Source organism: Delphinapterus leucas, chromosome 2, assembly GCF_059928025.1.
Source record: "Delphinapterus leucas isolate spDelLeu-1000000601 "Yukka" chromosome 2, BTC_Dleu_Yukka2, whole genome shotgun sequence".
Taxonomy (NCBI): Eukaryota; Metazoa; Chordata; class Mammalia; order Artiodactyla; family Monodontidae; genus Delphinapterus; species Delphinapterus leucas.
Window position 1 is genome coordinate 86,668,695 of NC_143130.1, and position 72,089 is coordinate 86,740,783.

Here is a 72,089-nt window from a genome sequence, read left to right on the forward strand (position 1 = left end):
AGTGTTAGAGGGTCTCCTGCAGCGGTGGGGAGTGGCTGTGGATCACCATGGGGACAACGACACTGGCAGCAGAAGTTCTGGGAAATACTCCTTGGCGTGAGCCCTCCCAGAGTCCACCATTAGCCCCACCAAGAGCAAGGTAGGCTCCAGTGCTGGGTCGCCTCAGGCCAAACAACCAACAGGGAGGGAACCAAGCCCCATGCTTCAGCAGACAGGCGGATTAAACTTTTATTTAATCCACAGACAAGCAGATTAAAGCTCTGCCCACCAGAGCAACACGCAGCTCTACCCACCACCAGTCCCTCCCATAAGGAAGCTTGCACAAGCCTCTAAGATAGACTCAATCACCAGAGAGCAGACAGCAGAAGCAAGAAGAACTACAGTTCTGCAGCCTGTGGATGGAAAACCACATTCACAGAAAGACAGAGAAAATGAAAAGGCGGAGGACTTTATACCAGATCAAGGAACAAGATAAATCCCCAGAAAAACAACGAAATGAGGTGGGGATAGGCAACCTTCCAGTAAAAGAATTCAGAATAATGATAGTGAAGATGATCCAAGACCTTGGGAAAAGAATGGAGGCAAAGATCGAGAAGATGCAAGAAATGCTTAACAAAGACCTAGAAGAATTAAGGAACAAACACCTAGAAGAATTAAAGAACATACAAACAGAGATGAACAATACAATAACTGAAATGAAAAATACACTAAAAGGAATCAGTAGCAGAATAACTGTGGCAGAAGAACGGATAAGTGACCTGGAAGACAGAAAGGTGGAAATCACTGCCATGGAACAGAATAAAGAAAAAGAATGAAAGTAAATGAAGACACACTAAGAGACCTCAGGGACAACATTAAACGCAACAACATTCACATTATAGGGGTCCCAGATGGAGAAGAGCGAGAGAAAGGACCCAAGAAAATATTTGAAGAGATTATAGTCGAAAACTTCCCTAGCATGGGAAAAGAAATAGCCACCAAAGTCCACGGAGCGCAGAGAGTCCCACGCAGGATAAACTAAAGGAGAAAAATGCTGAGACACACAGTAATCCAACTGACAAAAATTAAAGACAAAGAAAAATTATTGAAAGCAACAAGGGAAAAATGACAAATAACATACAATGGAACTCCCATAAGGTTAACAGCTGATTTCTCAGCAGAAAATCTACAAGCCAGAAGGGAGTGGCATGATACATTTAAAGTGATGAAAGGGAAGAACCTACCACCAAGAGTACTCCACCCAGCAAGGATCTCATTCAGATTGGACGGAGAAATCAAAAGCTTTACAGACAAGCAAAAGCTAAGAGAATTCAGCACCACGAAACCAGCTCTACAACAAATGCTAAAGGAACTTCTCTAAGTGGGAAACACAAGAGAAGAAAAGGACCCACCAAGACAAACCCACAACAATTAAGAAAATAGTAAGAGGAACATACATGTCGATAATTACCTTAAACGTGAATGGATCAAATGCTCCAACCAAAAGACACAGGCTCACTGAATGGATACAAAAACAAGACCCATATATATGCTGTCTACAAGAGACCCATTTCAGACCTAGTGACACATACAGACTGAATGTGAGGGGATGGAAAAATATATTCCATGCAAATGAAAATCAAAAGAAAGCTGGAGTAGCAATACTCATATCAGATAAAATAGATTCTAAAATAACGATTGTTACAAGAGACAAGGAAGGACACTACATAATGATCAAGGGATCAATCCAAGAAGATATAACAATTATAAATATATATGTACCCAACATAGGAGCACCTCAATATATAAGGCAACTGCTAACAGCTGTAAGAGAGGAAATCGACAGTAACACAATAATAGCGGGGCACTTTAACACCACACTTACACCAATGGAGATCATCCAGACAGAAAATTAATAAGGAAACACGAGCTTTAAATGACACACGAGACCAGATAGATTTAATGGATATTTATAGGACATTCCATCCAAAAACAGCAGATTACATGTTTCTTCTCAATGGCACACAGAATATTCTCCGGGATAGATCACATCTTGGGTCGCAAATAAAGCCTCAGTAAATTTAAGAAAACTGAAATCATACCAAGCAGCTTTTCTGACCACAATGCTATGAGATTAGAAATCAATTACAGGGAGAAAAACGTAAAAAACACAAACACATGGAGGCTAAACAATACGTTACTAAATAACCAAGAGATCACTGAAGAAATAAAAGAGGAAATCAAAAACTACCTAGAGACAAACGACAACAAAAACATGGTGATCCAAAACCTATGGGATGCAGCAAAAGCAGTTCTAAGAGGGAAGTTTATAGCAATACAAGCCTACCTCAAGAAACAAGAAAATTCTCAAATAAACAATCTAACCTTACACCTAAAGGAACTAGAGAAAGAAGAACAAAACCCAAAGTTAGTAGAAGGAAAGAAATCATAAAGATCAGAGCAGAAATAAATGAAATAAAAGCAGTAGCAAAGATCAATAAAATTAAAAGCTGGTTCTTTGAGAAGATAAACAAAAATGATAAACCTTTAGCCAGACTCAAGGAAAAGAGGGAAAGGAGTCAAATCAATAAAATTAGAAATGAAAAAGCAGAAGTTGTATCAGACACCACAGAAATACAAAGCATCCTAAGAGATTACTACAAGCAACTCTATGCCAATAAAATGGACAACCTGGAAGAAATGGACAAATTCTTAGGAAGGTATAACCTTCAAAGACTGAACCAGGAAGAAATAGAAAATATGTACAGACCAATCCCAAGTAATGAAATTGAAACTGTGATTTAAAATCTTCCAACAAACAAAAGTCCAGAACCAGATGGCATCAGAGGTGAATTCTATCAAACATTTAGACAAGAGCTAACACCCAACCTTCTCAAACTATTCAGAAATTTTCAGGGGAAGAAACACTCCCAAACTCATTCTATGAGGCCACCATCACCCTGATACCAAAACCAGACAAAGATACTACAGAAAAAGAAAATTAGAGACCAATATCACTGATGAATATAGATGTAATAATCCTCAACAAAATACTAGGAAACGGAATTGAACAACACATTAAAAGGATCATACGCCATGATCAGGTGGGGTTTATCCCAGGGATGCAAGGATTCTTCAATATACACAAATCAATCAATGTGATACACCACATTAACAAATTGTAGAATAAAAATATGATCATCCCAATAGATACCGGGAAAGCTTTTCACAAAATTCAACACCCATTTATGATAAAAAGTCCCCCAAAAGTGGGCATAGCGGGAATCTACCTCAACATAATAAAGGTCGTATATGACAAACCCACAGCAACCATCATTCTCAATGGTGAAAAACTAAAAACATTTCCTCTAAGATCAGGAACAAGACAAGGATGCCCACTCTCACCACTATTATTCAACATAGTTTTGGAAGTCCTAGACACATCAGTCAGAGAAGAAAAAGAAATAAAAGGAATACAGATTGGAAAAGAAGTAAAATTGTCACTGTTTGCAAATGACACGATACTACACATAGTGAATCCTAAAGATGCCACCAGAAAACTACTAGAGCTAATCAATGAATTTGGGAAAGTTTCAGGATACAAAATTAATGAAGAGAAATCTCTTGCATTCCCCTACACTAACAATGAAAAACCAGAAAGAGAAATTAAGGAAACAATCCCATTAACCATTGCAACAAAAAGAATAAAATACGTAGGAATGAACCTACCTAAGGAGGTAAAAGACCTGCACTCAGAAAACTATAAGACACTGCTGAAAGAAATCAAAGATGATATAAACAGATGGAGGTATAAACCATGTTCTTGGATTAGAAGAATCAATATTGTGAAAATGACTATAGTACCCAAAGCAATCTACAGATTCAATGCAATCCCTATCAAATTACCAGTGGCATTTTCTACAGAACTAGAAGAAAAAAAATCTTAAAATTTGTATGGAGACACAAAAGACCCCGAATAGCCAAAGCAGTCTTGAGGGAAATTAAAAGAGCTGGAGGAATCAGACTTCCTGACTTCAGACTATACTACAAAGCTAGAGCAATCAAGACTATATGGTACTGGCACAAAAACAGAAATATAGATCAATGGAACAGGATAGAAAGCCCAGAGATAAACCTACGTACCTATGGCTAACTCATCTATGACAAAGGAGGCAAGGATATACAATGGAGAAAAGACAGTCTCTTCAGTAAGTGGTGCTGGGAAAACTGGACAGCTACATGTAAAAGAATGAAATTAGAACACTCCACAACACCATACACAAAAATAAACTCAAAATGAATTCGAGATCTAAATGTAAGATCAGGCACTATAAAACTCTTAGAGGAAAACATAGGCAGATCATTCTATGACATAAATCACAGCAAGATCCTTTTTGACCCACCTCCTAGAGAAATGGAAATAAAAACAAAAATAAACAAATGGGACCTAATGAAACTTAAAAGCTTTTGCATAACAAAGGAAAACATAATAAAGAGGAAAAGACAACCCTCAGAATGGGAGAAAATAGTTTCAAATGAAGCAAATGACAAAGGATGAATCTCCAAAATTTACAAGCAGCTCATGTAGCTCAATATCACAAAAACAAACAAACCAATCCAAAAATGGGCAGAGAACCTAAATAGACATTTCTCCAAAGAAGATATACAGATTGCCAACAAACACATGAAAGGATGCTGAACATCACTAATCATTAGAGAAATGCAAATCAAAACTACAGTGAGGTATCACCTCACAGCAGTCAGAATGGCAATCATCAAAAAATCTACAAGCAATAAATGCTGGAGAGGCATTTATTGGAGAAAAGGGAACGCTCTTGCACTGTTGGTGGGAATGTAAATTGATATAGCCTCTCTCTCACTAGGGAGAACAGGATGGAGGTTCCTTAACAAACTAAAAATAGAAGTACCATACGACCCAGCAATCCAACTACTGGGCATTTATCCTGAGAAAACCATAATTCAAAGAGAGTTATGTACAACAATGTTCTTTGCAGCTCTATTTACAATAGCCAGGACATGGAAGCAACCTAAGTGTCCATCGACAGATGAATGGATAAAGAAGATCTGGTCCATATATAAAATGGAATATTACTCAGCCATAAAAAGAAACAAAACTGAGTTATTTGTAGTGAGGTGGATGGACTTAGAATCAGTCCTACACAGTGAAGTAAGTCAGAAAGAGAGAAACAAATACCATATGCTAACAGAGATATATGGAATCTAAAGGAAAAAAAAAGTTTATGAAGAACCTAGGGGCAGGACAGGATTAAGGACACAGACGTAGATAAAGGACTTGAGGACACGGAGAGGGGGAAGTGTAAGCTGGGACGAAGTGAGAGAGAGGCATGGACATATATACATTACCAAATGTAACATCAATAGCTACTGCAAAGCAGCCACATAGCACAGGGAGATCAGCTTGGTGCTCTGTGACCAACTAAAGGGGTGGGATACACAGGGTGGGAGGGAGATGCAAGAGGGAGGGGATATGGTGATATATGTATAGGTATAGCTGGTTCACTTTGTTATACAGCAGAAACTAACACTCCATTGTAAAGGAATTATACTCCAATAAAGGTGTAAAAGGAAAGAAAAAAAAAAAAGCCCAGAGATAACCCTACACACTTATGGTCAACTGATCTATGACAAAGGAGACAAGACTATACAATGGAGTAAAGACAGTCTCTTCAATCAGTGTTTCTGGGAGAAATGGACAGCTACATGTAAAAGAATGAAAATAGAACACTCCTTCACACCATACACAAAAATAAATTCAAAATGGATTACAGACCTTAATGTAAAACCAGACAGTATAAAACTCTTAGAGGAAAATATAGGAAGAATACTCTGACATAAATCACAGCAAGATCTTTTTTGATCCACCTCCTAGAGTAATGCAATAAAAAAGAAAATTAAACAAATGGGACCTAATGAAACGTAAAAGCTTTTGCAAAGAAAAGGAAACTACAAACAAGACTAAAAGACAACCCTCAGAATAGGCGAAAATATTTGCAAACGAATCAATGGACAAAGGTTTAATCTCCAATATATATAAACAGCTCATGCAGCTCAATATTAAAAAAACAAACAGCACAATACAAAAATGGGCAGAAGATCTAAACAGACATTTCTTGCAAGAAGACATAGAGATGGCCAAAACACACATGAAAAGCTTTTCAACATGACTAATTATTAGAGAAATGCAAATCAAAACTAGAATGAGGTATCACCTCACACCTGTTAGAATGGGCGTCATCAGAAAATCTACAAACAACAAATGCTGGAGAGAGTATGGAGAAAAGGAACCCTCTTCCACTATTAGTGGGAATGTAAATTGATACAGTCACTATGGAGAACAGTGTGGAGGTTCCTTAAAAAACTAAAAATAGAATTATCATATGATCCAGCAATCCCACTACTGGGCATATACCCAGAGAAAACCATAAATTAAAAGGACATATTTACCACAATGCTCATTGCAGCACTATTTACAATAGCCAGGTAATGGAAGCAACCTAAATGCCCACAGACAGACGAATGGATAAAGATGTGGTACATAGATAAAATGGAATATTACTCAGCCATATAAAGGAATGAAATTGGGTCATTTGTAGAGACGTCGATGGATCTAGAGACTGTCATACAGAGTGAAGTAAGTCAGAAAGAGAAAAACAAATATTGAATATTAATGCATATATGTGGAACCTAGAAAAATGGTACAGATGAACCGGTTTTGCAGGGCAGAAACAGAGACACAGATGTAGAGAACAAACGTATGGACACCAAGGGGAGAAACCCGTGGGTGGGGGGGTGGTGTGATGAGTTGGGAGATTGGGATTGACATGTATACATTTATATGTATATAATAGATAACCAATTAGAACCTGCTGCATAAAAAAATAAGTAAAATTAAAAAATTAAAAAAATAAATAAAATTAAAAAAATAAAACAGAAAGTTCTTCCCTTCCCATAGGTGTATTTATATGAATGAATTATTTCCATGTTTATATTTATAAATACAAAAAAGAGGAATAAAATCTACCTTGAACCAAAAAAGAAAAAAAAAGACAAACCCAGAACCCACCAGTTATACAGAGGAAATCCCTATCAGGGCACTTGCTCCAGTGGTAAACAATTCTGAAGTTGGTCAGAGGTGGGGAATCGTCTCCCATGCAGCCAGCCGCCCCCCCCCGCAAGGAGCGTCCTCATTGCAAAGCTGGGGGACCATGCCGAGGCGTCTGTGAGTAAACGTGAGCTGAGCCCCAGGCCAGCTGCTGCTGAACTGTTCCCACCCTTGGCAGGTAAAACACCTGAATAGGTACAAGGACTTGAAAGCCTAGAGGAAGGGCCGTGGAGCCACACCAGTGACAGCGCGCAGGCCGATTTGGTGCCTGCAGGCCAGCCAGGATGGTCCTGGCCCCGGGTGCTCTTCTGGAAGCTTTCCATTTCCCTGCCTGAGATACCCCTGCTGTCCCGGCCCCCAGTGCTTTTTTCCTTCCTCACCTCTGCCTGGGGAGAAATTCCAGCGGCAGGTATGGGTGACACATCCTCTTGTTTAGCAAGTGGCAGCCTGGCAACTCCTGCAGAAAGTCCAGCAGAGCCCCACTCACACCGGGCCACCCACAAGGCCGTGGCCCCTCACTCCCTCCCACCAGCCCAGCCCCGAGACTGCTGACGGGGCAGAGAATATGGCGTCAGGCACAGCTGCAGGAGCTCTTGCTGCCTGGAGCGGTGTTTATATTGACCTCAACCCAGGCACACCTGGGGAGGGCTGGCCGGCAGGGTCAGGCTGCCCAGGTCAGCCAATTCTCACCCCTCAGCGGCTCACATTGCAGAAATTGGACCTTGCTGAACCAGCCACGTCCAAGGAACAGGTGTGGCCTCCTGAGAGTCAGGATAGACAAGGGGCTGCAGCTCCGTCTTGTTTTCTAATCATTTTATCAGGCCCATGAGTGGGAGACAACTTCAAGAAGACCCTCTCCTAATGAGAGGTACCCAGGAGTCAGGGAGAGGAGGGGTGATGGGTGGAGACAGAGGTCTGGTGCCCCGGGTGCAGTGGAAGTCTCTGGAAGACCAGGCAGAGGGGGGCCGCACAGAGTGATGCCCAGTGTCACAGACCTGTCGGAGCTGCTGTCTGTTAGTTCAAGTCCTGCTCTGAGGTGCTCTGTGTCAGCTCTGACCGACAGGTGAGCTGGGGCTGCTCTGCAATGAGAGCTATGTGCACGGTTCCTGTGTGCCCAGCCCTGCCGGGGTACCTGCCCAGGGGAGCTCCGTATCCTGGGAGGGGCCTGACCACGAGAGACCCGTGGGCTGCTGGGTAGCTGCACAGGTGAGCTCCATAACCTGGGAGGGACCTGACCACGAGAGCCCCATGGGCTGCTGGGGACCTGCCCAGGTGAATTCCATATCCTGGGAGGGGACTGACCACGAGAGCTCCATGGGCTGCTGGGGACCGGGTAATGGATGTCAGGACAGTCAGTGAAGCCAACGAGGATATACATTCAGTAGGTCCTAATTCCTACACCCTGCTGGTCATGCTACCATCCAGCAGGACATGGTATTCTGTATTAGACTTCAATGATGCCTTCTTCTGTATTCCATTAGTCCCAGAGTCACAAGAAATTTTGGCTTGTGAGTGGCAGGACTCAACATACAACAAAAACAGTACTGTTGGGCCGTCCTGCCCCAAGGGTTCAAAAATTCCCACACCATCTTTGGGGAAACGTTAGCTAAAGACCTAAAAGTTCTACCTCTGGAAAAGGGAACCCTCCTTCCATATGCAGACGACATTCTGATCGCCAGCCCTACTAAGGAGGCCTCTGAACTACCTATCCAATAAAGGATAGAAGGTGTCCAAGAAAAAGGCTCAAATATCACAGACTAAGGTGACCTGCCTGGGCTTCATTCTCACAGAAGGTCGGAGAAGCCCATCCCAGGAAAGGGAAGAAGCCATTTGCAGCCTTACCCCTTCTAAAACTAGAAGACAGCTTAGGGGTTCCTGGGGAGGCCGGGGTTTGCTGCATCTGGATCCCTAACTACAGTCTAATAGCTGGGCCTCTATATGAAACACTGAAAGGAAAAGATGATGATCCTTTTGTATAGAATCCAGAAGCGGCCTTTCAAGAATGGAAAGAGCAGTCAATGCAGACCCTTGCCCTGGACCTCCGTAATTTAGCTAAACCCTTTGACCTTTACATTTCCGGTCAAAGGTGAATCGCCCTTGGAGTATTAGTGCAAAAACTGGGACCACTTGAAATGGAACAACGCAAGAACGCCCTCCAGGTAGGATAAGCTACGGTCACCAAGGGCTTGGCCAGCCGCCCCATCCGGCCGGGATACTGGGGGTATCTAAAAACCTGGAAATCAGCAGCCCGCAAGGCCAGCTCCCTCCTAAGGGAAAAGGACCCCACGTGGTGATCCTAACCACCTACCATGCCCTGAAGTTGCAGGTGTCGCTCCGTGGGCACACTGACCTCGAGTGAGGAGGCCCTCCAACTCCAACCCTCAGAGGGACAACCGGGGGCAACGGGCCCCCATGACGAATCGTGTGACCATCACTTGACCTGGAGCTTCTCTCAGAAAACAACAGTGCCCCAAAAGAGCAGACTACTGCTTGCAGGACTTACTGCACCCAGAGGGGAGCTAATAAGCTTGGCGGGGGAACCGTATATCACGCTGTCACCATAGAAAAGCCTACAGACACCGCGGTGGTGGCAGCCAATAAGACCGGCTGGACTCCTGGCTACTTCAAAAGGCCGTTGACTCAGTGGCCATCATGGTCCTGGATCACCACCGACCCTGGACTCTCTGGGAGTTGAGCGGGCAGGGCTCTGACACCTGGTGCTCCTTGTACGTTAATTCAGGGGCCTAATTGAAGAAAGCGCAGACTACTGGTCAGAGCATCTAGGCTGGCAGAAACCGTCAGCCTAAGGTGGCCGAACAAATGTTGGGCGGAGTAAAACCGGCCCCCCCAGCGTCTCTGCGCATCTCTTTCCTGGACCCTTAAAGGTCATTAGAATCTATAACGCTTCCAATGCTGGTGCTCAGGCGGACGAGCAGTGAGGCAGGAGGCCTGGGGACAATCAACCTCACCTGGAGGCTGCTGGGGAGAAGTTCTGCCCCTCCCCCCCGGGTATGAGGACTCCCAACTCAGCACGAAGCAGTTACAGAAGAGGGGTCTGCACCCTCAGCACCCCAAGAATGAGGAACGGGACAAAAGGCAGAGGAGAGGTTTCTCACCGGCAAAGCCCATTAAAAATTCCTGGGGCATAAAAATAAAATCTGGGCAATAAAATAAAGTCTAACCTTTTTTTCCTTTGTGCTTTGTCTAATTTCACGTGCTCCTAGGGTTCCGCATGCAGAGGTCCCACACCCGGCACTTCAGACCCGATTTCCTAGTGCAGAATGGATGGGCCGACACCTCAGCTCGCGGGGCCCCATGCAGACTCCGCAACATAGAGCCTGAGCTGCAGCCAACCCGGCCCTCGAGAGCTCCGCCCCCTCCCTCCCACTGACGCTGCCGGGATCCCTACACAGCAGCCGGACCCACAGCCCGTGGGGGAGCGCTCACTCTCACCTCTCCATTCTCTGATCAAAATATAAAGTTTCCTTTGCTCCTGAACCAAACTCAGTCTCGATCTGTTGGCTCCAATGACACTGGGCAGGGTGACCCTTGTTGGGGCCCACCCTCGAGGATCAGTAACCGAAATTGAGAACATTGTAACTTCAGTGAACAGATGTGTGAGCCAAACTGTAATTAACATAGAGCAGTGTATAAGGCTCGGGTAAAATAAGATGTTTCTAACACTTCCATTGGATATTTCCATCACTTTATTATAAGCAAGTTCAGTGAAGATGTTTGTCCTATTTGTCAGGTCAACATTAGAGAAATGAAGTGATTTCTTTCCAAGGATGTGCATCTAATAATCTTGGCTGAAGCTTCAATCTTGTTTTGGGTGCTTTTCCATTGAAAGTGCTACCTCTCTTTCAGCTCCCCTATTTCTGAGAAGTATAAAATCTTATAATTTATTATTACCAAAGGGGAAAGGTGGGAGGAGGGATAAATTAACAGTTTGGGATTAACACATACACACTGCTATGTCTAAAATAGATCATCAACAAGGAACTACTGTATAGCACAGGGAACTACACTCAATATTTTGCAATAACCTATAAGGGAAAATAATCTGAAAAGAATAGACATTTTTATCGACATCATCTATCAACGACAGATAAAATGTAACCTAAGGGAAGCCGATGGTGAGCACTTCTGACCCTGAAGAGTTCAATCATCTAAAGTTCGGACTCTGCCTACTTCCCAAGGCCCTTAATGAACATACGTGTAGCCGTAGCTTAAAAATTCCCCAGTTTGGGGTTCGGGGAGACACTGATTTGAAAAAATCCCTGGTGTTCTCCTTACATGCACGGGACCCTTGCTACTGCTAAAATATGCCTGTCACACCCAGAGGATGGTACACCGTCTGATCGGGAAGAGTTTAGAAAAGACATCTCATCTGCTCATCTCTTGGTACTCGGGTTCACCCCTCCAGCGTCTTTCCTAACAATCTCCCCACTTGGGGATGTCAGCACCGTCAACATCCTGTTGCACACAGTTTGGAATTTGTCCAGAGGATGAAGCAGAAGGATGAGAAACAATGAGAGACAAGTCCTAGGTGTTCGGACAGGCACATGTCACTCTAATTTCCAATCAGGAAGATGTATTGACCAAAGGCTAAGATTACCCACGGAAACAGAATAGGGCTTGAGGAAATCCCGCTGTTTTGTGGCCAGTTCCCAAAAACACAAGTTGAAAAATGGAACTCAGGGGCACTAAAATTCACGAAACTGAAGAGCTGAAAATATCTATCGTCGAAAAACGTCTTGAGGTAAGTCACCGAAAAGGACTTGTAAGCAAGGGAGAATGGCAGGAAAGGGATTTGAAGAGGTAGAAAGGACTCGCCATTAAAGCACAAGAAAAGGGGCTGAACATCGCCAACGATGCAGTTGGCCAAAAAAGGCGTATGCGTTTTTTCTGAGTATATTCAAGAAAAGGGCATACGCCCTTTTGAGCCAACCAAACGGGCACTGGAAATCAATACTACAAAAGGTATCACTTCGCATCAGTTAGAAGAGCCATCCTCATAAAGTGTAAACACCAGAAATGCAGGACAGGGCGAGGAGAAAAGGGAGCCCTGTGAGGCTGATAGTGGAAATGTAAGTTGCCAACGGCCACTCTGGAGAAGTGTATTGTGTTTACTAAAACATCTAAAAAATGAGCTACAGAGCATAGGGCACTTGCACCCATGGGCGTATATCTTGGGAAAAACAAAAATCGACAGGACACGGGCACCTCAACGTTTACCGCCTCTCTGTTTAAAAGAGCCTCGACTTCGATACAACCTAAATGTCCCTGGAAGGAAAAAATGGATAAAAGAGATGTGGTACTTATGTAGAGTGGAATATTACTCAGCCCGGAAATCAATGAAATAAGGCCAGTTGCAACAACTCCAAAGGAGTTACGTACGATCATTCTAAGTGACATAAGTCAAAAAGAGAAAGACACATCTCATAAGATATCACTTAAAGGTGGAATCAAAAATGGTTACACATGAAATAAATTACAAAAGATAAACATAGTCAAATATGTAGAAAACACACATAAGGCTGCTAAAGGGGAAAGGTAGGGAGGGGTGAGGCATTATCCAGGAGGTTGAAATTAGAAAATATACCGTTTCCAAATACCAAATTGATAATCGAAAAGGCCTACACGGTACCTCAAAGAACTGCACTCAGCACACTCAAGTCACCGGAAAAGAATATATACGACTGGTAAGAATCTGAAGAAGAATTTATTGCTGTCTCTCTATAGGTGAATCGAGTGCATGTACAGCAGCGAGAAACAGACCATTGAAAATCCGCTGTAACCAATATAATAATAAATTTTAAAAAAAGACAGTGAGACAGAAAAACTCTTACACCTTTTCCTCAGGGACTGTTAATCAACATGGATTGAACACATATAGACCCACAACAGGATGAGACATAAGGCTGGAAACTGTTCACGCTAACAGAATCAGTGAGGTTGGGGGAGGAAATGCAGACCCTTTAAGTAATACTGCCTGGTACCCATTCCATGGGTCCCAAATCTGCAGGTTCAAGGGAACTGCCTACAGGTACAACATGCATGGGAAATCCAGAGGACTGTACACCGTGTGAACGGGAAATGTGTCTAACATGCACCTCATTATTCATCTCCTGGTGTTCGGGTTCGCCATTCCAGCCACTTTACTAAAAATCTCCCCACTTGGAGAATCAGAGCCTTTAACCTCCTGTTTCGCACAGTTTGCAATTTGTACAGAGGATAAACAGAAATAAGGGGAACCGATGAGACACTAGCTGTGGGTGTTTCAACAGGCACATGTCAGTCTAATTTCCCATCGTGAAGAAGAATTAACCAAAGGCTCAGCCTGCCGCCCCGGAACCAGAATAGGGCCTGAAGCAATCCTGCGGTTTTGCGGCCAGCTCACAAAAAAGCGAGTTGGAAAATGGAGCTCAGGGGCAGCGCAATTCACAAAGCTGAAGAGTTATAAATGACACCTAACGTCGAAAAATATATTGAGGTAAGGCAACGAAGAGGCTCTGAATGCAAGGCAGAACTGCAGGAAACGGATTTCAAGAGGTAAATTGGTCTAGCCTTTAAAGCACATGAAAAGTGTCAGAACTTCGACAATGATGCAGTTGGCCAAAAAGGGCGTATGCGTTTTTTCCTGAATATATTCAGGAAAAAACGCATACGCGCTTTTTGGCCAACCAAGCAAGCGGGCAAACCAAATCCGCACAACAAATAAATCTCACTTCCCACCACTCAAATGGGCCATCCGAAAAATGTGTAAAAAACAGAAATGCGGGACAGGCCATGGAGAACAGGGAGCCTAAACGGGGATGTGCGCGGTGTAAAATGCCGAGACTCACTCGGGAGAAGTGGATGGTGTTTCTAAAAACATTTAAACAACAGAGTGACAGAGCATAGGGCACTTCCACTCACGGGCGAATATCATGGGAGGAATAAAAATAAACAAGACACAGGCACCACAAAGTATAGGGCTGCTCTGTGTTCAAGAAACTAGATTTCGGTTCAACTTAAATATCCCAGGAAACAGAACAATGGATAAAGAGGTCGTGGTACTTATGTACAATGGAATATCACTCAGCCATGAAATCAATGTCTTAAGGCCAGCAGCAGCATAACGAGTGGATTTAGGTACGATGATTCAAAGTGAAAAAAGTCACGCAGAAAAAGAAACTAATCATATCACTTATAGAGAGAATGTAAACATGGCTACACATGAGCTGAATTACAAAACAAAACAGAGTCTCTCATTTACAAATCGCACTTATGCCTGCCTAAGGGAACAGGTAAGGTGGGGTGATGCATAAAACCAGAGTTTGAAGTTACCACAGATACCGTTCCATAAATCAAATATGTAATACACAAGACCTACACTTTGCTCAATGAACTGGACTCAACACCCTCTATGCATCGCAGAGGAATATATCTGATTAGTAAGAATATCAAAACCTATGTATTGATATATCTCCATAAGGGAATCAAGTGAGTGTACAGTGGCAGAAACACTGCAGTGAAATTCAGCTAAACACCATTATAAAAAAAATTTCAAAAAACAAAAAACACAAAGAGAGTGAAAGAGAGAGAAATTCTTAAAAAATTCATCCAGGGGCTGTGATGCACCCAGTATTCACCTTAACTACACACACAGCTTGAGGAGACATAAGGCCGGACACTTGGGGCTGAGAGGACTGGTGAGGTCGGGTGAGCCAAAGCAGACCCTTTAAAGCAGTACTGCGCAATACCCATTCCATGGGTCCAAACTCTCCACGATTAAGGGACTCGTCCTACAGCTAAAACATGCATGGGAAACCCAGAGGATGGTACACCATGTGATCGGGAAAGATTTCTAAAACGTACCTCATTTTTCCTCTCCTGCTGCTCGGGTTCGCCATTCCAGCCGCTTTACTAACAATCTCCGCATTTGGAGATTCAGCGCCTTAAATATCCTGTTTCGCACAGTCTGCAACTGGTGCGGAGGATGAACGGGATGAGGGGGAACCAATGAGAGAATAGCTGTAGGTGTTTGGAAGGGCACATGTTACGCTAATTTCCCATCAGGAGGAAGAATTAAACAAAGGCTCAGCCTGCAGCCTCTGAACCATAATAGGGCCTGAAGCAATCCTGCGGTTTTGCGGCCAGTTCACCAAAAAGCAAGTTGAAAAATGGAACTCAGGAGCACTGCAAGTCACAAACCTGCAGAGTTAAAAAGGACAACTTTCGCTGAAAAATATATTGAGGTAAGGCAAAGAAGAGGAGTTGAAACCAATGCAGAATTGCTGGAAACAGGTTTCACCAATTAGATTGGAGTCTCCTTGAAAGCACATCAAAAGAGGCCGAAGTTCGACAATGAGGCAGTTGGCAATATACGGCACATGCCTTTTTTCCTGAATATATTCAGGAAAAAGGACATACGCGCTTTTTGGCCAACCAAGGAAGCGGGCAATGCAAATCCCCACAACTAGGAGGCCTCTGTTCCCACCGGTTCAAAGGGCCATCCGAATAAAGTGTAAAAACGACAGAGGCAGGCCAGGCCATGGAGAACAGGTAGCCTTGTTACCCTGATGGGCGGGATGTAGATTGCCAACAGCCACTCTGGAGAAGTTTATGGTGTTTCCTGAAACATGTAAAAAAGAGAGCTACACAGAATAGGGCACTTCCACTCATGGGCATATATCTTGGGAAAACTAAAAATCGACAAGACACAGCCACCCCAAACTTTCGGGCTCTTCTGTTTACAAAATCCTCGACTTCGGTACAACTTAAATATCCCAGGAAAGAGAAAAATAGGTAAAGAATTTGCGGTACTTATGTACAATGGAATATCCCTCAGCCATGATATCAATGTCATAAGGCCAGCAGCAGCATAATGAGTGGATTTAGGTACTATGGTTCTAAGTGAAAGTAGTCACACATAAAAAAGAAACTTTTCATAAGATATCACTCATAGACGGAATGTAAACATGGCTACACACGAGCTGAATTACAAAAGAGAACACAGTCACACATTTAGAAAACGAACTTATGCCTGCGTAAGGGGAAAGGTGAGATGGGGTGATGCATAAAACCAGAGTTTGAAATTAGCACAGATACCATTCCATAAACAAATTATGTAATAGGCAAGACCTACTCTTTGCTCAGTGAACTGGACTCAACACACCCTATGAACCGCAGAGGAATATACGTGACTAGTAAGAATCTTAAAATCTATGTATTGATATGTGTCCGTAATGGAATCAAGTGTGTGTAGAGCAGCAGAAACACTGCAGTGAAACTCACCTGAAGCCCTTTATATAAATAAATTTCAAAAAACGAAAAAACACAAACAGAGTGAAAGAGAGAGAAATTGTTACAAAATTCATTCAGGGGCTGTGATGCGGCCTGGATTGACCATATCTACACCCACAGCTGGATGAGAAATAAGGCTGGAGGCTTGGGGCTGAGAGGATTGGTGAAGTTGGGTGAGCGAATGCATACCCTTTAAAGCAATACTGCGTGCTCCCCATTCCATGGTTCCCAGCTCTCCAGGTTTAAGGGAATATTCCTACAGCTAAGAGATGCATGGGAAACCCAGAGGATGGTACACCGTGTGATCGGGAAAGGTTTCTAAAACGCACCTCGTTTTTCCTCTCCTGCTGCTCAGGTTCGCCATTCCAGCCTCTTTACAAACAATTTCCTCATTTGGAGAGTCAGCGCCTTTAACCTCCTGTTTTGCACAGTCTGCAATTAGTGCAGAGGATAAACCGGATGAGGGGGAACCAATGAGAGAATGCTGTAGGTGTTTGGACGGGCATATGTCACTCTAATTTCCCATCATGAGAAGAATTAACCAAAGGCTCAGCCTGCCGCCCCGGAACCAGAATAGGCCCTAAAGCAATCATATGGTTTTGCGGCCGGCTCACAAAAATGCCAGTTGAGAAATGGAACTCAGGGGCACTGCAGTTCAGAAACCTGCAGAGTTATAAAGGAGAACTATCGTCGAAAAATATATTGAGGTAAGGCATAGAAGAGGATTTGAAACCAAGGGATAATTGCAGGAAACAGGTTTCAAGAGATAGATTGGAGTCTCCCTTAAAGCACAGGAAAAGCGGCAGAACTTCAAAAGATTGAAAGAGTGAAAAAGATTCAATCTCCTCAGGGCTTTGTGGATGCTGAGCAGGGGGCTCCTGCTGGGGTAAAGTTTTAGCCTCCTCATTAAGCTCTGGATGACGAGGTTGGGCCTCCTGCTGGGATGGAGAAGTTTCAGCTTCCTCTGGGGGCTCCATAGTTTTATCTGGGCTCCCAAAAAAATCCCTAGGTATGCTCTCCTCAGGTTAAATGGCATCCATAATGGGATCTAAATAATCACCCTCCAACTGTTGTTCTAGACCCTGAGTGTGTTTTTTTGAAATTGGCCTGTAGTTCCAACAACTTTGGCAAGCCGTTGATGCAGAACTAGATCTTTCTTCAGGTTTGGGGGTGAAACCATAAACTTCATTGGTTTTGAGCTCTTACTACCTAGAGGTGGAACAAGTATTTCAAACGATTGATGATCTTCAGCCTGATCTAGACCTATGTCTTTAGTCTTACTTTTGTGTCCAGAAGGCAGAAACAAGGGCTAATTCTGATCCCAGTCTAGAACTGGAACTGCCTCTGGGAGCTTTTGCACTGGAACTGCCTCTGGGAACTTTTGATGTTGGGTTTGCTTGTTATTCAGATCCTGATGTGGAACAGCAAACTGATCTGGCCCTGTAGGCATCTCTCCAACCGAATCCGTGTCCGGGTATGGAACCTCAGTCTCAGTCAACTCTTGATGAGGTGGGGCCAACATCTGGACTGGAGACAAAGACATCAAGTAATTAAAGACCCCGGCTTCTGCCAGGGATGTAAGGGCATGGGGCAATTTGGGAGAGGTTCTGAGACGTGTGAATACAAAGCCTCGGTCAGACGTGCGGGGTTGGGGGTCACCTGCACGGGGCCCATGGCCCACTCCGGAGGCTGAACTGCCTGGAGTAGAAACCACAGTCCTTGCCATGTGAGGAAGAGCCGTGGGGCGCAGCCACGACACAGAGGCGCAGCCGCGACATAACATGCGGCGGCTCCCAGGCCCAGCGAACCAGGCCAGTGAGGAGGCGGAGCCTCATCCTCCTTCAGAGCCAAACGTAACTGCTCTGCCAGCACCGCAACGCGAGGGCTCACGTTAGCAACTGCGGGCCCGGGCCCCGCCTAACGTCCCACACATTATTTATGACATCTTTAGTTGCGCCACAGTTATTAGGTTCGTGCGCCACCAGAGTGGGCCTTTTTCCCAGAGTCCCCAGGGTGCAAGCCACCCTTCCCCTTGCAAAGGCAACAATTACCTCCTGCTGGGCCCTCTTCCCAACCCCGCCCTGCCCTCCCTGGCCCCAAACAATGAGGCGGGATTTGGGCTGCAGACCCGAGTGGCCCCAAACTCCAGCAGCCCAGGGGTGGAGGGGGGGTGGGAAGGATGCAGAGTTTCCCGTGGAAACCAAAGGACCTGGCATTCTGGGAAATTCAAAAGTGCTAGTCCAGTTCTGGCAATCTGAACTCTTCCTCCACAAAGCTGAAGTCTGAGAGACATTCTTGCTCGCTTTGGCCACACGGCTGACAAGAAAAGTAGCTGACCTGCAAAATGAGCACCAGTTAGGGTGGCGAGAGGGGAGCACACCTTACAATTATGCGAAAATGTTGCCATTTCCTCCAAACTCTCAATATTCACGTCTCATTATTCATACACCACTCTGTTATTAGGGGTCACCACTGAATCAGTGATGACTCCAGAACTTCTGTAGGAGGGGTTTGGGGCAGGTGAGCAATTCATTCTGGGAAAGAGAGCCTAAAACCAAGTGAATGGCCCTTTACATTAGCATGGGAAGACTTCCCCCATCCCAACTTGTCCCAACAGAGCCATTAATCTAGAAAAAACTACAGTGTCACTTTTCAGAGGTCTACCCTCTGTGCACATATGGAGAACACACTTAGAATGTTAAAGTCAGCATGTTAAGTAATGTTCTTAAAATACTGTAACTACCACCCAGTTTGCTTTCTTCACAGTCCTTTTTATAATCTATTTAATTTTAGTCCTTTTTAATTGTCTGCTACACCTTTAACACCTAAACTCCAAGACAGAAGGAGCTTCATCCTATTTCCAGTGCCTAGCACATAATGGTTTCTAAATGGAACTGATTCCAAGATTGGCCTCATTTAGGAGTGGATCTGTTGTTATAATCAGGTTTCCAAAATCTTTAGTATCAATACGGAATCCTTTCCTCTCACATTTCACAGGAAGATAGACTTCTTAAAGCCCAAACATGGATACGTTTGAAGTGTCCTTGACTGATTAAAACTGAACTGAAATAATTATTTTGTACAGGAAAAACTTTCAAAATTCTTTCATTTTTCAGAGCATAACCACCTTTTCTTTCTCTACTTTCTTCCCTTCAAAACAAACTTTACAACATTGGGGTGAGTTAAATAATCAGAAATCTAGCCCCAAATTAAGCTCTCAATGGCATGAAACACATTTTTTGTTCCTTTTAAATAAAAATCCTATATGCAGTACATTAATTTTTTCTTTTAGAAATTACGTTGACAATCCCTAATTCGAGGTATCCATATAACTGGTTTACAGAAAGGTTCTTTGGCAAAAAGATTAAACACAAAATATATAAGAGATCTGGGTAATACAACTTACTTGAAAGGCATGAATAGTTTTTAAACAGTGTAGCATAATCACACTTAAGACCATAGTTACTTTGTTCCCAAATCCCTGCAATTCTAATTGAGGGGAGTTCTAAAGGGCCTGTGTCTTCTCCTGTGTCTGCAACCATAGACATACACTGATGGCCCTCCATCCTGCTCTCCAAACTTCAAATAACGGGCCAGAGACAAGGCTCGGAACTTGGAAAAGTCCTAGAAATTCCCTGCCTCAAAACCAGTTTCAGAGTTTCACCTTTTCCTAAGGAAGACAGAGATGAGTAGATATGCTGAAGTCTTCCAAATCCTGCTGGTTGTTTCAAATTATGGCTACACTGGCTGTGTACCCCTTGAGCTTTTATCTCCACATACTTGAATTAAATCCTGTAGCTCCTCTTCGGTTCTAGCATCTGTGACATCTTCACAGGGTCTATATGCCACAGCTGTTTTACCACTTTCTGTAATAAAGTTAACAAGGATCAATTCAGAAGTTTCCTTGTTCTAAAACTTCCTGTATACAATGGTAGCACCGAATAATTAGACATTCTTTTGACTTCTAAAAGCAGAAAATAAGAGCATTTTCCTAGAAGTTCCCTCATCTGACACTTCAGTTTTTATCATAATTATTTGTGAAAACATATATAAGAAGTATCAACTTTGGTTCAAAAACTTTATGAACTTAGAAATAAGAATTAAGGAATAAGGACATAGAAATTAAAAGCTGTGGAAACAAAAATGTTCAATCACAATACAATTAAATAGGAAGGCATTAGGTGGGAGTCAAAGTGAGTTCAAACCTGGGATAGATACCACTGTACTATAATAGATACTTCCTATTAGAAGCAAGGCAAGTGGCTACTCCTTGGAACCAAAATTCTACCAGACACAATGAACATAGCTTTAGAGACAGAGACAGAGAGAGAGAGCATTTGAACACTCTACTGGCAGAAACTGGCCCAGGTACATTCTGGACAATACAGCTTTCCTCAAGGCAAGCTAGGGCCACCACGCTTTTTGGTCTAAGGAGTTTTGGGTACATATAAGGAGTACCTTGGCATATTAGGCACAAACAATCCAGTCATTTAGTTTTCTTTTTAAAGGTTGTTACCCAGAGTTGACAGTTGATGGAGATTCTGCGTGATGACCAGGGAAATCACACTTCACTGGAAGGATTGCCCAGGCTGTAAAGCCAAGACCAATCCAGGGTCAACGCTTACAAGCAAATAAGGTCTCTGACAACTTAGCTATGATTCCTGAGTCTCTAAACCTGCAGGGCTGTGAAGCAGGGGAGCGGTTCTCTTCCGGGAATCTACTAATCATAAAGTTTCGTTTGGGCACAGCCTATGCCATTCTCACCGCTGCATAACTCGATAGGGAACAAAAACAATCCTATTCAATCGCATGACCACTTTCAAGGTTTACAAAAACGTAGCCGATTATTATATAAGAATCATATTCACCCAATACATCAGAAATGAAAACTGAAATTAAACTGATTCCGAAAACATAATCTAATAAACTCTTCAACAAGAAAACAGCAGTAATATTAATAGTCAATATATTTTGTCTGCTTACTATGTTTCCGGCATAGCTCTAAGCTTTTCAGATTCATCAACCCATTTACTCTTACAATATCCCCCATTTGGTTGTAAGCTGAATTACTAACCCTATTTGCAGATAAAGAAATTGCAGCTTAGAGATATTAAATACCTACAAATGTCTCTGGCTACAAAAATCTAAAATTGCAACAACAACAAAATCTAAGAGACAATGGTAGGACTCAAACACAGGTGTCCAAGGCTTATAATCACTACACTATTCTGTATGAGAAGCAAGCAATTGAGGAAGAACTGGATCAAACACTTTCTGTATGAACTGAGGCCAGTCATTCTACATCTAAACACTGGGGACAATAATATGTGCTGTCGTATTTCTAATAAATGCTGCAAAGAACAAATGTAAGACTGCTGCTGTGAAAGCATCTGGTGAATGAAAGAATATGTAATGTTTTAGATAACCATTATTTTCATCCAATTCACTTTTCACATAAGTTTATTTGCTCACTAAAACTGAAGTACTTCAAGGACAATCAAAAAGGTCTTACCTAAAACCACATTCAGCATTTCTGGAATGCATCTGTCATAGCTTTCTGAATAGCAAGCTTCTGAGTTACCTTCCTTCCCATAAGGAATGATAATGACCCTAAATCCAACCAAAACAGATGAATTTAAAATGCCTATATGAATAACTGATTTCTAGGTTATATGTTTAAAACTAAAAATGCATCTGTGACTCTTAGATCATTACCTTAGTAATTAAGGGCAGGCACAACACTGGGGTACGGGTGAATGTCTCCGTTGCAGGTATACCCTGGCATGGCATATTTTTACTGCACAGATCTATTCTGGAAGTTCCTAAAATACTACACGGGAAATGTAAACCAAAAACGTGGCACAAATCTCATATTACTCACAGATTTCAAATGGACAAGCTGAGGCTACACTGCTACAGACCCTGCTCTCCCGTGCGTAAAGCGCTGGACTCATACAGTGAGATAGATTTGGTTGTAGTGCAGATGATCTGGACTCTACTCAACCATCACCCACTCAGGTGGATGGTGGAGCCTCCTCCACCCCATTCGCTAACAGCCCTGCCTCTGACTTAAAACCCTAAGCCCAAGTGCCATGGATTCTAGGAAAAAAGTGAGTACCAATCGGAATCCCCTTTCTAGGGATCTACATTTACCTATTCTGCTCAGGCCCTTTTATAGGAGGCAAAGGACTGAACATTTACACAAGAGTTTATTTCAATCTTTAGACAATGATTTTGTTAGGATAACTGAAGGACAGAAGACATCTGTATTTGAAGGACTGTTTTAGCACAAAAATAATTATTAACCAAAAAAAAAAAAAATTCCTAACCAATTTTCCCTCCTCCTAAGATTCTTGACAGGCAGTCAGTTCTAAAATTCTAAAGGTTAAGGTGCTGTCAGGTATTGCCCAAGACAAAAACCTATATTGTCAGGCAGAACCATTCTGCCCAGGGCTTTAGTTGCTTAGAAAAGGTGATGATGTATCTGAAAAGTTGAGTTTCAGAAAGAAAGGAAAAAAGAGAAATCCCACTCCCTCACCTCCCCACACACACACATACTGGAAAGCAGACCTTCCTCCAACTTATCCAAAGGTTCCTCAGCCATGCCAACTCCAGGACTCCTGCACTCGTGGGAGGGCAACACCACCTCTAAAGCACAGAAGAACTTCAGGCTTTGCTTCTGAAGTGGCGTCACAATATCTGTATTTTCCCTTTTTTCAAGGTTAGAAAGATCCTGAAGCTGTTAGGATTTTGAATTAAAGGCTAGACTTCAACATATTCTGTTGTTAGAAATAAAAACTAAACTCCACCAATCCCAGGTAATAGTCTAGGTATGCTATCCCTTCAAAATCAACTGAGACTTGCAAATGAATGACTAGATATGGACAAGTATTTTTTTTTATGATATACCATACAAATACTGGAGAAAATTACGGACACCACCATCCAAGTCATTGAGATTATCACTAATTCTAGGTGGCAGGCCAATGCCCAGATACTTTCATGTGGAAGTCTCTCACATCTCCTCCCCATAGCCCTGTTCTGTTCTGCTCTCTAAAGTCTAGGAGTTCAATGTTGAAAGGAGTCTGGTTAGTCAAAGAAAATCTACAGAGTTTACCTTGATGATCCTTTTTGACCACCCACGGAAACCAAAGTTGTAATTTGCCAATTCTTGGCATCTGGAGCTCTTTAGGGCAAGCGTATTATGTTGAACCGCCTTAGGTCTGGTGCCGAGATGAACCTAAAGACATAAAAGACCTAAAAATATCACAACCCTACATAGAGACTCATTTTGGAAATACCTGAGATTTATCAATACCAATTTTACAGAGTGGTTGTGAAGATTAAGTAGGAAATTTTTAGCAATGAGTTCACAGTGAACCCTAAATAAATGTTATTTAGTATTTTTAAGTCAGTACTTTTCTGCATCATTTCCAGGACCCCTGATTAACCAGAAGGTTCCCTGACCTCTGGTGGTGAAAGTGATGATGAAAGAACAAAGGAAGCCCGGCAGAAGCCTATTATGGGGCTGGGGGTAAGCAAAGGAAGTGAACTGTTTTACTCGTCTCATCCTGTAGCTCCTGCTTGAGAATATGACCTGAAGAGGAGACAAGATGGACCTGCCACTGAATTAGGACCTTAATCTGTAGCACCCCCTCCCCAAGTTACTAATCCCTCTTAGAAGAGGGAATACATATACCTCTATGAATGTTAATAAAGCAACCAAAAGAATTAGAGGTTCATCTGCATTAACAGGTTTCTTTGAGAGTGCAAATATCTCCATTCTTAACTCTCTAAAGAACTTACATATTACTGTGGAGTTTTTATATCACTAGTTCTTTCTTAAAGGTCCATTTCCATTTTGAACAGGGTGTAGTATATAAATATAGTCATAAAAATTCAAATAATACAAATAAAGTCAAAGCATTGTTAATTCTTTATTGATTTGTTTGTGCATCTTCCTCTGTCACTAGTTTATGAGCTCCTTAAATGCTTGAAGGAACCATATATTATTCTTTTCTTGTTACCAGAAACAAGCATAGATCTTGGCATACAATAGAGGAGTGATGGTCTGTTGACTGAGTGAAGGAATGAGTACATAAGAAAATGAAATTACTTTCTCCAACTGAAGGTCCCTGCAGGGAAGGAGAAATGAAGACTAATTTTTAAATGTTGAGTGTCACATGGGAGGCTATGTCCTGTGCGGTGAGTCACAATGGAGCTGTCCTGGACAATTAGGAAGCTTCAGAAGGGCTCTGAGCCACTGGGTAGTAGAGGCACTTGACATCTGGGATAACCTTGCCACAGTTCTTGCTGGCAAACCTTTCCCTTCGTGCTACTGAGAAAAACTCAGATACGTTAGGCCTCTCCTTCATTTTATTTTAAGATGTTATTCTCTTTTCTGTATTTATAAAAAACACAGGGGGAAAAGATAGGAAGATACCTGCCAAAGAATAAGAGAACACATAATTGGAACTTCCGTGCTGGTGCAGTGGTTAAGATTCCGTTATCCCAATGCAGGTGGCCCAGGTTCAATCCCCGGTCAGGGAACTAGGTCTCACATGCAGGCTGCAACTAAGAGTTCGCAGGCCACATTTAAGAAGCCTGCAAGCCACAAATAAAGGAGCCTGCCTGCTGCAAATGGGGAGCCCACATGCCAAAACTGGGGAGCCCTTGAGCCGCAACTAAGGAGCCCGCCTGCTGCAACTGAGACCCGGTGCAACGAAATAAATAAATAAATAAATATAATTGAAAAAGAACCCATAAGTAAAGTAGGGAAAAATTTCGGGGGTGCGGGTAGTAAACTAAGGCTCTGCATTAAATAAAGAAATCTAATACGAATGCCCTTTCCTCTCAACTCTATTGTGACTTGGAGAACATTTTCTTCATTACTCTATCACTGACGGGCTTTATGCTGTGAAAATCTCACAACCTATGCTTATGGAATGGTCTTAATGTCCAATATAAGAAAAGAACTCATTACTCACAACTGATACCAAGTAACTGTTTCATAATCTTTCCAGGACCATCTGTAATATCTGAGTGGTACGTGAAATGGTCGCAGGGTCCGCAAATTAAAGAATGTCTGACACAAAATCATTTCAATCCCAGGGACTACAGCCAGGATTGAAGAGGGTGTTAAACAGGGTACAGAAGTGGGAGGTAGTGTACCTGGAGTCACATCTGAGGAGAGTTCTCAGATTCAATAAAGGTGAAATCAGTGAGTAAAGAAATATGGGTGAGAAGAGGCAGCAAGGTCAGTAGGAAGTAGCTAGAGCAAGAAGCCAATCAGAGAAAACACACAATTATAAAGGGAAAGGTCTGGGAAATCTAAGCCTCACTCACTTATTCAGAGGAATTGAAAAGGTACTTAACATAATGAAATGTTAATTCTGGGGAGGTAAAATTGGATGGCATGTTAATATGGAATAAGGTTTCTACAATGCATTAAAGAATATTTAACCATTTTCTGGAATCTGAAGTGAGTTCTTAATAGGCAGTTTGAGAGTGATGATGATGATGAAGCCTCCTTTATCTTACATCTGACAAAAGTTTGTCAAGCTCGGGACTTTGCTGTTGGCACACTGGTTAAGAGTCTGGGTACCAACGCAGGGGACAAGGGCTCGATCTTTGTCTGTGAAGATCCCACATGCCGCAGAGCAACTAATCCCGTGTGCCACAACTACTGAGCCTGTGCTCTAGAGCCCGTGAGGCACAACTACTGAAGCCCGCGTGCCTAGAACCCGTGCTCTGCAACAAGAGAGGCCGTCGCGATGAGAAGCCCACGCACCACAACGAAGAGCAAACTCTGCTCGCCGCAAACAGAGAAAGCTGGCGCGCAGCAACAAGACCCAACGCAGCCAAAAATAAATAAATAAATTTATTAATTAAAAAAAATTTTTGTCAACCTCACACAGTTGAAATCCACATAAATGTATATATAAGGAAGATTCTTGTGAAGATTTCTTAAATTAAGGGGCAGCATAAAATGACATGAGGTTTAACTAAGTTAGGGTTTGGACTCTAGTTTCCATGTTTTCTATCATGAACCTTAAGTAAGTCACTTAACCATCCTGAGTTCGAGTTTCTTCATCTAAAATAAAAGAAAGAAACAACTGGGGAACTGGGGGATCAGTGGAGCAGTGCATGTGAGAGCATTCTGTACACCACAGTGCTGTACAAATGCTAGCCGTTTTTTTTTTTTTTCCCCCTGGGATCTTAGTTCCCAGACCAGGGATTGAACCCGGGCCTTCAGCAGTGAAAGTGCAGAGTCCTAACCACTGGACCACCAGGGATTTCCAGATGGCCTATTTGTTTTAAATTCAGCACTTCATCCCAGTAGAGCGAGGAATTCCACATTTGGACCCACCTTCACTGGAGATGTGTGAAAAAGCTGCTTCTGGTCGCATGACTTTTGGGCTCTGTGGGCATCCCTTGCTGAATAAAACTTGATCATGGCAGAGAACCCAGGACCGCCCACTGCTGAGTTTAAGACTCGGACCGAATACAGAAGGCCAAACTGGAGAAGACTGTAAACAGAGAATGCTTTAGGGTGGTCTCACACTAAGAAAGCGCAGTAAATTTCAGGCCCAGGAAACCAAATCGCCCATTCCCTTATATTCCCCCAGCCCTTCGCCACAGGTAACTGTGGTGAGCCTGCTACTCCAAACACTTCTCATTTCATGAACAAGTTCCCTCTGAAATCCTAAGCTTGAAGAAGCATTAGGAGGCAATGCCTTCTGTTGGGGACTAACTCTCAAAAATCTATGGGGGTGAGCTGACTGCTCAGGTCGTCTCTAGAACTAAGATTCCTCTCAGCGGAGGCCACAGGCAGATGAGGTACTGAAGCAGTACCCCGGGGCGCCCAGTTACTGGGGCGCGGGGCGGCTTCTTCCACCCTTCCCTCCGCTCCGGCACGGCTCAATTGCAAAGCCTCGGGGGTGCGTCCAGAGCTCAGCTCCCACACCAGCAAGGTTTTGTCACCCCCGATGGGAACTGCAAAAAGTACCAATTGCACCAACCCATCGTCACCGCACGTGCGCTGCTCGGGGCGCAAACGGACTACGCGTGCACACGCGCACGCGCGCTCTTTAAATACTTAGTGCCAATAAATCTAATATATAGAAAAAGAGCTGAAAGCCCCTGAGTGTTTTGTGGATAGAAAAGCGTCAGATTCAGAGCAAGTTCAGAGCTTGACAGCCAAAAAATAAACTAGCTCTCCATTCCATTAGAAGTGCTAGGTAGCAGCTTCTGGTTATGGAACCCAAAACTCTCAGGCTCCAAAGAGGACATAAAACAGCAGCACTTGTACTCTTTATAAAATTGCAGAAACAAACAAAATAAACAAAAATATATTTACACCTGTCCTATAAGACAAAGGGTACTTGAGACCTAATGTATATAAAATCAGTTTACAAACTGAGGCACTATATAAATAAGTTCTCATTTGCAGAGGGCACAGCATAGGATATGTGGCCATTAATGTTAATTCCCTTCCCCCATCCATATCTTTCTCTTGATCCTTTATGTATGTGGATCAGTTACATTATTAAGCTGACAATGTAACTGAGCTATTATTAGCTTAATAATGTAACCAAGAATCTGATTTTTAGCAAGGGGGTAGTTCTTAGAAACTTAGGGAGCTGGAACTCTGAAAGTATGAATTGAAATAATGCAATTACATCATGAATTTTAAAATTTATCATCATTGATTAAAAATAAAAATATTAAATAATTAAAAATTTATTATCCCACAATTGAGACTCACCACAACGTGTGACGTCTGTCAGGCATTCACTGTCACAACGCAGCTTGACTGTCTTTCAGACAACCTCAATGGTATTTTTAAATTGGCAGAGGCAGCAGGCCATACGGCTAGGTAAGATCCTATAAATGAAAACACAGGTAATTAAATTCGTGGTAAAAGAGTTACTTGAGTAGGTAGAAGAGGTAGGCCAAGGCCACCACAGACCACTGCAAAAAGGAGTTCTTGGGGCATATGGACTGCAGAACTGGATAGGGGCCGGTTGGCCAATTGCTGCTCTTGACTGTTGGAAATAAATATAGAGGAGGAGAGAGGTGCCCAACAGAAGGATTAGGATGGCAGTAGGTATGGTATGCCTAGAAAAAGGGGAATAGGGATTAGAATTGGGTGACACTGATCTGTAGTTTAAATCCGAAGTATCTCTTTCCAACCCGAAAGCCTCACTTTGGGTTGAGAGTACACAGGAAGAAGGCACACTTCTAAGAAGAGTCTGAATAAGACCGCACCTTCTGGAGTCCCTTTCTCAGGTCCTATTTGTGAGTACTAATATATTAGAAATTATTCTAGTAATAGAAAAGCATCGTGTGGTTAAACAATAACAGAGGTCGCTTTGGCCAAATCCGGACAAAAGGAACATTCCAAAGAATAACATTATCATTATAATAAGTTATAACATAGCTAATTTTAAAAAAAGAACACGAGTTCATAATGATACTCAAAATGAAAGTGGGGGGCTCTTCATTATAGAATAATGTCAGCTAATAAATGGAAAAGGAAAGATAGAGTTAGGAAAGTGTCATTTGGCAACTATCAATGTAATAATCGATTCAGACAAGGATTATCATTGATGCACATTTGGGTGAAGAGTTGTTTGAAAGTAGGATCTTCACTGATCCCAAACTTTCACCCCACATATTATTTTTCAATTACCAAGGGGAAAATAACTTTACAATGGAGAGATATGGAAGAAACCACCTTAATCGAGTGATCAAACTTAGCATGGGCCACCTGAAGTGATGAAGTATGAAGATTACATCACCTATATAGTATTCTTCCCCAAAAAGTTTACTTTGAATCTAATGAGGAAACGGACAAATCCAGATTGTTGGGCAATTTATAAGACAACTGGCTTAGACTCTTCAAAAATGCCAATGTCATAAAAGACCAAGAAAAAAAATAGCAGGGAAATATTGTAGATTAAAGGAAACAAAGACATGACACGCAATGCCTAATCTTATTTGGACCCTCTATCAAAGCAAAACACACTTAAAGAATGTTATTGGATTCTGGCCAAGATGAAGTAACAAGGACCAATTTAACCTTGCACCTGAAGCAATGAAAAAATAAGACAGAACATATGAAAAAACACTTTTCAAGAAACTGGACCTCAGGCAATAAAGTTCAGTAATCCTCATGAGGTGGGAAATAAATGAAGTGATCCCTATAATTGCCCTAATTTACTTCTCTGAGAGAGTTTCCAGGTCATGGTACAGGGAAGAGAAGTCCAGGCAGAGACTGGTGGACTCCCTGACTGATGAAATGGAGCTGACAGTCTGGGAAAACCAAGGTAACTAGAGTTCAAAAAGCAGAGTATCAGAGACAAAAGAAGTGCACAGACAAAGAAGTCTGGAGATATGCAGAGGGATCTCTTGAGAATTCAACAAAGTATTTGTCAGTACATTTGTGGGAGGAATTACTTGATGCCAGGAAAAGGACCACATGAAAGGATTAATAATAAGAATAACTGGATATCACACAAGGTTGTAGGAATAGTACCTGTTCTTACAAGTCAGACTGGAAAACCTCATGATACTCAGAAAGGACTTATCTCAGTAGTTGCAAATAATGTGCGCCAGACTAAAGGCTACTTGGACTCCTACCCAACGAATCTTAAAAGCTAGACCTAAAAGAATAAAATTGTTTTGAGTAACTTAATTTCACCCAAAACAAATCCCAAGCATTTTACAGGAATATAAATATATATATCACACAATAAACTAAAACTCACAATATCTGGGATCATATGAAAAATTGCCAAGCATGCAAGAAGTAGGAAAATATGCCCCATAGTGAGGAGAAAAGGCAATCAATCAGAACTAACCCATAATCTATACAGATGTTAGAATTCGCAGAAAAGAACATTTAAAAAGTTATTATACCTGAAGTAAAGTTATTATAACTGTATTTCATATGTGAAAAAACCTAGACTAAAAACTGAAAATGTTAAGTACAGGCATGGAAAAGGTAAAACAGACCAAAATTGAGCTTCTAGAGATTAAAAGCAATGTCTAAATGAAAAAGATATTGAAAGGTTAATGGCTGATTAGACACTGCAGAAGAAAGGGTCACTGAACATTAAGGCATAGCAATAGAAACTATCCAAAATGAAACAAAAAGAGTAATAAAACTAAACAACAACAAAACTTAATAAAGCATCAGTGAGCTGTGCAACAACTTCAAGTGGCCTAATACATGTGTACTTAGACTCCATGAAGGAGAGGAGAAATGCAAAAATTTGAAGAAATAATAGCCAAAATGTTTCCAACATGGTAAACACTATAAAGCCACAAAGTCAAGAAGATCAATGAACTTTAAGCATAAGAAACATGGACAAAACTACACCAAGGCACAAAAAATAATCAAATTGCTCAAAGCCAGCAATAAATAGAAAAATTTAAAAGCAGCAAGAGGAAAAAACTATACACTACATACAGAGGAACAAAGATAACAATGACAGCAGAATTTTTGTTGGAAACAATGTAAATGAGAACACAGTGAAATAACATCTTTAAAGTAGTGAATTGAATTCTATCAAGCTAGAATTCTATACCCAAATATGTCAAAACAAAAGCAAAATAAAGACTGTCTCAGACATACAAAACCTGAAAGGATTCATTACTAGTAGACTTTCACTTTAAGATATGTTAAAAGAAGTATTTTCAAGCAGAAGAAAAATGACATCAGATTGGAATATGGATCTACATAAAAGATTAAGAATACAGGAATAGGGACTTCCCTGGTTGTTCAGTGTTTAAAAATCTGCCTGCCAATGCAGGGGACATGGGTTCGATCCCTGTTCCGGGAAGATCCCACATGCCACGGAGCAACTAAGCCTGTACCTCACAACTACTGAGCCTGCACTCTAGAGCCTGTGTGCCACAACTACTGAAGCCCATGCACCTAGAGCCTGTGCTCTGCAACAAGAGAACACATCCAGTGAGAAGCGGGTGCACCGCAACGAAGAGTAGGCCCTGCTCGCCGCAACTGGAGAAAGCCCAGGAGAAGCAAAAAGACCCAACGCCGCAAAAAAATAAATTAAGAAAATACTTAAAAAAAATTTTAAAGGACTCTAGTCATTCAATATGTGTCTCCGAACACAATGGAAATAAATTAGAAGTTAACAAATCTGAAAAAGCTCCAAATATTTGGAAACTAAACAACACACTTCTGAGTAACTTTGTGGTCAAAGAAGAAATCAAAAGGGAAATCAGAAACTATTTTGAACTCACTGAAACTGAAAACATAATGTGTCAACATGTGGGATATTGCTAAATCTGTACTCAACTCCCTCAACTTCCACCTTAATCTGGGAAAACGAGAGCAAGTTAATCACAGAGTAAGAGAAGAAAGAACACAATAAAGATCAAGGTAGAAATAAATAAAATGAAAACAGAAAAATACTATGGATATGAAAAGGATAAGAGAATATATAGAATATACCAATAAATTCAAGATGAAATGGACAAGTTCCTTGAAAGACAAACACTACTAAAGTTTTTCAAGAATATAGATATTAGGGCTTCCCTGGTGGTGCAGCGTTTGAGAGTCCGCCTGCTGATGCAGGGGACATGGGTTCGTGCCCCCGTCTGTGAAGATCCCACATGCCGCGGAGTGGCTGGGCCTGTGAGCCACGGCCGTTGAGCCTGCGCGTCCGGAGCCTGTGCTCCGCAACGGGAGAGGCCACAACAGTGAGAGGCCCGCGTACCGCAAAAAAAAGAATACAGCTATTAAAGAAATGGGATGTGCAGTTTAGAACCTTCCAACAAAGAAAGCTTCAAGTCCAGGTGGCTTAACTGATAAATTCTACCAAACATTTAAGGAATAAAATAATGTCAATTCTACACAAACTCTATCAGAAAGTTGAAGAGAAGGGAATATTTCCCAACTTATTTATAAGGCCAACTTTCACCATATCAAGATTAGACAATGACATTGCAAGAAAACTACAGACCAGTATCTCTCATGAACACAGAGGCAAAAATTCTTAACAAAATTTTAGCATATCAAATCCAGTATTATATAAAAAGATGATACATCATGTCCAATTGGGTTGATCTCAAGAATGAAAGGTTGGTTTAATATTTGAAAATCAATTTACCCAACTTAGTACACTAAAAAAGAAAAATCAGGACATCTCTGGTGGGGCAGTGGTTAAGAATCCACCTGCCAGTGCAGGGGACATGGGTTTCAGCCCTGGTCCGGGAAGATCCCGCATGCCACGGAGCAACTAAGCCCATGCACCACAACTAATGAACCTGTGCTCTAGAGCCTGTGAGACACAACTACTGAGCCCATGTGCCACAACTAGTGAAGTCCATTCACCTAGAGTTCATGCCCTGCAACAAGAGAAGCCACCGCAATGAGAAGCCTGCATACTGCAATGAAGAGTAGTCCCTGCTCGCCACAACTAGAGAAAGGCTGCATGCAGCAATGAAGACCCAAAGCAGGCAAAAATAAATAAACAAATTAAGAAAAGAAGGGGAAAATGACATAATCATTGCAATAGATGCAGGAAAACAATGAAAAGAATCTAACATCCATTCCTGATTAAAGAAAAAAACAGCCCTCAGTAGACTAGGAATGGAAGGAGACTTCCTCAACCTGATAAATGACTTCTACAAAACACCAAACATCATATTTAATGGTGAAGGACAAAGTACTTTCTCTCCAGGATCAGGACAAAAGCAAGGATGTCTACTCTCATTACTTCTATTTGGCACTGCACTGAAGGTTCTAGCCAGTGCAATAGGGCAACAAAAAATAAGCCATATTCAGAAAGGAAAGGAAGAAGTAGAACTATCTTTATTTGCAGATAACATGATTATGTAGAAAACCTGATAGAATCTACAAAATTGCTACTGGAACTAATAAATGAGTTTATCAAGTTTGCAGGGTACAAGATCAACATACAAAAAGATTAATTTATCTCAACAAACAATTAGAGATCAAACTTTTAAAATACTACTTATAATAGAATCAAACATATAAAATACTTAGAATAAATCTGAGAAAATATGTAAAAGACTTGCACACTGAAAACTGTAAAATATTGCTGTGGGAAATTAAGGAAGACCTAAATAAATGAAGAGATATAATGTATTCATGGATCTGAAGATTCAATATTGATAAGATATCAATTCTCCCCAAATTGATTTATAGATCAAAATCCCAGTAGGCTTTTCTGTAGAAATAGGCAAGCTAATTCTAAATTTTATCTGGAAATAAAATTCAGAATAACTAAAACAACGTTGAAAAATAACAAAGTTGAAGAACAGTAACTGATTTCAAGGCTTATGAAGCTACACTTTCAAGACATTGTGATAGTAGTGTAAAGATACACAAAAAATCAAAGGAACAGAATAGAAAGTTCAGAAGTACAGAGATGTGGACAACTGACTTTCAGGTTCAAAGGCATTTGAGAGGAGAAACGATAGTCTTTTCAATAAATGATGCTGGAACAACTGAATATCCAGGTTCAAAACAAAAAAAAACAACTTCCATCCAAACCATATACAGAAATGAACTCAAATTGGTTCAAAGGTCTAAATGTATAACATAAAACTATAAAACTTCTAGAGCAAAACAAGTGAAAAATTTTATGGCCTTGAGTTAGGCAAGATTTCTTAGATAAAACATCAAAAGCATAATCCATAAAAGAAAAAAATAGATAAATTAGCCACCATCAAAATTAAGAATTTCTACCCTACAAAAGACACTACAGAGAGAATGAAAAGATGAGTCCAAGAATGGGAGAAAATACTTAGCAACTTACACATTGGATAAAGGACTAATTTCAAGAATATATAAAGAACTCTCAAAACTCCAGAAAAATATAGATAAAAGATTCAAAGATATACATATGGAAAATAAGCATATGAAAAGATGTTTGACAAGATTAATCATTAGGGATGCTAGAGTGAGAAAAAATTGCACACCTATTAAACTATCTAAAATTAAAAATACTGAGCATAGCAAGTGTTGGCCGCAACGTGAAGAAGATGCAACTCTCGTACACTGCTGGTAGAGATGTAAAATGATCAAGCCACTATGGAAAATAGGTATTTTTAAAAAACTTAAACATACACTTACCAATGATCCGGCCATTCTACATGCAGGTATTTACCCAAGAGAAATGGAAGTATATATCCATACAAAGACTTGTACACAAATATTCATAGCAACTTTATCTGTAATAGACAAAGACTGAAACAACTCACATGTCCATCAATGGTGAATAGATAAATTGGGGTACAGCCGTATAATGGAATACTATTCAACAAAAAACAGAAATGAATTACTGATATATACAAAAATATGGATGAAGATTAAAATAATCATGCTGAGCTTAGAAGCCAGTTAGAAAAAAGTATACACTGCATGATTCCATTTACATAAAATTCTAGAAAATGCAAACGGAAAGCACATCAATGGTTGCATGGCGACTGGAAAGGGCAAGGAACGATTGGAAGCAATAATTACGAAGAAACGTTAAGAAACTTTCTGAGATGATGGACATTTTGATTTTGGTGATGTCTTCATGGTGTGTATGTATGTGTGTATGTGAACACAGATTACAGTATGTCAATTATACCTCAAAAAGCTGTTAAAAGAAATGATATTATATGAGAGAGAATTGGGGAAAATTGAATAGCAACTCTTTATTAGGTAATATTATTGTGCAGGAATTTAATTTTTTCAATACTGTGTGTTAACAGTATTGTAGTTACATAGGGAAATAAATTTTTTTTTTTTTTTGCCGTACGCGGGTCTCTCACTGTTGTGGCCTCTCCCGTTGTGGAGCACAGGCTCCGGACTCGCAGGCCCAGCAGCCATGGCTCACGGGCCCAGCCGCTCCGCGGCATGTGGGATCTTTCCTGGACCGGGGCACGAACCCGCCTCCCCTGCATCGGCAGGTGGACTCTCAACCACTGCGCCACCAGGGAAGCCCCGGGAAATAATTTTTAATATCCAGAGAGGAGGACATCTAGCTGACAAGAGAGGGATCACAATTGTGGCAGATGCTCTGGGAGGCTGAGGAAGATGAGGCTAGAGCAGTGAACAATGTGTGATGGCGTGGTGAAGACACTCATTTCTCAGCTGACCTGACAAAGACGGTTGGAACAGACTGCTAAATGCAGGGTTCTTTCCGCATACTAATCTCATGCAATCCCCTCAACTAGCCTTGGCACAACAAAAACTTTCTATTAGCTTGCCATACTGGAGGGGCGATGGCACAATTTAAGGTGAAGTGAGTTGTGTAATGAACTGTCACAATAGGGTCCTACAGAAATAGATTTTTTTTTAACGGAAAAAAAAAAAGAAATTTGACCCTTCCCTCAAAACATATATGAAAATTAACTCAAAATGAATCATAGACCTAAATGGAACTATACAACTTCCGGAAGAAAACATAGGAGAAAATCTTTATGATTTTGGATTACACAATGGGGTCTCAGACAAAGATTTCTTAGATAAGACACAAAAAAGCACAAACCATCTAAGAAAAATTGCCAAGGGCCTTCCCTGGTGGTTAAGACTCCCAGTTCCCAATGCAGGGGGCCCAGGTTCGATCCCTGGTCAGGGAAGTAGTTCCCACATGCATGCCGCAACTAAGAGTTCACATGCCACAACTAAGAAGACCATGAGCCGCAACTAAGGAGTCCATCTGCTGCAACTAAGACCCAGCACAACCAAATAAATAAATTAAATAAATATGAAAAAAATTGCTAAATTAGAGTTCATCAAACATTTAAAACTTCTAGTATTCAGAGACACTTTAATACAATGAAGATAAGTCACAATCTGGGAGAAGATATTTACTAAACACATCTCTGAAAGAAAGGACTTTTTCCATTGCTTTTTATATAAAGCCCTCTTAAAACTCAATATAAATATCCAATTAAAAATGGATTTTAACAGACACTTCATTTAAAAAGATACTTGCACATGAATAGATATTCAACATCATCAGCTATTACAGAAATGCAAAATGTGGCAAAAACCACGTGATGCAACTACACACCTACGAGAAAAGCTAAATTTGTTTTAAAAACAAATATAATGATCAGGTGACGATGTGGATCAACTGCAACTCTCATAGACTGCTAGTGGGAAACCAAAATGGCACAGGCACTTTAGAAAACAGTTTAGCAGTTTCTTAAAAAGTTAAATATGCACTTAGCATATGATGAAGCAATCCCACCCTTAGGTATTTTACCCCAAAGAAATGAAAACATATGCTCGCACAAAACATATGTTCACACACACATGTGAGTGTTTTCAGAGGCTTTGTTCATAATAGCCAGAAAACTAGAAAAAACTCAAATGTTCATCAAACGATGAATGTGTAAACAAACTGTGTTTCCACACAAGTAGAATACTACTCAGCAATAAAAAGAATGAACTACTGAGAGGTGCAACAAAACAGATGAATCTCCAAAGAGACTGGTAAGTGAAAGAAGCCAAAAACAAACGGCTACATACCACATGATTTCCGTTATAAGATATTCTGGAAAAGGCAACATTATACGGACAAAAATCAGATTGTTGGTTGACAGGGGCTGGTAGTGGGAGGAGGATTGATTGACTACAAAGGGACATGAGAGGTCTTTTGGGATTTCAGAAGATTTCTTTACCTCAAATGTGGTGGCTACAGAATTATAAGTTTGTCAAAACACATCACAATGTATATTTATAAACAGTGAATTTTGTGAAATGAAAATTATACATAAATAAACCTGACTTAAGAAAATAATAAAACAAAACTAAAGAAAAACAATTGAGTGAAAATAAATGTAAGAAAAATCAATTTACAGTTTTTCCAATTCAAGGGTCATCATGAGGATGCTTTCAATAGTTGTAAGTGACACTTGTGTTGTTCCCATGTCTCTGAAGGAGAAGCCCAAACATGCATGATATAAAACCCAAAGACAAAAATTCTACACTTAAAAAGATACTTAACATGTGATTACTTCAATTCTGGCTTCTTACTTGCCATAGATGATAATTCCAAAAAGCTCTTATTGAAGAAATTTAAATTTGCATCATCAAATGAATGACCATGGTGCTGAACAGCACAATCATTGTTTATTATCCGAACTTTTCATTTTCAATTGCATATACCTCTTTGATCACTCTTCTTTAATAAAATAATGTACCCCTTATTACTTTTTGCTTTCTGGGATAAATAATATTCCTACACGCATCTACATCTTCATAACTATATGTGTTCTTCAACACTGTCCTCATTCTCTGCTGGCTGTCTTACCCGTATATATTCTTTCTTAATCCTTTTCTTTGCCAATAACTCTTATTTTCAATAACCCAGTTAAAATCTAAATTATGACTTTTCAGCCAAAGTACTCAATCTTTGACGAAAGCAAAAAAGAGCAGAAATTATCTCATGAGCCATGAAACTGTTGCAATACTTACAAATATTTTAATGCTGGCAATTTAAAAAGATAAGAATCTTCAACTGTTGTCAAAGGATTACGATTGAGAATTCTGAAAAATGGAATGGAATTAAAATTATCTGCATTTTCAATTACTTCCATGAAAGCTTATATTCACTTTTTTTGGTATGGAACTTGAAGGTGAAAAAAAAATCATTTTCTATTTTTACCTATAAATCACTCTAAGAATCTGTAAAACACTCTTTCATTGGGAACTACCCAGGTCTCTAGATGAGAAAGTGGAGAAGAGAAACAAACAAAAAAATAGAAAAAAAAAGTAGCTAGCAAAGAAATAACATGCCAAAGAACTTTTCAGGTTAAAATCCCAAGAAGTGCCTATGCTGGTAGGAAGCCCTCGCTCTGTAAAAAAGTACTATTCCTAGTGTCCTCCATAATTCAAGGTGTTTTTCTTTCATCTCTACAAATTTTAAAAAATTTCATGATTTAAACTACCCAGTTAAAGACAAAAATAGGGCTAATTCCTTGGTTCTGGAGCCAAAGAAGGAGAGATAAATCCAATAGGAACTGGTGAAAGCCATACTCCCATCACATAGTACCATATGTATTTTTCTATCACAGCCTTTGTTACTGTGTATGTAATCACCTGTTTACTTGTCAGTCCCCTAGATAGTCAGCAACTTGAGAGCAGGGACCACACTTTATTGTCATTATTATTCCTCTGCCTGACACAGTGCCTAATATTTACTAGGTATTTCATAAATGTTTGCTGAATAAATAAATAAAATTTTGTTTATATATCAATAAAATAAACAAATAAATTTGGGGGAACAAAATTTTATTCCAAAATGCTGGAATAGATTTTCTTCTTAGTTCCTTCTCTCTTTTTTATTTTTTTTCTTACTTCTTTAAAACAAACAGGGGAAAAAAGACCAAAAGAAACAGGAAGAAAAAAAAGAATATCTAACTTTAGGTTAACTCTACTCAAGAATTATTAGCATATTTTTGAAGAATCTTATAAAGATAATTACCAAAACTAATATCTTTTGGGTTGCCAGGCATCTGTGATCAGCATTTAACAGTCAATCCTCACAGTAACCTTATGTGATAGATATATTACCCCATTGTACGAATGAGGAAACTGAGGCACAGAGAAGTTACATAACTTGTCCTAAGTCATCAAGTTAGTAAGAAGCAGAGCTGGAATTTGAACTCATTTCTGACTGTAAAGCCTGTGTTTAACCTGAATGAAAAAAAAGGTGGGGGTGTATTAAAATATGTTAATTTAACCTTAATTTTCAGAGCACTAAATATAGAAATACCTTTTCAGTCTTCATCTACCCATCTGGGAAAGCCTCTATGAGAATTATATTTTCTCTTTTTAGTTAGTATTTATCTTTTAATTTATTTTTTCCTTAATCATCTCCCATGACAAATATTTAATTAGCCTATGGTCATTGAGACTTTAGAGATTTTTTAAAAAATATTGCAGGAAAATCAGTAAAAATGATGGAGGAAGGACATCTGAAAATTCATCCCTCCATAGAAGCAACAATTACAGTAATAACAGCAACAACAACAAAACTGGCAAAAATGGTCAGAATCAACTTCTTCTGAACTCTGGAGATTTAACCAAAAGGCTTACTGCACATTGGGAAGCAATTTATTCAAGGAAAACAAATTAATTTCTGTAAGAACAATGAGATCTGTGTTGCTTGAACTTGTCCTTGACCTTTGCTCTCCATGCCAGTGGTAGCCTTGAAAAACAGCCCACATCCCTGGTACCAGAAGAAGAAGCATGGACTGGGAGGTCCTTCAAAGCCTCATTCCCAAAGAACTGTCATTGTTTAACATGTCTGGTGGTCCCCTGGAAGACATCACTTGAAAGGCTTGCCCTTTGACCTGACTGAGAGCTGTCTAGTGAGAAAAGCCGTTCCTCAGGTTGCATTTCTGGAAAACATTTTCAAGCAAATATTTTAACATGGCGGTTGCATGAGGCAATGGATAACAGTTTGGGACAATAAACAGCCCAACCAAAAAGCTTAAAATGAAAAGCTGAGGAATGAGATGTCCACAGAGACTTTGAAATGTGCCCATGTATTCCTGGGAAACTGGAAGACCACAAGACATATTCCTGGGAATCTAGGAAAATAACTGTTAGCATTAATAAAAGAATTCATCAAGGTTGTAGGATATAAGATCAATATTATTTCTACACACCAGCAATGAGTAATCCAAAAATGAAATTAAGAAAAAAAACAATTCCATGTGTAACAGCACCACAAGAAAAAAAATACTTAGGGAAAAACGTAACCAAGTAAGTGCAAGATTCACACTGAAAAGTACAAAACTGTTGAAAGAAATTGAAGAAGATCTAAATAAATATAAAGACATGCTGGATTCATGGACTGGAAGATAATCTTATTAAAATGTCACTACTTCCCAAATCGAACTATGGTTCCATTGCAATTCCTATCAAAATCCCAGCTGATACCTTTCCAGAAATTGCCAATAATTCCAAAATTCATATGGTAATTCAAGGAAACAGAATAACCAAAACAATGTTGGTAAAGAACAAAGTGGGGGACTCACACATCCTGGTTTCAATACTCAGTTCAAAGCTACAGCAATCACAGTGTGGTACTGGAATAAGAACAGACATGTATATCAGTGGAACAGAAATGACAGTAGAGAAATAAACCCTCATATTTTTGGTCTATTGATTTTCAACAAGCGTACCAAAACAATTCAATGTGGAAAGAACAGTCTTTTCAAATGATACTGGGACAACTGTACATCCAGACACAAAATAATGAAGCTGGACTCCTACACTTCACACCATATATGAAAATAAACTCCCAATGGATCAAATATCCAAATGTAAGAGCTAAGGCTATAAAACTCTTAGAAGAAAACACAGGAGTAAATCTTTATGACTTGCATTAGACAATAGTTTCTTAGATATGATACCAGAAATACAAACAACCAAAGGAAAAATAGATGAATTGGATTTTATAAAAATTAAAAAGTTTGTGCTTCAAAGGACACTATCAAGCAAGTGAAAAATCATATAGAATGGGAGAAAATACTACAGTTGGGAAGAATAAGAGGCAGTTGGGAGAAGAAAAGCATAGTAGTTGCTAGGTGTGACAATCTCAAAATTTTGAACTATTACAAATAAAACAGCCACCCTGAATCACCCCAAAGGGCAGACCCAAGTTATTTTTGTTTTTAGTGTTAATGCTTTTCTAAATCTGAGAAGCTGCCAGGATTCTAGTACATAGCAAAAAGTGATGACAGCACCCTGAAGTGTATAAACTTTTGTGTGTACATAGCTATCTAAAGGAAACCAACGCTAGCTGACTGGGGAAGCATTAGTGTGGCTCTGTGACCGCAGCTCAATTTGCCTTCATAGTGTGGCCACACCTCCCTTATTGATATTCTCAAAAATGAGGTAAATAATTCAATAGGGATAAGGCTTTGATTGTCCCCTTATTCTCTCTTAGTGCTTATGTTCTTGGTACCATATTATTTTTACTTTTTTTTTTTTTTTTTTTTGCGGTACGCGGGCCTCACGCTGTTGCGGCCTCTCCCGCTGCAGGGCACAGGCTCCGGACGCGCAGGCCCAGCGTCCATGTCCCACGGGCCCAGCCGCTCCGCGGCATGCGGGATCCTCCCGGACCGGGGCACGAACCCGCGTCCCCCGCATCAGCAGGCAGACTCTCAACCACTGCACCACCAGGGAAGCCCTTGGTACCATATTAATGTACCACAGAGAAGGCAGCATGTGAATGTGCTCTGTCTGGTTAAGTTATATAGCCTTTCTACATTGTAGAGTCCTACAGTTTCTAAAATCATGGAGCTTGTATTGTTAGAACCAATGAAGTGACTAAAAGAATTTTTTAAAATAAGTCATCAGTCTGGACCTTCATAGGTGAATGAAGGAGAAACACTTTAAAGTCAGAAAAAAAAGTATACTTAACATTTAGGATTATCAACCACTGCTGGTTTTCCATAATATATTTCATTCCTGATTTTATCTGAAAGAGATATGATTACTACCAACACTCAAAAGGTGGTACTTTATTAATTAATAAGCTCTTGGCTCATTTTTGAGGTTGATTTCGGATATAAAATAGACTACGACACTGCTAACTACTTCACCTGATGTTTGTCAATAACATAGAGGCTTCATTCCAGTAACCTACTGACTTATAATTACCTGCAGCCCGGTGATGAATCAAGGTTTTGTGGGGCCTGAAGCTCATCTACTTTGGAAAATCCTATCTAATAAAAACATGCAAAATTATGAATACAAAAATCGCTAGGACCCTTCTCAAGACCTTGGAAGGGACCTCTGCAAGTGAGGAGCCCTGAAGCCTAAGCTTCATTGAATTCATGATAAATCCACCTCAGCTGGGGCCCTTTCCCAAACATATTTAATGCAGGAAACTTATAAACACCCCAGTCATATGTCATTATAGGTAGTAAAATAACTTAACTCGAGGGTGGCATCTTCCCTTGGTGGCTAGCCTTTGGAAAGAGATGCAATAAAGTTTATATCTCACCATGGCAAATGTTTCCTGAAGCAAATTAGCTATGTCTATTAGAAAGACTTATCCCAAAACAAAGACTTACTATACTGTGACAATCTTTTTTTTTTTTTTCATTTGCTGTACGTGGGCCTCTCACCGTTGTAGCCTCTACCGTTGCGGAGCACAGGCTCCGGACGTACAGGCTCAGCGGCCATGGCTCACGGGCCAAGCCCCTCCGCGGCATGTGGGATCTTCCCGGACCGAGGCACGAACCCGAGTCCCCTGCGTCGGCAGGCGGACTCCCAACTACTGCGCCACCAGGGAAGCACTGTGACAATCTTTTGAAAGTAACTGTGAACGAGTTTTAGGAGTACAGTACTAATTTATTTACAACACCAGATAGATCTGATTCTTTCACTAACTTTTTCTGTCATTTAAGAGGAACACAAATTCAAAAGGAACAAGTTGGTGCCTCTTCCATTACAAATCTTTTCTAACCTACCACGCATTTTCTACTTCATCACCCCCGTCCCTCACCTTGTTACCTTGCTGCATAGATGTTCGAATAGCTGTCACATATATTTTCCCATCAACATCCATCTTTCTCCTTCCAGTATGAAAGCTTCTTGGGGGGAAAGTCCCTGCCCTATGCGTCTTTGTATCCCCAGCACTCAGTACAGTGCTGACACACAGTGGGCATGGCACTCAGTGAATGTTTTTGAATGAATTCAGTAATTTTTAAACTGTGATTTATTTATTTATTTATTACCACAATGTATTTTCCCGTGTTGCCTACATAACTATAGTGAAACTCTGATTCTTATAAGGAACTCTTGGTGTTATAGGATGTTTAGGAAAGGTGGTGAGTTTAAGACGTTGTATTGTCGCTACTAAAACTTCCTGGTGAAGGGACCTCATGAGCCTGCTCTCCGGTGTGCTGGAAAAGAAAAACTGACCCTTGGTGCTCTCTCCCCAAGGTAGGCATCAGCAAACTAACAAGGGAAAGGAAGCAGGGCGCTAAAGATAGGCATCTGCAGGAATTGCTAATCCAGCTCCAGACACAGCCTCAACACCTTCATTAACCCAAAATGTGTGAACTGTGTGAAACTGGATTTCTGACCCACAAGACAGGTAACAGAGTCTTTTCCAAAGCCAGGTGTAGAAGAGCTCTTTTTTACCTTGAGTCTGAAATCACCTTCGGTCCATTGAACATACCCTCTATCATTTATTTGTGTCCTGAGAAATCAAAGAATTTTTAAGCTGAAGGGGTGTAAAACCCACACTTCTTATTGAAGAGTAGTCAGCAAAGAAAGTATATTGAATTAGGCTACAGCAATGTATTTTCTTTATATTTTTCACACTACAGCTGAACACAAACAACGTCTTTTTCCATACCTCAAAGGTTCCCATTGGCCACAGATAATTCGCTTCAGAGATATATGCTTTTTGAAAAACAATGTTCTGGTTGGCTGGGGAGATCCCTGTGGTGGGTGTTCAGGAATTCTTTCTGCTTTACCATTTAAAAGAGCTAATAATGGTTGGGGAAGCACCCACACCTTTTGCTCCCTGAAGAATTCGATGCTAAACTTAGTTCTTTGCAGCTCTGTGTTGCATACATTTTAAGCAGTTAGGAACTTTGCACATGAGGAGGATTCAAAGTTAAATTCAAAAGTGGAACTTCATGGACCATTCGCATATTGGAGAGGCATCCATGGGATTCCATGACAATGCTAATTTGAGTGTTTTGGCTTGGTGCCTTTTACTGCCCATGCCAAAGATCAGTACTATGGAAAGCAGAGCGTTTCATATATATGACTTATACAAGTCTCTTGGCCTCTTTGTTCCTTAGTTTCCTCATTTGAAAAAATAAAATAAATGGCTCTCAAGACATGTTTTCCAGAATTCATACTGGTCTTACACCCAGCTAACCAATAACTGCATGATGCTTTTACACACAGTTTTTTACATGTATTCATCTTCTATTTCACTTACTACTTGTGGAAAAGCTGCATTCCATGCCGGGCCTGGATGTCCCAAAGCTCAGTTCTGTGAGTAAATTGCAACCAAGATTTCTACAAAAAAAGACACAAGCAAAAGAAGAAGAAAAATATATATTCTTTCAGAACATTTATCCTTTGGCAATCATTCTAATTTATATATGATGAAACATAACATCACTACTCCCTCCATATACACTAAAGAAATCTCACTGTGGAAGATGTTATGCTTTATACTTTCATGATTATATATGTGGTGCATTAGATAGAAAATAGTAAATGTTCATTAAATACTTGTGTTAAGTGATCTTTATTTCTCTAGAAAGGCAGCACTCTTGGCATTTTGGGCTGGATAATTCCTTGCTGTGGGAGGCTCCCCTGAACAGTTGGATGTTTAGTAGCATCTCTGACCTCTGTCCACTAGATGCCAGTAGCATATACAGTTCTGACAAGGAAAAATATCTCCAGACACTACCAAATGTCACCTGTGTGCAAAAATCACCCTGGTTGAGAACCACTGCTCCATAAAGATTCCTCTGATCTGTGTAATAATTCTCACACTAATCTTTGCTAGAGACAAAAAGGATTTGCTACAAAATTTTAGTAGTATTTTTAATATTTCAAAATGAGTAACAAATTAATTTTATAAAAAATTAAGCTTTATAAAAATTCCAAATATAATGAAGTTATATTTGTAACTTACATAAACTGCCAAACAGGTATTGGTTCACATGTACGTTTTTCGATAGACGGTATTTTATTGCAGGATAAATCTCTAGGAAAGGTAAAAGGAAAATATTGCCTCAATTAGCTATTAGATATCTAATTAGTAGGAATACCTAGTAGAAGTTAGAATGATAATAATAAATAAGAAGCTTCGTTCTAATCTCCAAACCTTACGAATTACTATTTGAACCTTCCAGAGCCCCTAACCCTGACTTCACCTCTCTTAAGAGTCTCACCTTCAGGATCTTCATAAATTAAATATACAACTATAGATCTTTATAGATTTTGGAGGTAATCTTTCCTGAGAGCAGAGGCATTGATTAGATTCCAACTTTTGTGGCCTTATCAAATTCTAGATTATGAGCTCAACGTTTTTATCTCTATATATCATTATAATTTCTATTATTAGAAGGAATATTCTTATATTTACACATTTCCCAGTATAGTTCCGTTTCTCTAGGCCAATTCATTACCGGAAGAAATAAAAGATACCCTTTCACAAAACTTGAAAGGATGTTACTCCTATCATTAATATGTAACGTTAATCCAGGATTACACTTTCTATCATATTGACTTTTATTTGAAAATACCTACTCTTGACAATAGCTGACTATCTTATTTCCATTGACTCCAGCTTAGTCGCTCATTTCACCTAGATCGGTATAACTGTCTTCTGACTGCTGTTTCCATCTCTACCCTCTCCCTTTCTAAAACATGCTCCACGGGATCACCAGATTAACTGCTCTGGCCTTGGAATCAGCCTCACCGTCAGCAGGTGATTACTGAACAGGGACTGGATGGAGCTTGGACCTACCCAACAGCAAACCTGCTCTAGCAGTGGGATCAGCCTCATACACCAACAGGCACACACCAGCTTCAGGAATACCACCGTCCAGCAGCGTGTGTGACCAGAACACTCACTTGCAGGCCAGAAGCAGCCATGGACTCAGCTGGTCCTGACCCGGCCCATCAGAATGCCAACACAAGATCAGGGATGCCCCAGACCCTGCAGATAGTTGTGTCAGGGACAGTGATCCAACACCAACTCTGCGACTCCTGGGTCCTGCAGCCAGAACTCAGGACCTGTGTCTTCCTCCCAGTAGCCAGCATAGCCCCAGGACCAGTGACTGGGCACTAGCCCTGATATCACCTGGACTGCAATTCAACCCATAAATGATCCAGCACTAGATTTGGTGTCCCCCAGAGTTGTGCAGCCAGCTGCCTTATGATTTAGCCTCACCAAGCAGCACAGACAGCCTCCATACTAGGCAGAGTCTGGCAAACATGCACTCTGGGGGCAGCCAAGCCTACCAGATTACCCACAGTAGTCAGCCCACCACAACAGAAGAACCCAAGCAGCCCACACAGGGGGTACACCTAGAACATATAGTTCTAGGGACCAGGGGACAGTGGGCTGCTGGGACACATAGGACCTCTCCTACAAAAGGCCACCTCTCCAAGGTCAGCAAGTGTAACGAGCCTACTACATACATAGCAATAAAAACAGCAAGTTAAGAAAAATGAGGTGACACAGAAACACGATCCAAATGGAGGAACGAGATAAGAACTCAGAAGAAGATCTAAGTGAAGTGGAGATAGCCAATCTCCTCAACAAAGAGTTCAAGGTAATGACTATAAAGATGATCAAAGAACTCAGGAGAAGAACCGACGACCAGAGCAAGAAGTTAGAATTTTTTTTTAAAGAGTTAGACCATTAAAGAACAACAAAACAGAGATGAGGAATACAATAACTGAAATGAAAAATACACTAAAAGGAAACTACTGTAGACTAAATGATACAGAGGAATGAATCAGAAAACTGAGGACAGAGTACTGGCAATCACTGAAGATGAATGGTAAAACAATAGATTAGAATGAAATGAGGGGGCTTCCCTGGTGGCACAGTGGTTGAGAGTCCGCCTGCTGATGCAGGGGACACGGGTTCGTGCCCCGGTCTGGGAAGATCCCACATGCCGCAGAGTGGCTGGGCCCGTGAGCCATGGCCGCTGAGCCTGCACGTCCGCAACGGGAGATGCCACAACAGTGAGAGGCCCGCGTAACGCAACAAAACGAAAAAAAACAAAAACAAAAACAAACACAAACAAACGAAAAAAATGAAATGAGGAACATTGAACAGACTTGTGAAACAACATCAAGTGTACTAATATTTGCAATATACTGGTCCCAGAGCAAAAAAGGAAAGAGAAAGCAGTGTAGAACATACCTGATGACATAAGAGCTGAAAACTTCCATAACCTGGGAAAGAAAACAGACATCCATGTCCAGTAAACACAGTAAGGCCAAAACAGGATCAACCCAAATAGGACCACACCAAGACTCACTGTAATTAAAATGGCAAAAAAAATAAAGATAAAAAGACACTATTAAAAGGAGCAAAGGAAAAGCAACAAGTTACAAACATGGGAACTTGCATAAAGTTATCAGCTGACTTTTCAGGATAACCTCTGCATGCCAGAAAGGAGTGGCATGGTATGTTTAAAGTCATGAAAGGGAAAAGCCTCTAACCAAAAATACTCTACCCAGCAAGGCTCTCCTTCAGATTTGATGGTGAGATCTAAAGTTTTACAGAGAAGCAAAACTAAAAGAGCTCAGCAACACCAAACCAGCTTTATGAGAAATCTTAAAGGGGCTTTTCCCAGTAAAAAAGGAAAGGCCATGACTGAAACCTAAAAATTAGGAAAGGAAACTTACTAAAGGAAAAACCTCATTGGATAAGGCCAATATTCAACAAAGGCAGGAAATCAACCATGTACACAGCTAATGGAAAGGATGAAAGAAAACAGTCATAAAATCATCTATATTCACAATAAGAAGTTCAGGGACACACAAAACAAGTAGATGTAAAATATAAGGTCAAATTCAGTAACTGTGGGGGAGCAGAGTAACAGTGCAGGGTTGTTAGTGTCCATGTGAAATTTAGAGCTCAGCAACTTAAATAATCACACACACACACACACACAACTGAAAAGAAATCCAAACATAATATTAAAGATAGTCCTCACATCACAGATGAAGGGAATAAAAGGGGAAGAAAGGAACACTGAAGAAATTAAACAGGGATTCTAAAAATACCCAAGACAAATGAAAATGAACACACAACGATCCAAAATCTATGGGACACAGCCAACGCAGTTCACAGGGGGAAGTTATAGTGATACAAGCTTATTCTTAGGAAACAAGAAAAATATCAAATAAACAACCTAACATTACACCTGAAGGAATTAGAAAAAGAAGAAAAAACAAAACTCAAAGCTGTCAGAAAGAAAAAAATTAAGAAAACAATGCCATATGCAATCACACCAAAAAGAATAAGATACTTACGAACAAACACCCCTAAGCAGGTAAAAGACATGTGCTCAGAAATCTACCAGCCATTGGTGAAAGAAGTTGAAGGCAACAGAAAAAGATGGGAAAATATAGCAGGTGCATGGACTGGAAGAATTAATACTGTTAAAATAACCATACTACCAAAGGCAATCTACAGATTTAATGCAATCCCTTTCAGAATACCAAAGCATTTTCACAGAACTTGAAAAAGTAATTTTAAAATTTGTATAGAAACACAAAGATCCCAAATAGCCAAACAATCTTCAGAAAGAACAGAGCTGGAGGCATCACGGCACCTTGACTTCAGATTATACTGCAAAGCAACAGTAATCAAAGAGAACCGGACCAGAGCAAAAACAGACACAAAGATCACTGGAATAGAAGAGATCCCAGAAGGAAGCCCACACACTTATATTTAATTGACTTATGACAAAGCAGGCAATATGGAGAAAAAACTGTCTCTTCAATAAGTGGTACTGGGAAAACTGGTCAGCTACATGGAAAAGAATAAAATTAGAGTATTTTAGCACACCATATATAAAATAAACGCAAAACTGAATAAAGACTTAAATATAGGTCCATGAAACCCCTAGAGGAAAATACAGAACATTCTTCAACATAAATGATTGCAACAGTTTTGGGTTCAGTCTACTAAGGCAAATGAAACAAAAGCAAGAATAAACAAATGGGACTTCACTAAACTTAAAAGATTTTGCACAGCAAAGGAAACCAAAAACAAAATGAAAAGACCACCTGCTGAAGGAGAGACAATATTTGCACATGATTAGAGGTTAACACCAAAAAGATGACCAAGCAAGGGTTCATATCTAAACTACAGAAACAGCACATACAATCAATATCAGAACAACACCCAAAATCTTTTTTAAAAATATGAGAAGACCTAAATAGACATTTTTCCAAGGAAAAAATACAGAGAGACAGCCAGAACTCACAAAGATGCTAAACATAGCTATTCCGGCAATAAAATGCAAATCAAAACAATGAGATATATCACCTCAGGCTTGTCAGAATGGCTGTCATCAAAAAGGTCACAAATAACAAAGGTTAGTGAGGATGTGGAGAAAGGGAAGCTCTTGTACACTCTTGATGTGAACGTGAAGTAGTGCAGCTACTGTGGAAAGCAGAATGGAGGTTCCACAAAAAACTAAAAACAGAACTACCATAATATCCTGCAATTTCACTCTTGGGTATATAACAAGAAGACAAAAACACTATTTCAAAAACATAACTGCACACCAATGTTCATAACAGTGTTATTTGCCATAGCCAAGATATAGAGTCAAACTAAGTGTTCATCAATAAGTTAGGGGATAAAAACGATTTTCTATGATGACTTCAGCAAAAGATGAAATTTTGCCATTTGCAAGAACATGGATGGACCTGGAGGGTATTATGCTTAGTAAAATAAGCCACAGAGAAAACAAGCCTGGTAGGTTATCACTTACATGTGGCATCTAAAAAATTCAATACAACAACAACAACAACAACAAAACAAACTCACAGATTAAAGAACAGGCTAGTGGTTACCAGCAGGGAGAGACAGGGTGGAGGAGCAAAATAGTGGTAGGAGATTCTGAGGAAGAATCCACTATGTATAAAATCAATAATCTACAGTGACGTACTGTATAGCATGGGGAATAGAGCCACTCTTTTATAATAAGTATAAATGGAGAACAACGTAAACATTTATGAATCACTATGTTGTACCTCTGAAACTAATATAACAATGTAAATTAACTATAGATCAATAAAATATAAAGAAACAATAAAGAGGAGATTGTTAGATAGAAATCAATTAAATAAACACAAGTTTTGGAAATCAAGGAATTAAAAAACAACATGTAAGACACAACATTGGCATTTAAAGTGTACGATCTATTCATTTAAAAGAAATCATTTAAGTGGTGAAAAATGGTACCCATTCTCACCATTTTGTATACCTAAGATAAATTATTATCTACAAAAATGTTACAAATATTCACTCAAAAAGAAAGAGAAAATTTGGATTAACCAATTTTAGTATACAAATTTAATATCAAAGTCTCTATGTAACATTGATTTGAATAAGTTCTGTTAGCCACTTCTAGTTTGTGATGTAAAATCTTTTAAACCATAAAAATCAGCCTTTCTACATTATTCCATTAGACATACATAGAAGTTAAAAGCAATGAGAAGACAGAACAATCAACCAAGAAGGTGAATTTACTGAGAAACAGTCGTTCGTTCTCCCTCCTCCTTTTCTTTTCCTCCTTTTCCAGGTCTCTTTCGATTCCAATCAAGAGAAGTCTTGAGAATTCTGAGAATATTTCTTTCAGGGCTTCAAATCACCATACCAACATCCTCTGCCACAACTACACACACAGGAACAAAAATAAACCTCTGCTATCTACTCGTGTAGAAGGGATTCGTGCAAAATAAACTCCTACATGGAGACCAACAGGTGAGTTTTCTACCTGTTCTTTATAATGTCCTTCCATTATAGTAAATCCCACACATTATGAGGCAGAAGGGGTTATGTGAGCTCTTCCTTGAAGTCAAAAAACTTGCATTCATTTCAAGTACCTGGTGATCATAGGGTACAGCCAGGGAAGGTGCCATCCCCCTTGGGGGGAGGGCGGTGAATGGGCTCCCGCAGCCATGCACCTCCTGATGTACAGATTCTGGAGAAACAAAGGGCGCTCACACCGCAGTCAGCCTGTCAGGCTGTCGGGCCACGGGGCAACCCGACCAGCCTGGAAGTGCCCCCTCAGTTGCTGAAAGCAAAACTCTGTCCCCCCGTGAAGCCAGGTAATGTGGGCCAGAGAGTCAGAGGAGACCGGTAATCAACTCCTCCTCTCTGCTCACCTCCTTGGGGTTACAACAACCCCATCTCCAAACACAACTCTGATCCTGGAGTGCCAAAGTGGGAGTGCAGGTGGGCTCTGCCGGTGCTTCAGCGCCCTCTGGACGTTGTCTTCTCTTATGGCAACTCTCAGCCCTTCCTCCTCCTCCTTCCCTAGTCCTGGGGGCTGCCTTCCCCTCTGCAGCTGCTGGCCTGATTTCATTCTCCTTTTTCCCCAATGACAATGAAGTGTCCTACAGAGGTTTGGAATCTCTGGAAGGAAGATCTTTTAGTCAATACACCTTAACCGTAAGAAGTTGGTTTCAAGAATGAACCTGAAATACTGTATTTTTCTCCTGATGATTCCAAGGAGAGACAGCTCAAGTTTTCTGAATCGTAAGAAAAACCAAGGTAAATATGATATTCTGAGCCAGAGGTGAAAAAGCAGTTTTTAGCACTCCCTCCTCATGTCATATGACCGGGATTTAAATCAATCAACTGCCACTGCTTTTTAAATCACATGACCCAACTTTAAATCAAACAGCTGCTTCCCTGTAACTCACGTGACTTGGCTTTGAATAGTAAGAAATGCAGAGGTATAAAAATGATGTTCTGAACAATAAATGGAAAAACAACATTTCAGAAAGTTTTTTTCTTTTCAAATGGACCATTCATTGCATACAGAGTAAAGGATTCTCTTCTGGATTTCTTGAACTGTAAACACATACAATGTCTCCCTTGGCTTGATTGACTTAGTTTTTTGGAGGGTTTTGCTGTTGTTAACATCTTTATTGGAGTATAATTGCTTTACCATGTTGTGTTAGCTTCTGCTGTATAACAAAGTGAATCAGCTATTCGTATACATACACCCCCATATCCCCCACATCTTGCGTCTCCCTCCCATCCTCCCTATCCCACCTCCAGGTGGTCACAAAGCACTGAGCTGATCTCCCTGTGCTATATGCAGCTGCTTCCCACTAGCTATCTATTTCACCTTTGGTACTGTATACATGTCTATGCCACTCTCTCACTTCATCTCAGCTTACCCTTTCCCCTCTCTGTGTCCTCAAGTTCGTTCTCTACATCTGCTTCTTTATTCCTCAGCAGCGACTCCTACAAGGGGTGGATACTTACTTTTATGCTCAGGGGCAATCCCCTAGTTTGTATTTTTATTTGCAGTATGCAGGCCTCTCACTGTTGTGGCCTCTCCCGTTGGGGAGCACAGGCTCCGGACGCGCAGACTCAGTGGCCATGGCTCACGGGCCCAACCGCTCCGCGGCATGTGGGATCTTCACGGACCGGGGAACGAACCCGCATCCCCTCCATCGGCAGGCGGATTCCCAACCATTGCGCCACCAGGGAAGGCCCCTAGTTTGAATATGATTTGAGTTTGATCCTGTGAAACCAGCAGAACTTCCCACCAGAGATAAATGAGGAGATTCTGGCCTTTATTAGTATGCACGGTGAACACGGCTGTCCTGGCTTTACTTACCAACCCTCCTATTTTACCCACCTATTTTTATCCACCTTCTTCCCTGTGAGTACCTTTGCCCAACCCTGAGCTCAGACTCCTGACCTATTACAGTGACTTTGTCAGCCTTTCTTTAAAAATGGACAGGTAGGGCTTCCCAGGTGGCGCAGTGGTTGAGAGTCCGCCTGCCAATGCAGGGGACACGGGATCGTGCCCCGGTCCGGGATGATGCCACATGCCGTGGAGCGGCTAGGCCCGTGAGCCATGGCCGCTGAGCCTGTGCGTCCGGAGCCTGTGCTCCACAACGGGAGAGACCACAAGAATGAGAGGGCTGCGTACTGCAAAAAAAAAAAAAAAAAAAAAAGGACAGGTAATAAAATGAATTTAACCTAGAAGCAGCAGCTCAGTAAGGGAAATAAAATCATCAGAAGCTATCTAATCACAGCCACAGCCACCCAGGACTCTGTCTTATCTGCTGGGGCATAAGAATGGGACCTTCCTAAACTTGAAGGACAGCCAGTCAAATAAGTAAAGGTGTCGCTCACCTCTGGCCCTTGGAGGGATTGCTAGGCAGTCTACCCAGTGTATACTAACTGCAAAACACTGTCATGGTTTTGAAACATCTATGTTCAAGGAAAGCTTTTTGGGGTGCATGAGGAAGGTTTCTTTTTGACATCAAGCAGAAAATAAATCACCAAGCTCTTTGAGCACAGGGGTGCTTTAGAGGGAAGTAGAAGGAAGGAATGGGCAGAAAAGACGATCTCCTCTGAAGTGAAGGTCGTTTTTCCAAAAGAGTAGGATTTAGTCTCAGTTTAAGGAGAAAACTTTTAAATAGCTGGGACAGCTCCAAACTGCAGTTTAGGGAACGAGTGCTTCAAAAGAACAGTGCTTTCAAAGTCCTGGCAAGGCAGCAAGAGGATGAAGAGTTGGTTTTGCATAGTTTTTAACACAGGAGTAAAGAAGCAGAGGTATCTCTGACTAAAAGGCCCTGAGATCCTATGACATGAATGCGTCAGTTGCAGGGGGCATGGGGTGTGGGAGGCAATATTTCTCTCTCAACAACTCCCAGGGCAGGCACCCCTCCCTACCCCACCCCCATACTCCCTTCACCCTTCCTCCCTCCACTGTTGGGTCTCCAGGGGCAGCACTTCTTAAGTGGGAGCCCTCAGGCACCATCTCTGCAGTCTGGATTCTTTCTGGAGCCTGGAAAGTTCTGGGACAGGAAGCCAGGTCTGAAAGGCCGCTGGGGTGCAGTCGGACCTGGAGGACTGGAGGGGAACTGGAGCCCTGAAGTCCACCCACGTCCTTGAAGCCGAGGGAGGAACACAAGCTCCTCACAGTACTTCTCAGGGGTCAGCGTGCTCCCTACCGGACGGTGATCCATACTCACTTGAGGCAGCAAGGACTGCTCTAACTGGTCCCCTCGATTCCACCTTAAGGGTCCTCAGACACATGTGAGAGCGCAGGCCCCAGATCTCTTTAGTCAGCTGAGGCCAGTGCTGCCGGGAACCCTCCAGTCCCATCCCCCAGCCCCTCCCTCTCGGACTGTACCTAATAGAAGAAAGAGCACAGAGGAATTGGATGAATCAAGGGACCTGGGAGTCCGGGTATGAGTTTGAAGACCGAGAACCTAAGGCACAATTACATATTACTGGAAACTCTTGTGGAATGTGTGTGGGGAGGTTAGGAGGCTGAGAGGCTGAGTCGACCTGGTGAGTCCAGGCCCAGGACACCACACAGCCCCGCCCCCACTTCCTTGCCATCAGACAAGGGGTGCCGCAACTCCAGCCGGGACTCTGCACTTTCCCCTCCCTGATTCTGCTTAAGAAGAGCAGGTGGCCCCCCTCTGAGGGCAGGGGCAAGACAAGGCACCAAGTCCCCCTGCACTAAGGCACTACTGGAAGCTCTTCCTGAACAGCAGTGCTGGCTTGGAGCGAACCCGTGCACCCCCAAAGTTGGTCTCTTCCTGCAGCTGAGGGACGCAGGCTTTAAGTCAGCTGCCTTGGCTTTAAATCAATCAGCCCCCCACTTTAAGTCAGGTGACCCGACTTTAAATCACTGTGTGCCCCTCAAGCCTGCAACTTCTAAAGTTGGGAACTTCGCTTTGATCCCAGCAGCTCACATAGCTGAATGCACACTGGAGTCACCCCCAAGCCTGCCTTAGAGGCAAGATATAAGGTAAGGGGATGGGCGTGCACTCATGGTGATGAGAGTGTACTTCATGTACCAGAAGGGTCTAGGTACCCTGGGGTACAGCAAGCAGTGCACGATACAGCAGCTCCCTGGCAAAGCTGGTGATGCACAGGCAGAGCGGGCAAACCCATGCATGCCAAGGTTCCAGGGCGGGAGCTGGGGCACAGCCAGCCAGGAAGGTGTGAAAGCGGAGGATCTGAGCCTTCTTGAGAAAGGCAGACACCGAGAATGGAGGAGAAACAAAGACCAGATGAAATATGGATTTGAAAAACACACCCTGCTCTTTAAATTGGGGTGGGGGGCACCCCAGATTTGAGTCTTCTTACTCCCCAGTACCTAGTGCTTTATCATTTGCCCAATTACTTATGAAATTTACTGATAAGATCTAGCCCATAGAATACTGCATTTGTAGTCGTATCGCGTGTTAATGTTTCTATAGTGGAATAATCTTTTCTACAAGAAGCATGTACACTATCTGACATAAATTAAAAGCCCTCTTTATAAAGTTCTATACCGGACTTCCCTGGTGGCACAGTGGTTAAGAATCTGCCTGCAAACGCAGGGGACATGGGTTCGAGCCCAGGTCAGGGAATTTCCCACATGCCGAGGAGCAGGTATGCCCACGTGCCACACCTACTGAGCCTGCAGGCCACAACTACTGAAGTCCGCTCGCCTAGAGCCGGTGCTCCACAGCAAGCGCAGCAAAAGAAGCCACCGCAATGAGAAGCCCGCGCACCGCAACAAAGAGTACCCCGCACTCGCCACAACTAGAGAAAGCCCGCGCATAGCAACGAAGACGCAACGCAGCCAAAAATTAATTAATGAATTATTTTTTAAAGTACTATATCCTTCTGTACAACTTCTCTGGGAAGAACACAGAGATGGCATGGTAGAGTGAGAAAGACCAATATTTAGTCTATATCTCTCATGCAGGTGCTCTGGTGGCTCAGATACTTTTATCCCCACTTTACAAAGGAAGAAATAAGCTCAGAGAGGTTTCGTAATTTTCCCAAAGCCAAACAGCTACTGAGTGGCAGAACCAGGATCTGAACCAAGTCTGTTACCTTCAAAGCCTAAGTCCTCATCACAACAAAACTCAATTAATATTTACATTTATCGAATTACATTGAAAACTGGGGAGTTCTTGGCACAATCCTGAATAAGAGTGAGAAAGAAAGGAATAGCATTGTTCCTACAGTCAACCAAAATTTTTGGAGCAGCTGCTAGATACCTGGCCCTTTTTGGGGTTCAGCAGTGATCACGACAGGAAGAGTCCTACTTTCATGAACCATGCAGTGGGGAGGGGAGACGGGTGCAACTTGGGTGAGGGATTTCACCTTGCTGGGCCTCTGTTTTCTCATCTGGAAAATGGGACGGGTGCTCCTCATTTTGTGGGATTGTCCAGCCCTCACATTCTCTGATTCCATGAGAAGCATTTGTTTTCCTGTTTCTTTAAACTTCATTCAGGCCCTGAGCCGTGATGAATGATGTTAGCTGCTCCCCAAATCACTCTATTCCCACCCTTTTCCTGTGAGCAGGTCTTTCCCGAAACATGACTCACAATCAGTCAATCACAGAACCTACGGGGCACTCAGCAGAAAAATTCCAACCCTTGCTTCTCAGGAGCTCTGCGGTCTACCTGCCAGGTCAACTTAACTCACCTGGCACAAGGTGGCCATCGCTGGTTTCACATCAACGTGATCTCAGGCACAAACCTCCTTGTTTTTCCATTTTGTCTTTACGTTACTTGTTGAAACAACTGTACAAATATGACAAAGATATAAAATCAGGCATCTTCTGTCCCCAGTGCCTACTAATATATGATTTTCTGCCACTTTAATGATTAAGATAGAACATTTCAACGTTCTGCTGCCCTTATTATTTGTCATTTTTGTTGATATTTCTATTGAAGACATCTTTCAATATTTTAACAATGGAACATTTATGTAGGTTGTTCCAGACCCAGCCTTTAGTGGTCAAGGTTTTGTTGTTATATTTCTATTATGTTTCCTTTAAAAATCATTATCCTATTTAAATGGATTAAGTCAATTCTATAGGCATTTATCTTATGATATTGATGAAATGAATGCCTAGAGGGCAGTAGTACAAGTTGATTGGACTTGAGAACCTCTATTAGCATAGTTAAGTATAAATATTATCCATATGTAAACCAAAGTACATGCTGAGTGAGATTCTCCGACTCTTTCACTGTCTGCCCCTCAAGCCTGTGAGAAATGGAATATTTCTTGCCAGCTCAGTAAACAAAGGATGTCACAGTCATCAGCACTTGCAGCCCTCCAGTGTGAGCCGCGGGCCCTGAGTAATTCAGGATATGCAAATAGAGAATGCAGGCCCCAGAGAGCTGAGGTGCATATGAAAGGATGGATTTCAGTGAGCCCAGACTCTGACATCTTCCTATACAAAGAAAAGCGCTACATTCCTCACGTTGGGAGAGCTGGTTTTCTTTAGTTAACAATCACCTTTTAATGTTCCCCATTACCTGCGCCAGGCTCCTGCCCAGTCCCCTCCCCCCGATACTGTAGCTCAGGGAGGAAGGAGCGCAGAGAGACTCGGCTAAATAAGGGGCCTGCGACCTTCGGAAGGAGTTTTCAGCCGCTTTCCCCGCAGTCGGGAGGAGGGGCGCTGAGGCAGCAGCCGACCCTGCTCCACCCTTGCCCCGTTTCCCCTCAGGACACTCAGGCCGACCCCCCTCCCCACGCCCCACAGGCCCCGCGAGACAGGCCGAAGCCAGGGGCGGGAGGAGGGACCGAAGTTCCCCGGGACCAGACGCTGCGGGCCGCTCTTTCTGCACGGCAGCGGCGGGTGGCAGCGAACCCCTGTCCCTCAGAAGCTGGTCTTGCGCTGCCGCCCGGGCACCGGACCAGGCGGAGGGTCGGCGCCCACTTACCCGGCCCGCCGTCCGCACGACTGTCACGGCTTCGGCCGCCGGGGCCCCTCCAGAACCGGCAGCCTCAGTGAGGCCGCCCACCCCTCGGCCTCCGGGGAGTTCCATGACGGCGGAGGGAAGAGAGCCCGAGCTGCGGGAGTTCCAGCTCTGCGGAAACGCGGGCTCCGTTCTGGGCGCAGAGGGTGGGACCGCTTTGACCCGACGCCTTTCGGGAGGGAGGGGGGCGCCGGGGGAGGGAGCCGCCAGGAGCGCAGGGCCCCGTCGGGGTTCCTGGAGGGGCGACCCGGCCTGGGCCCCCCCCCCACTGTGACCGCAGCCCAGGCCTTTTTCCTGGAATCCTACACAAAAAAGTTAGAAAGATACACGGTCTATAGTAAATATTCACAAATGATTGTTGCTGCTGTGCTTACTGTCCTATTAAACGTGTAAAATCCATAAAACACTTTAACTTCAAAATTAAATATGAATTTTTACCTTTCTAATTACGTCTCTGATATTCACAATTGTCCTTAACGGATCAGAGACTGTGGCATCACTAGTTAAAAATGAGCTTGTTAAAAAAACAGAACTCAGGCCCACCGGACCTCCTCAATCATACACAACCTGCACTTTTACAATCTCCCCAGTGTACTTGTGTACCCAAGAATCGTTGAAAGGTACATTTCTACCTCGACATGTCTTTTCTGTCTGAGAAATACACACATTTTATCCAATTTGATATAAATAAAACATTCAAAAATGCATATGCCTGTGTTGAAACCATCATTTTATCATTTCTTTTCCAGATAAGTATAGTCTCTATACTGGTTTTGTGAATCACATGCCATACTCTTTTCTTATAGTTAGAAATAAGGCAGAGAAAGTTACTTTGTAATATATATATATATATATATTTGTGATAACTGAAGACATTCTTCTAAATTAAAACCAGTTCTCTTAACTTGCTGTTTTCTTCTTGGGTCACATTATGAACTCTTCCTGTGGCCACATGGCATGTGTACCTTTAATTTCAGGGACTGCTGACATTCCAGGATATGGCCATAGATTTCTCTCAAGAGGAATGAGAATGCCTGGACCAAGATCAGTGGGAATTGTACAGGGATGTGATGTAAGAGAAGTATAGGAACCTGCTCTCCTTGGGTGAGGATACCTTCCTTCCAGAATTCCTTATCCAACCACAGCGTTTAGAGTCCTTCGTTTGTAGAATGTCTCCCGGAATCTTCTGCTTCCTACAATAGAGTTTCAGATTGCAATGTTTCAGGAAATATTGGGAGTTTGTGGGTATAATTTATCTTATTCTTTTAAAATTGCAGCCTCCCTCAGCCTCATAGCACAGGGAGAGCAGCTTGGTGCTTTGTGACCACCTAGAGGGGTGGGACAGGAAGGGTGGGAGGCAGGGAGATGCAAGAGGGAAGAAATATGGGAACATATGCATATGTGTAACTGATTCCCTTTGTTATAAAGCAGAAAATAACACATCATTGTAAAGCAATTATACTCCAATAAAGATGTTTAAAAAATAATAAAAAATAAAATAAAATTGCAGCCTCCCTTTTCATATACTTTGTAACTGCTTGGGATGTGTCTATATGAGCTGTGTACTATAGGCTTCTGTTATAGTCCTTACAATATTTTATTGTATTATTTTCTGTAACAATGTTCCATAGATTCTTTGGGCTTAAGGTATATTAAAAGGGAGACTGCGATTCTGGGACTTCCCTGGTGATGCAGTGCTTAAGAATTCGCCCGCCAAAGCAGGGGACACGGGTTCGATCCCTGGTCCGGGAAGATACCACGAGCCACGGAGCAACTAAGCCAGTGGGCCACAACTACTGAGCCTGTGCGCCACAACTACTGAAGCCGGTGCACCTTGACTCCGAGCGCCATTTATTTTTTGGATAATAAAACCACCTCTGAGTGATTAAAATTTAGACCAGCTAGTCAAAATGCTTTATCACATGTTCCTAAAAACACTGATCAACGGAACAAGTTTTACTAGGGATAACAGTGTAATTGTATTCTGGAGTTCATATCGGCAATATGGTTTATGACCTTGATGCTGGATCATGATATTTCAATGGTATAACTGCTATTCATTATCTGTTTGTTCAACGATTAAAGTCTCACATGATCTGAGTTCAGACTGGAGTCATCCTGGTTGCTTTCCGTCTATTGAAGATTTCTTCCAGTATGAAAGGACAAGAACAATACGGCTTACTTTACAAAATGTCTGCAAGCTAAATGATGATAAAATCTACATTCAATTAATTTATACATACCTTACTGTAGAACCGGGTTGGTTATGGTGGCAGAGCCCAGTAATTATGTAAAACTGAAACCTTTATCTGCACTGTTTCAAGTCCTCTTCCTAAGAATATGTTTATAATCAACATTCTTTCACAAATGACCCAATTTACTTCACCATAGCATTCCTCATATTAACTAAATGGAAATTCCTAGGCTATATACAAATCCAGAAAGGGCCAAACATCATCAGCCCCCATGGATTATTACAACCCATTGCTGAGGCATTCAAATTACTTATTAAAGAACCACTATGTCCATCAACATCATCAATTTATATATTATTGCCCCAATGCTAGCCTTAACCCTGGCTCTCACAACATGAATTCCTCTTCCCATATCTTATCCACTAATTAATATAAATGTAGGCATATTATTTATATTAGCTATATCACACCTAGCCATTTATTCCATCCTCAGATCTGGATGAGCTTCACATTCAAAATACTCACTCACTGGAGTTCTAGGGACAGTAGCACACACAATCTCATATGAAGTAATGCAGCAGTTATTCCATTCTCAGTCTTACTGATAAATGGATCATTTACACTTTCAACAGTAATTATTACACGAGAACACCTATGACCAATTTTCTCCTGACCGCTACCCAGAATTTGATTATCTCCGCAGTAGCAGAAATCCAATGAAGCCCCACTTGATTTCACAGAAGTAGAAACAAAACCTGTATATGTCTTCAATGTAGAAAATATAGCAGGCCCATTCACCCCGTCCGTCCTAGAGAATATGTCAATTTCCTTATAATAAACATTTCCACAACAATCTATTTTTAGGAGCATTCGACAATCTCTAGGTGCCAGAATTATATACAGCCCAAGTCATCATTAAAACACATCTAACAATCTCCTTTCTATGAATTTGAGCATCCTACCCAGAATTTTGATATGATCAATGTATACATCTCTTATAAAAAATTTTTTACTACTAACATTAGCCCTATATATATGAGTTTTTTTCACTACCTGTCATCATACCAGGCAACCCACCACAAACTTAAATATGTCTGACAAAGGAGTTACTTTGATAGAGTAAATCATAGAGGTTTCAATGCTCTTATTCCTGGAATTGAATTCTTCCTAAGAATCTTACATTCTCCATGCTACCACTTTACACCACATGCTATATAGTAAGGTTCTCTAAGTAAGCTTCAGGCCCATACCCCCAAAATGTTGTCGTATATCCTTCCTGTACTAATAAACTCTCATTGTTTTTACTATCATTCTACTGACTATTATCTCAGGAAATGTAATTGTATAACAAGCTCACACTGGTTAATGGTATCCCCATTCTAATAAAAAACACGAACCCATAAGCTACAGAAGCATCCAACAAATATTTCCTAAAACGATCCACCACATCAACACTACTTATAATGGCTATTATCATTAATCTAATATACTCTGGTCAAAGAACACAATGAATAACAAAAATCTTTAATCCAGCAGCATCCACCCTCATGACAATCGCCCTTGTCACAAAAGTAGGACTTGCCCCATTTCACTTCTGAGTACCTAAAGTCACACAAGGCATCCCATGAACAGCAGGCCTGATGCTATCAGCCTGACAAAATTGCACCCCTATCACTTTTATATCACATGTCACCATCCATCAAGCTAAATATACTATTAATCATAGTGATATTATAAATCATAGCTGGAGGCTGAGGCAGACTTAGCCATACTCACCTGGAAAAAATTACACCCTCCTCATCAATTGCCCATATAGGATGAATAACAGCTATTATAAAGTATATTCCAATTATAACAATCCTAAACATACTAATTTATATCATAACAACAACCTCTTCTTCTTATTTATGCCCAGATCATGTACTCCAAGAGTATCGTTATCACACACATGAGATAAAACACCTCCCATCACAATCCTTTTCCTCACCATTATAGTATCATTAGGACATCACCCATCACTATCAGGGATTTTACCCAAATGAGTAATTATCCAAGAGATAACAAAAATGATAACATCATTCTTCCAACACTAATAGCCATCATAGCAGTCCTCAACATATATTTCTACTTGCAGCTAACATACTCCACATCCCTAACTATGTTCCCTTCATTAAACAACACAAAAGTAAAACAATTTGAACATACAAAGAAATAACCTTCCTATCATTACCAATCATAATATCCACACGATTACTACACATAACACCCATTCTATCAGTGCTGGACTAGGAATTTAGGTTAGTTCAGACCAAGAGCTTTCATAACCCTAAACAAGTAAAATTTACTCAATTCCTAAAAATAAGGATTGCAAGACTTCATCCTACATCAATTGAATGTAAAGCAAACATTGTAATTAAGCCAAATCTTTACGAGATTGATGAGTTTTAACTCCAGGAAACTTTAGTTAACAGGCCAATCCTCCAGTCAACTGGCTTCAGTCTACTTCTGCTTCATTTGAGAAAGAAAAAAAAGGCAGGAAAATCACCGGCAGAAGTTTAAGCTGCTTCTCTGAAGTTACAATTCAATTTGATGATTCACCACAGGGTTTTTGAGAAAGAGGGCTCAATCTCTGCCTTTAGATTTACAGTCGAATGCTAGCTCAGTCTTTTTACCTCTGTTCATACACTGCTGATTATTTTCAACAAATCACAAAGATATCAGCATTTTACATTTACTATTTGGTGCTTGAGCTGGAGTAGCAGGCAGCACCTTAGGTATATTAATCCAGGCTGAGCTATGCTAACCTGGAGCGCTACTTGGAGATGCCCAAATCTGTGAGGTAGTCATAACAGTCCCTGCACTTGTAATAATTTTCTTTATAGTTGTACCCATTATGGTTGCAGGGTTTGAAAACTGACTTGGCCCACTAACAACTCGGACACCTGAGGTAGCATTTCCCCCAAAAACTCATGTAAAATTCTGACTACTTCCCCCATCATTCTTACTCCTACTCATATCACCGATAGTAGAAGCAGGTTCTGGTACCAGTGGAACGCCATATTCAGCTCTAGCCTACAATCTGGCCCACGCAGGAGCCTCTGTCGACCTAACCATTTTCTTCTTACATTTAGCCCGTGTCTCTGTAACTCTTGGTATTATTACTTTTATTACTATAGTCTTTCATACAAAGCCAGCAGTCATATCCCAATACCAAACACCACTATTAGTTTAATCTTCCCCGACTATAGCCATATTACTATAATTACCAGTGTCAGTCCGAGCAGCCAGAATTGCCATACTGTTAAGAGATAGAAATCTCAACACTACTTTCTTTGACCCTTCAGGAGGAGACCGAATCCTATACCAACACCTGTTTTGATTCTTTGGTCACCCTGAAGTCTGCATTCATGGCCTACAAGGGTTTGTTATAAACTCACATATCATTACATACTATTTAGGACGAAAAGTGCCTTTCAATTATTTGGGAATAGTATGAGTCATGTCTACTGGCTTTTTAGGATTTCTCTTATCGGCCCATCATATGTTTACCATAGGGATAGCTGTCAACTCAGGAGCATACTTTGCATCAGCTACCATAATTACTTCTATCCCTACAGGAGTAAAAGTATCTAGCTGATTAGCAACTCTTTAATTTTTCGTTTTTTCTTTTTTTTTTGGCTGCGTTGGGTCTTGGTTGCTGCACGTGGGCTTTCTCTGCTTGCGACGAGTGGCAGCTACTCTTCGTTGCGGTGTGCGGCCTGTTCATTGCAGTAGCTTCTCTCGTTGCAGAGCACGGACTCTAGGCGGAGGGCTTCAGTAGTTGTGGCTTGCGGGCTCTAGAGGGCAGGCTCAGTAGTTGCGTCGCATGGGCTTTTTGCTCCGCGGCATGTGGAATCTCCCCAGACGAAGGCTCGAACCCGTGTCCCCTGCATTGGCAGGCGAATTCCTAACCACTGCGTCACCAGGGAAGTCCCTGGTTAGCAACGGTTCACGGAGGTAGTACTGTATGACCTCCCACTATATTATGAGTTTTAGGCTTTAGTTTTTCTTTTTACAGTAGGTGGTTTGACAGGAATCATCTTAGCCAACTCATCTCCAGACATTGTCCTCTAGGATACATACTATGTAGTAGCACACTTCCATGACCTAATGTCCATGGGAGTAGTCTTCACTATTATAGGAGGCTTCCTACACTGATTCCCACTATTCTCAGGTTATACAGTTAACTCAGCATGAGCAAATATTCACTTTCCAAGTATATTTGTAGTAGTAAATATGACTTCCTGCAGCACTTTCTTGGCCTCTCAGGGATGTCACTACGTTAGTCTGAGTGCCCTGAGGCACACACAACATGAAGTATTTTGTCTTAGGCTCATTCATCTCAGTAGCAGCGGTAATGCTAATAATCTTCATCCTTTGAAAAGCGTTTGCATCTAAACACGAAGTCTTAGCAGTGGAAACTGCTACTCCTAACCTAGGATGGTTACACGAATGCCCTACATCATATCCCATGTTTCAAGATCCTACTTATGTAAATGTAAAATAAGGAAGGACTCAAGTCCTTTTCAACCAGTTTCAAGCCAACACCATAACAATTATGTCTTTCTCAATAAATGAGATAAAAGTAAAAAGTGATGTAGCTTTGTCAAAGTTAAATCATAGGCTAAAATCCTGTATATCACTAAGGCGTATCAATTTCATCTAGGCGCTCAAGACACAACATCATCGATTATGGAAGAACTTTTACATTTTCATCATCACACAATAGTGATTTTTAAAATAAGTTCTCCAGTCCTCTATATTATTTCACTAATATTGACATATAAACTAACTCATATATATACAATAGATGAACAGGTAGAGAAAATGTGAACAATTTACTAGCCATTATTATAATCTTAGCTGCTCTATCATCATTGTGAATCCTTTACATGATACGTGAAATCAATAACTCTTCCCAAACCATAAAAAACTATGGGTCAGTAGTGATACTGAAGCTACAAATACACAGATTATGTAGATTTAAATGCTGACTCCTCTGTAATCCCCACATCAGAGCTAAAATCAGGAGAATAATGACTAATAGAAATCAACAACCGAGTAGTTAGAGATAGTCATTGAATATTAGTTAGTTTCATTTGAAATTGTTGTACACCCCTGGGCTGTTAGTTCTCAGGCCTAAAAAGAGGTGCTACCCCAGGACGCCAAAATTAAAGAATCCTAATACCAACAGAACTAGGCCTATGTTGTGAACAAGTTATTCCACCACCCCTACAGAATTTGTTCTTGTCATTGTTCACATTTGAGCCATTCTAATGGGTGTCTCCAGAAGCCCAGTGGCGGTGGGGTGTTGGGAAGGATGCAGAGCTTCCCGAGGAAACCACAGGACCTGGCATTCTGGGAAATTCAAAAGTGCTAGTCCAGTTCTGGCAATCTGAACACTTCCTCCTGAAAGCTGAAGTCTGAGAGACATTCTTCCTCCATTTGGCCACATGGCTGACAAGAAAAGTAGCTGACCTGCAAAATGAGCACCAGTTAGGGTGGCGGGAGGGGGACACTCCTTACAATTATGTGAAAATGTTGCCATTTCCTCCAAACTCTCAGTATTCACATCTCATTATTCATTCACAACTGTGTTATTAGGGGTTACCACTGAATCATTGATGACTCCAGAATTTCTGTACGAGGGGTTTGGGGCAGGTGAGCAACTCATTCTGTGAAAGAGAGTTTAAAACCAAGTGAATGGCCCTTTACATTAGCATGGGAAGACTTCCCCCATCCCACCTTGTCCCAACAGAGCCATTAATCTAGAAAAAACTACAGTGTCACTTTTCAGAGGTCTACCCTGTGTGAAAACATGGAGAAGACAGTTAGAATGTTAAAGTAAGCATGTTAAGTAATGTTCTTGAAATACTGTAACTAGCACCCAGTTTACTTTCTTCACAGTCCTTTTCATAATCTATTTAATTTTAGTCCTTTTTAATTCTCTGGTACACCTGTAACACCTAAATTACAAGAGAGAAGGAGCTTCATCTTATCTCCACTGCCTAACACATAATGGTTTCTAAATGGAACTGATTCCAAGATTGGCCTCATTTAGGAGTGGATATGTTGTTATAATCAGGTTTCCAAAATCCTTAGTATCAATACGGAATCCTTTCCTCTCACATTTCACAGGAAGCTTGACTTCTTATGGCCCAAACATGGATACGTTTGAAGTTTCCTTGACTGATGTAAATTGAATTAAAAGTAAAATAATTATTTTGTACAGGAAAAACTTTCAAAATTTTTTCATTTTTCAGAACATAACCACCTTTTCTTTCTCTACTTTCTTCCCTTCAAAACAAACTTTGCAACATTGGGGTCAGTTAAATAATCAGAAATCTAGCCAAAAATTAAGCTCTCAATGACATGAAACACATTTTTTGCTCCTTTTAAATAAAAATCCTATATGCAGTACATTAATGTTTTCTTTGAGAAATTACACTGACAACTTAATCCCTAATTCGAGGTATCCATATAACTGGTTTACAGAAAGGTTCTTTGGCAAAATATTTAACACAAGATATATATGAGATGTTGAGATCTGGGTAATATACCTTACTTGAAAGGCATGAATAGTTTTTAAACAGTGTAGCATAATCACACTTAAGACCATAGTTACTTTGTTCCCAAGTCCCTACAATTCTATTTGAGGGGAGTTCTAAAAGGCCTGCCTCTTCTCCTGTGTCCACAAACGTACACATACACTGGTGGCCCTCAATCCTGCTCTCCAAACTTCAAATAAGGGGCCAGAGACAAGATCTGGGACTTGGAAAAGTCCTAGAAATTCCCTGTCTCAAAAGCAATTTCAGAGTTTCACATTTCCCTAAGGAAGACAAGGCTGAGTAGACATGCCGAAGTCTTCCAAATCCTGCTGGTTGTTTCGAATTATGGCTACACTGGCTGTGTACCCCTTGAGTTTTTAACTCCACATACTTGAATTAAATCCTGTAGTTCATCTTCGGTTCTAGCATCTGTGACATCTTCACAGGGTCTATATGCCACAGCTGTTTTACCACTTACTGTAATAAAGTTTACAAGGATCAATTCAGAAGTTTCCTTGTTCTAAAACTTGCTATATACAATGGTAGCACCGAATAATTAGACATTCTTTTGACTTCTAAAAGCAGAAAATAAGAGCATTTTCCTAGAAGTTCCCTCATCTGACACTTCAGTTTTTATCATAATTATTTGTGAAAACATATATAAGTAGTATCAACTTTGGTTCAAAAACTTTTTGATCTTAGAAATAAGAACTAAGGAATAAGGACATAGAAATTAAAAGCCGTGGAAACAAAAATGTTCAATCACAATACAATTAAATAGGAAGGCATCAGGTGGGGGTCAAAGTGAGTTCAAACCTGGGAGAGACACCACTGGACTGTAAGAGATACTTCCTATTAGAAGCAAGGCAAGTGCCTACTCTTTGGGACAAAAATTCTACCAGATACAATGAACAAAGCTTTGGCGACAGAGACAGACAGAGCATTTGAACACTCTACTGGCAGAAACTGGCCCATGTACCGTTTGGACAATACAGCTTTCCTCAAGGCAAGCTAGTGCCACCAAGCTTTTTGGTCTAAGGGGTTTTGTGTACATATAAGGAGTACCTTGGCATATTAGGCACAAACAACCCAGGCATTAAGTTTGGTTCTTAAAGGTTGTTACCCAGAGTTGACAGCTGATGGAGATTCTGCCTGATGACCAGGGAAGTCAAACTTCACTGGAAGGACTGCCCAGGCTGGAAGGCCAAGACCAATCCAGGGTCAACTCTTACAAGCAAATAATCTCTCTGACAACTTAGCTAGGATTTCTCAGTCTCTCAGCCTGCAGGGCTGTGAAGCAGGGGAGCAATTCTCTTCCGGGAATCTACTAATCATAAAGTTTCCTTTGGGCACAGCCTGTGACATTCTCACCGTTGTATAACTCGATAGGGAACACAATCAACGCTAGTCAATGGCATGACCAATTTCAAGACTCACAAAAACGTAGCCGATTTTTATATAAGAATCATATTCACCCAATATATCAAAAATGAAAACTGAAATTAAACTGATTCCAAAAACATAATCTAATAAACTCTTCAACAAGAAAACAACGGTAATAATAATAGTCAATATACTTTATCTGCTTACTATGTTTCAGGCATAGTTCTAAACTTTTTACATTCATCACCTCATTTACTCTTACAATATCCCCGATTTGGTGGTAAGCTGAATTACTAACCCTATATGCAGATAAAGAAATTGCAGCTTACAGATATTAAATACCTTCAAATGTCTCTGGCTGGAAAAATCTAAAATTGCAACAACAACAAAATCTAAGAGACAAAGTTAGGACTCAAACACAGGTGTCCAAGACTTATAATCACGACCCTATTCTGTATGAGAAGCAAGCAATTGAGGAAGAACTGGATCAAACACTTTCTGTATGAACTGAGGCAAGTCATTCTACATCTAAACACTGGGGACAATAATATTTGCTGTCGTTTTCCTCATAAATGCCACAAAGAACAAATGTAAGACTGCTGCTGTGAAAGCATCTGGTGATGAAAGAATATGTAATGTTTTAGATAACCATTATTTTCATCCAATTCACTTTTCAAATAAATTTATTTGCTCACTGAATCTGAAGTACTTCAACGACAATCAAAAAGGTCTTACCTAAAACCACAATCAGCAATTTCTGGAATGCATCTGTCATAGCTTTCTGAATAGCAAGCTTCTGGGTTACGTTCCTTTTCATAAGTAATGATAATGACCCTAAATCCAACCAAAACAGATGAATTTAAAATGCCTATATGAGTAACTGATTTCTAGGTTATACGTTTAAAACTAAAAATGCATCTGTGATTCTTAGATCATTATCTTAATGATTAAGGGCAGGCACAACACTGGGGTACGGATGAATGTCTCCGTTGCAGGTATACCCTGGCATGGCATATTTTTACTGCTCAGATCTATTCTGAAAGTTCCTAAAATACTACACGGGAAATGCAAACCAAGAACGTGGCACAAATCTCATATTACTCACAGATTTCAAATAGACAAGCTGAGGCTACACTGCTACAGACCCTGCTCTCCCGTGCGTAAAGGGCTGGACTCATACAGTGAGATAGATTTGATTGCAGTGCAGATGATCTGGCCTCTACTCAACCATCACCCACTCAGGTGGATGGTGGAGCCTCCTCCACCCCATTCGTTAACAGCCCTGCCTCTGACTTAAAACCCTAAGCCCAAGTGCCATGGATTCTTGGAAAAAACTCAGTACCAATCGGAATCCCCTTTCTAGGGATCTACATTTACCTATTCTGCTCAGGCCCTTTTATAGGAGGCTAAGGACTGAACATTTACACAAGAGTTTATTTCAATCTTTAGACAGTGATTTTGTTGGGATATCTGAAGGCCAGAAGACATGTGCATTTGAAGGACTATTTTAGCCCAAAACAAATTATTAACAAAAAAAAAAACAACCTCAAAAAACAAAACAAAAAAACCTAATTTTCCCTCCTCCCAAGCTTCTTGGCAGGCAGTCAGTATTAAAATTCTAAAGTTTAAGGTGCTGTCAGGTATTGCCTAATATAAAAACCTATATTGTCGGGCAGAACAATTCTGCCCAGGGCTTTACTTGCTTAGAAAAGATGAGGATGTATCTGAAAAGTTGAGTTTAAGAAAGGAAAAAAGAGATATCCCACTCCCTCACCTCCCCACACACACACATACTGGAAAACAGACCTTCCTCCAACTTATCCAAAGGTTCCTCAGCCATGCCAACTCAGGGACTCCTGCACTCATGGGAGGTCAACACCACCTCTAAAGCACAGAAGAACTTCAGGCTTTGCTTCTGAAGTGGTGTCACAATATCTTCATTTTCCCTTTCTTCAAGGTTATAAAGATCCCGAAGCTGTTAGGATTTTGAATTAAAGGCTAGACTTCAACATATACTGTTGTTAGAAATAAAAACTAAACTCCACCAATCCCAGGTAATAGCTTAGGTATGCTACCCCTTCAAAATCAGCTGAGACTTGCAAATGAATGACTAGATATGGACAAGTATTTTTTATGATATACCATACAAATACTGGAGAAAATTATGGATACCACCATCCAAGTCATTGAGATTATCACTAATTCTAGTTGGCAGGCCAATGCTCAGATACTTCCATGTGGAAGTCTCCCACATCTCCTCCCCATAACCCTGTTCTATTCTTCTCTCTAAAGTCTAGGAGTTCAATGTTGAAAAGAGTCTGGTTAGTCAAAGAAAATCTACAGAGTTTACCTTGATGATCCTTTTTGACCACCCAGGGAAATCAAAGTAGTAATTTGCCAATTCTTGGCATCTGGAGCTCTTTAGGGCAAGCATATTATGTTGAACCGCCTTATGTCTGGTGCCGAGACGAACCTAAAGACATAAAAGACCTAAAAATATCACCACCCTACATAGAGACTTATTTTGGATATACCTGAGATTTATCAATACCAATTTTATAGAGTGGTTGTGAAGATAAAGTAGGACATTTTAAGCAATGTGTTCACAGTGAGCCCTAAATAAATGTTATTTATTATTTTTAAGTCAGTACTTTTCTGCATCATTTCCAGGGCCCCTGATTAACCGGGAGGATCCCTGACCTCTGGTGGTGAAAGTGATGACGAAAGCAACCAAGGAAGCCTGGCAGAAGCCTATTATGGGGCTGGGGGTAAGCAAAGGAAGTGAACTGTTTTACTCATCTCATCCTGTAGCTCCTGCTTGAGAATATGACGTGAAGAGGAGATAAGATGGACCTGCCACTGAATTAGGACCTTAATCTGTAGCACCCCCTCCCCAAGTTACTAACCTCTGTAAGAAGAGGGAATATGTCTACCTCTATAAATGTAAATGAAGCAACGAAAAGAATTAGAGGTTCATCTGCATTAACAAGCTTCTTTGAGAGTGCAAATATTTCCAGTCTTAACTCTCTAAAGAACTTACATATTACTGTGGATTTTTTACATCACTAGTTCTTTCTTAAATGTCTATTTCCATTTTGAACATGGTATAGTATATATATATAGTAATAAAAATTCAAATAATACAAATAAAGTCAAAGCATTGTTAATTCTTTATTGATTTGTTTGTGCATCTTCCTCTGTCACTAGTTTATGAGCTCCTTAAGTGCTTGAAGGAACCATGTATTATTCTTTCCTTTTTACCAGAAACAAGCATAAATATTGTCATATAATAGAGGAGTGATGGTCTGTTGACTGAGTGAATGAATGAGTACATAAGAAAATGAAACTACTTTCTCCAACTGAAGCTGCCTGCAGGGAAGGAGAAATGAAGACTAATTTTTAAATGTTGAGTGTCACATGGGACGCTAGGTCCTGTGTGGTGAGTCATAATGGAGCTGTCCTGGACAATTAGGAAGCTTCAGAAGGGCTCTGAGCCCCTGGGTAGTAGAGACAGTTCACATCTGGGATAACCTTGCCACAGTTCTTGCTGGCAAACGTTTCCCTTCATGCTACTGAGAAAAACTCAGATACATTAGGCCTTTCCTTCATTTTATTTTAAGATGTTATTCTCTCTTCTGTATTTATAAAAAACACAGGGGAAAAGGCTAAGAAGTATGTATACCTGCCAGTGAATAAAATAACACATAATTGGAACTTCCATGCTGGTGCAGTGGTTAAGACTCCTTGGTCCCAATGCAGGTGGCCCGGGTTCGATCTCTGGTCAGGGAACTAGGTCTCACATGCATGCTGCAACTAAGAGTTCGCATGTCAAATTTAAAGAGCCTGCAAGCCACAACTAAAGGAGCCTGCCTGCTGCAAATGGGGACCCCACATGCCACAACTGGGGAGCCCTTGAGCCGCAACCAAGGAGCCCGCCTGCTGCAACTGAGACCCGGTGCAAGCAAATAAATAAATATATAAATAAAATTGAAAAAGAACGC

The 72,089-nt window shown here is 41.1% G+C and overlaps 1 protein-coding gene across 1 annotated transcript; it reads right to left on the reverse strand.

The window, feature by feature from the left end:
• Positions 1-17,996: 17,996 nt before the first annotated feature.
• On the reverse strand, positions 17,997-51,538 carry LOC111170867 (RAD52 motif-containing protein 1-like). Its single transcript, XM_089906241.1, has 6 exons — positions 51,339-51,538; positions 47,350-47,381; positions 27,332-27,511; positions 26,784-26,959; positions 23,532-23,654; positions 17,997-18,751 (listed from the first exon to the last, which is right to left on the reverse strand). Exons 1-6 carry the CDS (start codon positions 51,536-51,538, stop codon positions 18,650-18,652), a joined length of 813 nt encoding a protein of 270 aa, XP_089762367.1. The 3' UTR covers positions 17,997-18,649.
• Between the last annotated feature and the right edge of the window lie 20,551 nt (positions 51,539-72,089).

What these genes read in the sequence shown, in the direction of transcription:
- LOC111170867 (XM_089906241.1), bottom strand. Translation starts at nt 51,538, where the DNA reads ATGAAATCAGGCCAGCAGCTGCAGAGGGGAAGGCAGCCCCCAGGACTA. An exon ending in TTCAGCTCTTATGTCATCAG is followed by an intron (nt 27,512 to 47,349) that starts GTATGTTCTACA and finishes ATTGGCACTAAG; the next exon opens with TATTTAAAGAGCGCGCGTGC. An exon ending in TTCACACATCTCCAGTGAAG is followed by an intron (nt 23,655 to 26,783) that starts GTGGGTCCAAAT and finishes TTATGTCTTTAG; the next exon opens with GTTCATCTCGGCACCAGACC.